This window comes from Anopheles ziemanni, chromosome 3 (assembly GCF_943734765.1).
Source record: "Anopheles ziemanni chromosome 3, idAnoZiCoDA_A2_x.2, whole genome shotgun sequence".
Classification (NCBI taxonomy): Eukaryota; Metazoa; Arthropoda; class Insecta; order Diptera; family Culicidae; genus Anopheles; species Anopheles ziemanni.
Window position 1 is genome coordinate 30,358,134 of NC_080706.1, and position 70,130 is coordinate 30,428,263.

The following is a 70,130-nucleotide window of genomic DNA, read 5'->3' on the forward strand; positions in this document are numbered from 1 at the left end:
CCTTTTTCCTATTTTTATCTTGTTTATTTTACTTTGTTTTGTTTTGTTTTACTTTGACCAAAGGGTATCCTTCAATTATTTTCTTGTTTGATATGTTATAGTGTATGCACACTTTAGTAAAAACATTCTGGTCTGTTAGTAGCAACATTCAACAGTTCAATAAAGTTTGGTCAAATAAAACATTCAAATTGTGAAAAACTAATAGCTTCTATCAAGCATTAAAGCTAAGTTATCGCAGGTTCCATTCGATGTTCATTCACTCGATGTTATTTAATGATAACTATAATCAGAAAAAACAGCCAAATGAAAAACAGAATTCTTGAAAAAAATTGTGATGATATCAGAAACTTTTTAATCTACAAAATCTACAAAAATGATCGACAATAAATTTGGTAAAAATACAGTTTTGAACTGAAGAGTATTGAAAAAATTGGAAAACCAGCATAAGCGGAGTAAAGCAATGATTTTTGGATACAAACAGCATGTTTAAAACAAAAAGAATGAGTAATCGTACAGGCTCGTTGTCGTTGTGCTAGCAAGCACCACCATTCCAACTGCGACCAGCATTTTTCGGGGATGCAAATTTCCACAAATCCTCCCGGAGCTCCCGCATGCGAATCGCCGCTCACACGCACATTCACGACCCGTGTCTACACAAATGCGGCCGGCAGATGGAAACCAACGTTTCCAACGAAACGCGAGGGCGAACCTCCGCGAATTCATTTATTCCGCGAGTATGCACGAGAGCCTGCTTCCTATCGGACCGTTGCGGTTTTTGCGGTGTGCAAGCGGCGTTCGATTGAACTTGTCGTCGTGTGCACTTGCCACGCTCGACCCGGGGGGGGGGGGGGGAGGGATGGTCTTCACCCGAGTGACCCAACCCACCCCGTAAGCAAATTGTTCCTCCCTCGATCCCTCCAAAAAATGTACGCGCTCGAAACCATTTTGACCACACGGCAGCCCCGACCGAAAGCAATGCAAAGCTCTTCGCAAACCGCACGGCAAACGAAGTCGGCGGACTGAACCGGGCCAGGTTGAGAGCTCGGACCGGCGTGTTTGTTTAGTTCAATCTCCCGTGTGCCGCGGCACGTCCCCATGCCTTCCCCTGCCTTCATCCCGACCAACTGCCTGCAAAACAAACAAACCGCGATACGACTTCCTCCGGGTGAAACGACTCACCAAAAAGCGGATTCCCCCGTTCGCCTTAGTCGTCGTCGTCGTCGGTCGTCGCAAAGTCTCACTGTGTGCGTTAGTGCGACGGCCAAACCCCGCGGGGCCACGGCTTTTACGACACTTGTGCGCTGCGCGGCGTACTCAGGTGGCCGATTGTTTTCCCATCAGCGGGACGACCGGCGACGACCCTGAAAAGCCGCACCGGCAACAAACGGCGGCCATCTTTGCCCGACCGAGGCTTCGCTTTGATGTGTGCCGTTTTGTCGTGTTTTTCTTCGGTAGGGGTAGGATTTTTTCCACCCCCCCCCCCCCTTGCCACTTGTTCTTCTTTTCGTTTTTCCGCCTCTTCCACTCCCTTTCCCGTCGGCGAAGGGGGCTCGGTGTTTATCTTTTCCTGCTCGCGGTTGGCGTATCTGCTCCGAACATGAAAGAGCTTTTGATTAGCGCAAGGGCGCTCTAAGTTTGAATTTCAAATGGCCACACTATTTTCAAAGGGGGTTTTAGCTGCTGCTGGAACTTGCATTCATTGTTCAACAAACACACCAAATGTCATAAAATTCTAAGCATAAATTAACGCCTTAAAGATGAACCATATGGTATATTAAAAGTGTTCGCTCTTAAGTAAAATGTGTCCCAACTGTTCCAGAATGTTTTTCGCACCCCGCCGGAATGCCGGATCGGACCGAATGGAATGCAGAAAATGTGATGTGGAACTGCTTCCAAATGCCGACGCGTGCACTTACATATTGCGCCAGCGATCATATGCGAGCGAGAACGCCGGCAAAAAGAAAAGTGCAGCAAAACGGCAACCTCGGCTCTTATAGCATCCACTTTTGCCACGGACGAGCCTTTTGTGCGATATCGCGACGACGGCACCGGCGGCTTCGGTGCATCGCCGTCGAGGACGTGGGTGCAGCAAGTCAATTTTATGCGCGCGTATTTGGGTCAACACTATCGCATACCCATGCTGCCATAATTAGCGACTTTCATGACCGCGAGCGGCGTCGTGGGTGCATTCCTTGGCGTGAGCGAGGCGGATACTTTTTTACTTATTTCTTTTTCGATTGAACCAGGTCGAATTGTACTGAAGGCGAAAATATTTAAAAAAGTTTTTCCATTTTTCATTCTTGGTAAAACAACGAATATTAAGTATGCATCGAAAGATGTAGGCAAACATTTGAGATACTTGGAGTGTTCAAAATTAAATATTCACAATATAAGCTCAATGAATTAAGGTAATTAAGAATTTTTACTGAAAAGATTACTTTCGACACAAGTCGTTTTACCTCATCCATTTTGTTCATTCCCTTATCTCTTTCATAGAACCTCTCCTCTTTATCACAGATGTTCACCATCCGCAAACGGATAATGCATTTTGCATAATGTTACACACAAGCTCCCCCAACACCTTCAGGTGATAAAAGATAATTAACTCGAAAACGAGGTACTGAAACCCGAGAACACAAACTTATCTCGTGCCCTAAACATCGTGCCGGATTGAGACCACAGCAGAGATTCTTCGAACGGCGCGAGAGAACTCGACATCTTTTTCCAAACCCCCCCACCCCAAAAACCCGTTATCGAATTCGAATTTCTCTTTTCGCGCAGCATGCAAAACTATTTGTTTTTTTCAAGCCACTTTGTCGCGCGGTTTCAGAAAACGACTGTTGGTTCGTCCGCAACGTTCTGCTTTTTGTTTTCGGTGTGCCAACCTCACACACCACGACGAGATTACGATGTCAGATCGATTTATTTACCCAACACTCGATACGGCCGGAGATTTTATGTATTCCAAAAATGAAATGAGGCCCTCTGTCCTCGTCGCCCCGCGAGGCTACGTCAACGCGGGATGTGTTTATTTTCTTAACTTAATTTAAGATTGTCATTACGCCCTGCACGGCTTGGCGTCTGGTTTACCGCTCAGCTCAGTAATGGACCCGCGCGTTCCCTGATAACCGCCTTTTTTTTAAGAGCCATCCACGGGGAGAACATTTTCTCCCGGTTCGCCTCGCCCCAAACCATTAACCCGCCCCGTTTGGGCACGGGGTTCACGTCTCACCTCGGAGGGTCGCGCTGAAGTGTTAAATATTTTCCCTTCCCAATCGATTCAGCTCGTTAGCCGTTTTTGGGTCCGAAAATCGAGGGCCCATACAAATGCAGATCAGACCAGCAAGTCTGTCACAAGCACAAGTGGTGCGGACGGTGGACATGCCCGGACGACGAGACGTCAACACAATTGACCGGACCCGACCCGGTCCGGGCCTGTTACCCGGCATAAATGGAATCTCGAGGCGTGAGGCTTCGGCTACTAAAAAATATGATTTAAAATCCTTCCTCAACGACACCCCGTTCGGGGCGTCCATCATACAATTCAATATCTTCACTCAGAGTCCCGCCACCCGCCGCCATGTTGTCACCGAACGTCAACGAAATGTCAACGAACGACGAATTTGGTTTGCAAATTGTGCGGAAACAAATCGACAATCGAACACTCAGTTTTTTTTTTTTTCGGGGTGGAGACCACCGTGAGTCACCGAAAAGATCATGTCCACCGTGTTTTTTTTTTAATATTTGTCTTCTTCGGTTAAGATCAGTCTTTCTACCGGGTAGATGCGTTGGAGTATTTTTGTACCTCTCGTTTCTTCCTTCCGATAATGTAATCAAACATGAGCGACGGGTTTGTGGTCAGCCTTGATTCACGGATTTTTAGTAGTCAGTGTAGTCCATTGAAGAGTGCCAGCGTTCACCGGACAGTGAGCAGACAACAAATCCTTCCGGAGGTTTGCGAAGATCTGACGACGATCCGTCAGCCGTAACACGTCCCCTCCTTCCCACCGACGCCATGCACAACATTTCCCCTCGTTTCGTCGGCACTGTTTGACGAGCTCGAGAACCGAAGCGGAAGTGGATCCATTTGTTTGTTTGTTTTGCCCCATGGACTTCTGGCAGTAATTTTCGGCCCCGTCTTCACTCTCCATCGTGTCCGCGTGGTTGCGCTTTCCGTCCCGAAAACGGAGCGGCGGGTCCGCTTCCACGTTACGCCATACGCCGACGGCGGTCAACGAATCGAATTTTCCCATGATGAAGCGCTGTCCGTTTTGGCCAGATGTCTGCCGCGGCCCCAAGGTCAAGCCGAAAGCAACCACCAGTGAAGCAATCGAAGGTACGCCCAACATCTTGAGCCGTTCGCCTCTCGAAGCAAATCCGTCGGTCGGGCGGATTCGGGCGGCGATGTGTGCGTATGCATTTTTTTTCTTCTCCCCTTGACGATTTTGGGATGTTTAACTTTCCTTGTTTGCGCAGTTTCTCGGGTGCGCTCCTTTCCCCCGGGGCTCACTGCGTCCCACCACCACCATCGGTCGGTCGCACAATTCCTTCGGAGACGGCGAACCCAACACTCGGCGGGATCCGCTTGGTATGGCGTCGCGTTCGGTTGCTTGCGTCTTCTCAAGGTTCAGATTACGGTCAAACGCGCACTTCCAGCCATTTTTCGACACGCTGGAATGCGCCAGGAGGGGACCATCACTCAGTTCATTTATCATCGATTTTCGATGCTCGACGCCAGACCATGGAGCCGCAGCTCGTATTGCGGCGTCTGCTCGTCGATATCGAGTTGGGAAGAGAGGATGTTTTTTCCTTGCTTGTCCACTTCATGTGTGTGAAACTGTGCACCAAAATTCGTCGGCATGTAAATTTGTCTGCAAATAAAGTAAAATGTCAATGTCTACTCCAAGTTTATCAAGCGAATGATTTGGTGTTCTACATACCTTGTTTCTCCCTTCTCGCCACGCTTTCACTCATCCCTCAGGAACTGCATGCCATTTTAAACAAATTAATCGTTGTTGAGCAAATCAGGCTTCGGCTCCGTTGCTGGCGATCGTTAAACACTATTTACGATTATTTTCCAGTCGGTCGGGGTCAAAAACAAAAACTCTATCCCCTTAAATATCACCTTAATCGGGCGAAGAAACGCGATCGGTGCGAATTAATAGCGGCCCACTTCGTCGCCGCCATTAGCCGGGCCACTAAAACCCATCGCTTATGGGAGCCCACTTTGGATCGTTAGGATTGTGTTTATCGTAATGTTTGGCTGTTAAACATTGGAGACGCGTTTCTTCGGTCCATCCGCATCCGATTTGATTTGATCCGTTTTAAATCTATGTTTTCTTCGTGATCGCGTCCAAATTCCGTGAGTGAGAGCGATATTAATCACTGGGGCTATTTTTTAGCTTTTTTTTCTCAAATCGTCTACACGCGATCTCCGGATAGCAATCAAGAACCAAGCGGCCCGAGGCGTTCGCATGATCGGAACGAGTGAAATTTGATCGCATATTTATGGCAAATGAGTGCCATAAAACTTTTCGCAGAAAAAAAAAAGCTTCAACCGTAGGCCGGGAATGCAGCGAAAATTGTTCCAGTTGTTCACTAGACTCTCATCGATCCGCCGGAGCGTAACTTGCCCACGGGAGTGGAAAATATGAGGGCACAATTAGCGGAAAACAAATCGCACGATGATATAAAAATCAATCTTCCCGGGAACGCGCAGTACGAAAGGTAGACTTAAGCCGATAAATTCGCTGGCTCAATTTGTCCCGAAACATCCTGGTGGTCAGCACACACCCCTTACAACATGGCGGCCAACCATCAGCCAGGGGAAGGAGGGGGGAGGCAAAAATTATGATCGCCCTCACCCGTGGAGGAGTGTTGCTCGTAAACCGAAATGCATTCAAATGCCAAACATAGCAACCTCCCGGGGAGGGCTGAGGGGCGGGTAGGGATGACGGGGGATTAGGACGGAAGATAAATCGGCACCATTAGCATGCTGTGATCGACGTTGCAATGGATCAACAAATCGACACCGAATGCAGATTGGTTTTAAACGTTTTTCTTCCCTCATTTCGATACTGAACCGAGGCGCAAGAAAAAGAAAACAAATGTGTATCTGTTCGCCCGGCGGTGAAACATGAGATGCAAGAATGTGCGGGAGAGATTGAGTGAAGCGCGAGAAACACGCCACGTTTCAGGGCAAACGGTGAACAGCGCACGGCCAGTTCCGACGGCATCGACCGGTGCTGTTTGTTTTTTCTTAATGTGTCAACAAAATGCAACAAATTTGCCTCCAAACGAAGAGCAGCGCGCTGAGTGCACATTAACATTGAAGTTTTTCTGGTTTTGTTTTCGCTGAGCGCCGAAGAAGATCGAATATTGATTAAAATTAATGACAACAATTATTAACGTTTTTGTGCACGTTCGGCTCGAAACAAAAACCCGTGCGAGCCCATCGAAGGCTGAGCGTTTTGATGTCGATTTTTTTGTTATTTTCTGGTTATGATAAGCCACTTACCAGCCAAAGTCAAAAAAATAAAATACGTTGTGGATAGGATGGGTTGATTAAAATGTAAAGGAGGGAAAAACGAAACAACTTTATGATGGCAAGATGAAAAATGAAAGCAATGTCTTCTAACACCTTTCGTTGGCCGCGTCTTATTTGATACTAACTTCTACGGTTACGGAGTTGATCGATAAAATAAATAACTACAAATACAGTGAACATTTTTAAGGCATGATATTTTGAACCTTTGAAAAAGGAAATATATATGTTAAGATTTAACCAATTAACATGTCTTATCAAACATACAAAAAGGAAACACGCATGATGTTTTTTGTAAAGATAGGTGGATTTGGCGGCGCTCAAAATGGCACCATCAAGTAAGTTCTTCTCGTCTTCCACACATCTTCCATGCCATAACCAACCGTTTCCTATCAGCCGAACGCAGGTGGACACGAAACATGGAGATTGGGCGGGCGGAGAGTTGAGGGTCAGGTCAGAAGTCTTCAAGTCACCTTGGCGAGCTGGAAGATTTTATGGCACTTGCCTTATGGCTGCGTCCTAATATTCGAAACCTCGTCGGAAAGGCTTCGCAAATGGCGCGACGCCACACGGGCGTCGAACAAAAAAAAAAAACGACGCAGACACCCGGACCATAACCACTACCAGCTAACTGTGCGCTACACTACCACGAAAAATCAGTTCGTCCCCAGTTCGCTGGAAACCGCACGGAGCTGCAGGAAAAAGGGACCCGAAACGTGTAAAGCGCAACCCCCGTCGCCAAGACCGGATCCCCGGTCGTCCCCATCCCGTCCGGGCCCAGGCCCACGGATAGTTCGGTTTTACGAGCGCATAAAAAGATGAGATATTGGCCTTTTTAAATTGCCTCTCGCCAACCGTACAGTCGCCGTGTCTCGTCCGTCGGCTTGCCTGGCGTAGCTTGAGGTACGGCTTCCGGCGGTTCCCGCGGCGAAGGGAGAGTCCATCCCAAAATGGCCCCAAACCATTATTGCTACCGCGCAGTTGCTCTGGGCCACCTTACGGCGAACGGTAGCCATGGAGGATGGTGGTGGGGTGGCCCGGTCATTCGGCTGCCAAGAGACGCCCCCCACCAAGGACTAAGGGAGCTCGTGCAAAATGTTACCCCCTTCGAGAAATCCAAACTCTCGAAAAGATGTACCCCACCGAACGGGGAGGAAGCAGTTCGATTGTTGTGTCAAAAGATGCCGCCGACAGTTGGACTTGGCCAAAAGTTTGTCACGTAAAGCGCAAGCGAGCGGGAACCGATGTTGACATCCGTAATTCGGTGTCGGGGCCTCATCGCCACTCTTCACGAGAGCTTCTCGAGTAGGTCCGAGTGCACGGACAGAGACACATGCCACATGCCACATACACACACAAACACATGCAGACACAACGTAAGGACCTAATCACTAATGGCGGCCAAGAGCCAAGAGACGGCCGCCTGTAGCTATTCCGGTAGCAGCACTAGACCATGTTCATCGATCGGATCGTAAATTCGTACTTGGCACGAGTGGCGGATTCCGAGATCTGAAAAAGGCAATCACGGAAGAGGCCACTTGGTCTAACAATTGCAATTCGCGAGTTCGTGACCGACGGCATCCTCGAGAATGGATCGATACGATCGAGGGAGTGCTACCTACCTCGGTGCTCGATGATACGTCGTAAACCGTTATCGAGATTTCCCTCTGGGGGGGAGTGGAGGAGGCATTTTAACACCTCTTCATGTCAACCATGCTGATTAATGAATCGATCATTTGGAAAACCATCCGCACGAGGCAAACTTTAATAAAGCATGACCTCGGCGATAAGCGACTTTTCCGTCCTTTCCGCCAACGTTCTGTGAGCGCATGCTTGTATGTAAAACTTTCAAAAAAACCAGCCCCGACTCGTAACGACGTTCGATCTTATCTCTCCCTTCGGTCGGTGGAACGATGTAAAGTCCTCGAGAGGCCGCACCGTGGACGCGAGAATGAATTATGTCACTTCGTTACGCGCATCGACCACTTTTGCTCGACAGCCCGCTTTGTGACGCTAATTAGAGGAGCAAACTAAGTGCTTCAAAGAAGGCCTCTTTGTCGAAACAAAGCTACACAAATGGGATGAAGCCACAGAAAGAAAAAAACAACAACAAAAAAACTCTCAAGTGTACCCACGACGTGGGCTCCGCGACGCTGAGACGCTGGGAATTAGGAAATCCTTCCAAAATTCGACAACACTCCTTCCGTTGCGATCGTGCGCAGATGATTGGAAATGATGGTTTTTGGAAGATGTCACTTCGTCAAACGAAGAATGGCGAACGGTAAACACACAATGAGCAAAACGTAGAAGAATAACTAAAATTGAAGGTCACAATGCTGATGCATGCAAGCTTAAAACCGGTAGCTATAAATATTAAAATTCAAACAAAAAAAAAAAAGAGAACACGAATACAAATATTTAAAAAACCTACCAACTTGCTGAACAAAATCCAACATCATCTGAAAGAGTAATGACCGGAAAACAAACTTATGTTAGTTTTTTACAAGAAAAGTTTAACAATAGTACATTAAAAATCAACTATTGTCAATATGTCTTGAATTTTAATATTTTAGAGAAACTTCAATATTTTTCGATTACTTTTTAATTATGGATTGTATTTTAATATGATTTACTATTTTTGTTTTGATGTTCGATTACACTCAATTTTTCTTAACCTTCTTTTAATTGAATTTATATACACTTTTTACTCATCCCATTCCATATTTTTAAATTTTTTAATTATCAGATAAGGCTACTGTTGTGCAAGATTTGAAACAGTTTATTTGGAAGAAAAAATTGAATATCGACGATAGTTATGGAAAGAAGTTGTTTGTTGAATAGACTAAAATTGTTGACTTAAATATGCGCAATATGTGAAGAATTTGTAATACGTTTTTTAAATAGCTTCTTGGGTGTAATAACAATTAAATGAAACAATTAAAAATATGTAATTTATGCCCATATTTAAAGCGCGTAACTACTATATACTCACCTCTATAAATACTTGTCCATCATCCTTTACTTTATGGTAAAATATGGCATATTTCCAAGTACCCATTGTAACACAGTAGTAATTTAAAAACAAAAACAAAACGCTCTTGCTGGGTGGTACACCAGAGCGGGATGATTGACTGTCATAAAAATTATTCGACGCAGTCAACTCCAAACAAGCTCCGGACCTCCGCGTCGCTTCTCCGCACCTTACGACCGGTCGGAAACAAAGAGGCATCGCTTTCTAAGTCCGCTTTGCCCGGGGAAAAGTATAAAACCGAAGAAAATAATCATAAAAGTTGTCTTCATATTAAGTGGAGTCGAATAAAAGAACTCTCCCCGTCCGCGCGCGCCCCTTTTATTGCCCCTTCTTCGTCTCGCTTTCTTCAACGCACGGAAGAAATGCGATGCGATTCTCCAGCAGAAAACCACCCGAAGGGGAAAACAAATGGAAACGCAGGGCCAGAGGGCACCGGCAGAAAAAGGGCACACACGTACACACGTCGGGGCCGGGTTAAATTATGATCCCCATCAACATCCAGTCCACGCGACAATGCGTCGTCTTGAGCGCGTTGTCTTCATCGGCGTTGCGTTGGGGACGCACGTCGTGCGAGGGGTCGAAACCAGCATTCCCGGAGCGACGCGTGCGGAACGCCATATTCTGCCGTCCGGGAAGATTGCTTGTACGTACGAATATATATATTTTCTGCCGCAATAAAAACTGCATTATACTCAAATTTGCATACTTGCGCCTCGGTTGCGCAGCGTCCGCCCGAATGGAAGCCGAAAAAATGGACGTCCATCCGGAGGTGGCTGGACATTCGCAGAACAATTCGATTCGTCGAGCAGGAAGAACCGGAGGGAAACGGCCCGCATGTACCAACCGCCATTTGTCACTTGGCAGCGGGCGCAACATGTGTGGCAATACTCCCCCGCGGTCGTGTTCTTGCGCTCGTGGTTGTACTGTTTGTGGTCGGGCAACTGAACCACCAGTTCTCGTCGGAACCGCCAACCGGATCGGATTCTACAGGTGGTTCCCAAAAGCGGCACCGAAGGAAGCGGGCGTTCAAAATAAAGCACATGAAATATGATGTTCATGCGCACAAGACAAAAGGAGAACCTGCGCAAGTTGTTACAAGAGGAAGGCAAGCAAAAAAAAAAAGACATCTCCACGGAAACGGAAGTGTCAATGGAGACCTCTCGCCCTTTGCAGGCCACCATGCGGGTGTTTTTATGCGTCTGCAGACAGCTTTAGAACGGGCAGGGTAACTTTTAAAACGACGAAAAGCACTTTAGAGAATGTACTTGTATTTTTTTCGACACAGATTTTATTTATTCACACCACCTTCTTACGGCCACTCGTGCGTGTGAGTACAATTCTCAAAGTTTAAGTCTTAAACAATCGAATTCGGGGTGAGTAATCTGAACACATTGCGAGCGGAAATCCGAAAATGCAACAGAACGCAATGTGCTTAAGCTTCTTGATGCTGAAACTCGTTTGCGCAGGATATTACAATGTTGATAGTCTTGCGTTTTGAATCTTTTTCTACCATCCACTTGATGCTGCCCTTTCGAGTTCATAATTCACTTCGATCTGATATTTGCTTCTTGGTCTTGCGTGGGACGAAATGGAAACAGGAGTGGCATCCATTCGTGAACGATTTCTTCTTTCCACAAAATAAATTTGCACAAGAGACAAATCCCGTTACGAAGAAACAAAAAACAAACGTGCCCAAACGTTCAACGTGGGACGCTTGCAACCATGCCAAAGAACGGAAAATAATAAAATGTTAGATTTCACACACGGCATTGCATCAAATTAGAATTCACAAATTATCGACAAGGCTTACAAAAAATCGAAACAAATAATTCTAAGTTATAAATTTTAAAGGCTTCCAAATGCTAACTAGAAAAGCTACAATAAAAACCTAATCAGCCAGGTTTTCATTTGTTTTGAGACGTGTTGGGATCTTTTCAGACACAATATTTAAAAATGAAGCGTGAAAAGCATGATTTAAAAAACTACTATATTTTCCTTCATAATAAAACAAGATCTTGTTTTGTTAACGCAAACTTCCCAGGGATGTATATCTACATCAAACTAAGCCAAAAAAATAAAACCAGGAGAAATCCACCTTTACTGTGTGCGGCGCTTTCTTATTCCGGTGCCTCGCCACACCGGAACACGGTAATAAAAAGCGGATGCACCAAACGCCACTCACGCAACCGTTTCCCGTTGCGTAAATTGCAAAATCCGTACGGTACACAAAACGCGACGCAGATTCGCCACGCGCAACACCGACGCACCCACGCGCCCTGTCATCCCAGTGGCCTCTCCGGGAGTGCGTATAAGGGAGTCAACGGGACAATAAATTAAATCCTGCCACCCACCAACCCACCACCCACCCTCGGGGCCACTAAAAACGAACATCAACATGCAAAACAATGGCCATTCACATACGTGGCACCTACTTTCGCGCTGCTTACCGCCGTGGGTGGGTGATTTCTTCTGCCCTTTCCCTAAGCCTGTATCGGTGCAAGCTTCCGATGCACGCAAGTGCAACGGGCGGGAAACGGAAAAAAACGGAGAAAAGCCTCGATTGAAATGCGATACGGGGAAAGACAATGGCGGTGGTGTTTTGGGAGAGACAAATTGTGGGCAACCAATTTGCTGCGGATGTTAAGATATTGCGATTGTATGGCCGTGTGTGACCAAAAACGGTATAACGTTCTCTACGAAAAAGTACGCACAGTTCGGCGAAGTATAAATCTTGACACTTTAGCTCACTTCCGTTGCTGGCGCATGGCGGGATGGGTGGCAACGGGTTCCGATGCATTCCGGTGGAATATTGTTTTTCGTTTTCCCCTCTGCTCATTATTGAATGTCACGCCAGCCGAAAGACCTGTTGCTCGTGTTGCATTTAAAAAATGAAATGAAGAAACACAACACTTCTAATTACACCGGTTCGGTTCCGTCGCTCGTCTATCCAAGCACGTGTCATCCTACACACAGACGGCTTTTGCAAACGAACACGTTTACCTTCGTGGATAGAAACGCAACGAAACGCAACCGCCGGCATGGTCAGTATCAACACGCGTCAACGGCGGCGCCAACAATTAATCATTTGGCACGACACACCGACCGACGGCATTCCCGACGCCGGACCGGTGATTAACTTTGGCGAAACAAAATGGTTGTCGGAGAAATGGATACCGGTTCCGACCGTCTCCGCCCGCGCATGGAGCAAGAAAAAAAAACAAGCCTGTGAGTGGAAATTCGTGTCGTTCCGTTGAGGTTCAATATAAAAATGATTTTTAATATCTCCAAACCCTCTTCCGGCTCCGACTCATAACGATCGCAAGGCAAGCGCGCCTCGCATATCCATCAGCAAAAGGACATTTGCATACGTGTCAAGTGTCGACGCGGATTAAATTGAGTGCTTCGAATCGATATCTTTACACACGAAAGACGAACCTGCTCACGTGAAAGATTCTTAACCTTTTATTTTTTGTTTTTAAACCACAACCATCTGTTCGATCTGTGAGAGCCCTTGTTGTACGTTTCGTAGAATTTCGAAACCTATCCCACACACCGTCCGTAAGCCCCTCTCTCGCACGCCCTTCTTCAGGGCATCCCCGGACCGATCGACCAAGTGAGAAGTAGTACACCGCCTTCATTAAGTCTTCCCGCGATCGCCAGGCCGCGCCGTTGTCCGATTGTTCTCGAAAAGGAAGTCCCCGTGTGCGATCGCGGGGGCGGCCTCGGGACCGTGCGGCACCGGAGAAGTTAACCTCAATATCACGCCGGTTCAACGCCGGCAGAAAAGAGCAAACGACCGCAAGGAAAGTGGAATTATTCGCAACGACGGGCAGGATTATTCCACAAAGGTGGAGGAGTTTGCCACAGTTTCTTCCGCTCGATCTACATCGTTGCGTTTTGGGATACCCCTACCAACTCCTGGGGGAAGCAGTTCGGAAGAACTGAAAAGTAAAAAAAAAATCACAAAAAACAGTCTACAACACAGGAAACGGGCAGTAAATGGCAAAATCTACATGAATTGGGCTATTAAAATGGGATAACTTATATCGAAGCGGGCACGCGTGTGGCGAGGGAGGTGAACATAGAGAATAATGACACGAAAGAACATTTATGGAAGAACGAGGTCCACACTCCGACCGGTATTCTGTGACATTGCCCCGATGACGGGGGTGATATCCAGGGTAGGATCTGAGAGACTCCACACACGCCCGGGAGTTCGGGCAGCTGATGTCCACTTCGAAAGCTCATAGTTCATTTTGATTGCCCCCGGAGGTTCCCTAGTTGGTGCGATGTGAGTAGGCAGAGCTAAAACCTCCCCGATATGCCGGGAATCTATTTAACGACCACTCGACTCCGGCTCTGATTCACACAATCTCGCCCCGGGGGCGTTCTGCCCGAACGCCTTCAATTCGCGTTCGCATCCTCTTAATTTCGTCCGTACGTGGCTTTGTACTTAAAGTTGGTATTAATTTTATTTTACTCTTCATGTGTGTATGTGTGTGTGTTTTTTTTTCGTTTGACCCGACTGTAAAGCCTAATTAATTATCTCCCGAAGCAACAGTATCAACTGGAATCCAACCCACGAACGAACGATCATTAACCGAGTTTCGTTTTTTTCCCTTCGTTTTCGCCTTTTTGCAGATAAGCTTCCGGATTCCGGTGGATCAGAATTCACTCCGTTGGACCGGAGGACACCAGGACCCCACGAGGGCACAACAAGTGCATAAATCAATCCATCAATCCACCCGCCCGCTACAAAGGAGAACGGATCACGGTTGCCCCGAATGTGGGGCTGTTTAAACAGTGCCTTTCCAGAGTTCGCGCCCCGAAAACGTGAAAGCAAGCAAGTTTGCGCTTGTAAGACAATTTTTGTGCCAATCCCTGTGAGAGCAAGCGTGCCTCGAGTGAACGCGAATCGTGCATTTCCGAACCTGAAGTCTGAACGTGCTGGCAAAAACAGCTAAACCGAGACGCTTTAGAGGCGGTGATTAGAAGAGACATATTTTGCTACCAAGAAGTAGCGAGACAAAGTGTGTGCAATTTACAAAAAAAACGAAGGAGTTTCGCCAACGAACCGGTGAACATAAGTCCCGCGCCAGGACTTCCAGTGGCTGGGTGGCGTGCAACCACCACCCGGCAAGCATATTGTGATTTAAGTTAATGTCAAACAAACAAGCAAATACCTTCATATACAAATCTACAATCTAAACTATTTAAAATACAATCTATTTAAAACAAACAAGAACCACAGACATACACAGTTACATACACCGTATACTAGCGTCGCGCACAAAGGGACGGATACTTTAGCTTCCTTTTTAGCGCAAGTATTTACTCCGTTCGATACTAATACACCATTACTGCTATTTGTAACGTGCTGCCCGGGGGGTAACCCATCCAGCAGAAAGTGAACAAAGATAAGTTGCTGCTTGCAAAAGCGGGAAACATAAAACGCAGCGTGACGTTTGCGAGGACACGCCGAGTGTTGCGAAAAACATTGGTGCTTCCTCCAGCCCTGCTTCGAGTGACAAAGTGCGAGTGAAACCCGGGAATTCTAACTATCTGTGATTAATTAATTCTGTTAATTTTGTGTTTTGTTTTTTTCCTCCCCTTCCGGTTTTGCAGTGCACGGCCCGCGGACGGTGTGAAACGTTTTGCTTTTACTCTTGTGCCGACTCGATCAAATTTGTGCCGACCGATATCTGGGGTTCGGGCAACACCGCAGCGCAGTGCATTACGATAACGCAAGACAAATTTGCAAACGAAACGAACGAACGAATCGGTCGATCAGCGCGACGATATTAGCAACTAGGAAGTTAAGCAACTGAAGGGACGGCAAACCCACAGCCGCCTCGAAGGGACACGAACGAAACGTTAAACGAACGGAACTTAAAGTGGCCGAATCTAATTCAGCCCTGACAGCTTTACAGAAGTGTTGTTTTTAGTCATCCAGCGTTAACACAGTTAACCACCGCTACCAATCAGCAAAAAGCACCACCAACAACACCACGCATCATCACGAAAAAAACGAAAAACATTTGTTGCCAAGCAACAGCTTCCTCATCCGCCATCGCAGTAAAGAAACACGACACGGTCGCCATTTTGCCATCGAGTGTGTGTGTGTGTGTGTTTATTCCTAAGCTAGACGAGCGCCATGTTCAACTCGAACCTCAGTCTGACCGTGCCATCGCTCCTGGTCATGGAGGGTGGCACACCCCGGACGCCGGAGATCCTGAACTCGCTCATGGCCATGACCAACCCGCTCGAGTATGCGTATCCCGTCAACACGTCGCAGGTAAGTGCTGCGACTGGATTGGGACACCGTAACGATAATAACCTGAAACATGACGCGGGATGGGGACGGGACGAGTGGGAAGGGTAGTACAGTTTTTCTATCGTTCTTTGCAATGATTGAAGAACAATGGTAAATTGTAATCAAGAATGATAAACCATAAACTACTTCCAAAACGTCAGTGCTACCTATGCCAGAAAAATACGTAATAACCAGTACACTATAATACAATGACTAATACAACCGTATCTAAATGTAGGCTTTCTGCAAATCTAAAGAAGCGCCCAGCCAAATCATACTTTTAATTTGAATTATGTGTAGGTTCATAAAAATATTTCTTCTATTTTTGAACACTAATAGATTGCATCAAAAGTAAGTAGGCAAATGTTTTCCAAAGAACACTAACGTTGGTGTTTTCCAAAGAACACAACTTTCGTCATGTTTACTGAAATATAAACTTAACGAAACTAAAAATATTTCTGTACCGTAATGGTGAATTTTTCGTCTACTTCATTATTTAATTTGGCATAATTGTGTTGACATTTTGAATAAAAATTGAAACCCGATAATGTAAAAAGATAAGCTAGATGTGGCCACTTTATACGAAAAAAATATTTTGTTGTTAGTATTTTGCAAAACAAAACCATTAATAAAGGAAATGTTTTACCCCTTTTTATTTAGTGCAACCATTTTTTTTTTCATAAGTTGCATAAAAAGAAATCAACTAATCGGTATAAGAGGGCTTTATCAAACACAAGAAATTATACTTCAAAATAATAAATCAAAAAAGGGTTTTTGTTAGTAATTAATTTGTTCTACCACTTTGCATAACATACGGAGGCAGTTGTCATGATAGAGTGCCCGAAAATGTGTTATTTGATTGCCTTTTTCACACTTCAAACACTTCTTCCCCTTTTCCATGAAACGAAAAGGAAATGTCGCATATTTTTTAATGCTTCAATTTATCTTCTTCACTCGAAGAAAATGTGCGCTATGTGCGAAAAGTCAACAACTGCTTAGCCTGCTTAAAATCGACCAAGACCACAATCTGCCACCACATGTTCACTCACATGGAATGGTTTATTCGTCTAATTTGTCGGTGCCAGACGCTTTCTCAGGATAGAAGATTCCCAACGAATGTGTGTTGGGCAACACAGATTGTACCGGAAGTAAAGAAAGTTGGCATATCTATAGTTTTTTTCCTACTGTTCTCTATTCCTGCCATTAGTTTTCATAATGATTCACTTCATTTTCTGAGAAATGTTGAGCTGTTTGTTTCGTTTGCGATAGTTTCGTTAGGTTTTCCTAAGAATTTTATAATATTTGTAGTTTTAATATATTTTTCATATTCTTTGTACCACAACATCGTGACAAACAAGTGTCTAGTTTTTCTTCGTGCAGCGTCGGATGGAGGCAATTTATCTCCAAATTGCGCCTATTGTGATTTCCATTAAGTAATTAAAATAGATTAATCTTGTCCCGTCTACCGTGAGCCAAATTTGCATACTACAATCTACAAGTGGAGGCACAAAAAAACACAACAGCCACTGATAGCATCTCCGGAACACCCACACGCACACCCACACGCGGGGGAGGATTGTGGTCTATTTGCACGACAAACACTTTCCATTTCTCCGCTGTCGCAGCCACAACACCTCGGCTACAATGTAGGGCGCCACCCTCCATGCTTCAAACAAGCTGCATTCATATGACCCCCAGGAAGAACCACGCTTACCCCGTGTTAGCGCGTGTGTTTGTGTGTGTGTGTGTTTTTTTGTGCTTGCTGTTGGCCGGAAAGCGGGTGCTGCGGTAATTCAATCAAATACCGATAAAAATCACTCAATGAATAAAATCTAATTTACTAGCCCACCCCGAGCACGAGGACACGGCGGCTTACACGAGAGGTATGTTGCCAACCGTACCGATGCTGATTAAATCTAGCGCTTTTCGGAGGGGGTACAAAGTCTCCCAAAGACGTCGACAAGACACACGACTGAGTTTTTAAAACGCCCCACACAGTCGCGTTACTCAACCGGCGGTAGGTCACGGAATACTTTTTGGTAAGAGACATTCCAACCACTACCAAGGCAAGTGTGGCACCTTCGTCTCTTCAGCGCCACCAGAGGTATGCAACCTTGCGCACGAGACGACCGAGTTGTTGTTGCAACGCTCCCGTTGTCCAACTCTGCACGAAATTGACACGAATAAATCACAATCATAGTCCGGAGTTTGTTTGCGTGAGTCCCGGGGAAGAGTAGGAACCAAACGGGGTGTACTAAGGTTAGCGGTTCCAGGGGGACTATTTTCACTACTTTCCTCGTTCAACTAAACTCCATTCATCACTCAACGCTTACCACTACCGGTGGTCCACTTTGTCCACGAATGTCCATGAATGAGTTCCATTAACGGGGGGTAGAAAAATGTGCCCATATGTCGGAGGTCACCACGATGAAGATCTTGATTAAGCTCAAAGGAAATTGCCGCGTCTCGGGACCGGGGACGAGGTGGGCACGACTTTGTTTCTCCAAACGCCACATATCTTCACTTGCACCGAAGTGTTACGAAGTCCTAACCTACTTCGGACGACTTTGAACCCTAAAACCTAGCCTCAACGCCAACGCGTGCGGACTGGAGGGAAGGTCCAAGCAGTCCCCCCCCGGGGGAGACACATTAGCAAGCATTATTTGAGTGATCGTGATGGGTTGGACCCCGAGGCGGACGACGCGCGATTCTGGCGTGGACGACTGATGGCGACTATAAATCTTCCCACACAACGCGTAATCGCGTGGTGCATGCAACAGTTTTCCTCCCTGCGCACAACTTCTTCGCCGGGTTCTCCGAGCTGCCTTTTTCTGAATGACCTACACGGAGGAGGTGGGGGGGTGCGAGGGTGGGAACGTAACGTGCGACATCAGATATTGCACCGTAGGCTACACACCTGCCATCATACCGGGGGTGCCCGGGTGGGTGCTTCCTAAGCGCCATACGGTACGCCCTCTCCGGCAGGTCCGGTTGTACCCCGTGTGGGATACAACGTGGGCCAACTCCGCTCCGAGTGCGTGCGTGGCGTTTGCATGGCACCGATAGAGGCAGAACACGCCAAGGGGGCGCACACCAGAGGGGGCGAACGAAATAATCAACCAAACAACCCTGAAGCCTCGAGCCCAAGGAGTTCCTACGGTGCCGCTAACCTCGATCATCCCAGGGTCGCTCACTGGACCACTACTTCACGAACGAGCCGATCGATGGCGCGGGAACAGCGTCGGGACGGAAACCCACCGCCATGCCCTTCGACAACTTCCGTCGCCCGAGGCCGCCCGATTGGAGTGGATGGAGCAGGCAAACGCAAAAGGGCCCTTTGGGTTCCACCCCGATGGCGGCGCCATGTAGTCAAACGCCGGAGTCGGTAAAATACTTCCCGCTGGGCGGCTTCGGCGGCGAACCTGTGTCGAAACAATGTTGTATTAGATTTTACTACCCTTCCTTAAACCATCCCACTTCTGGGCGGCGATCGAGCGAAAGGGCTGGGTTGGCGGGTGTCTCTGGGGATGGGACGGGACGGTGTGGGATAGGTTGGATTTTTTCACACCTCTCAACCGGCTCCCGGCACAAACCGGCGTGTCTGGTGGTAATTCCGCAAGCACGAAACGAGTACTACCTCCATCGCGTCCCATCCCTATCGTGCCGACGAGTTTCCATAATGACCGCAGATACACCGGCACACACACAAACACACGGGTCTTCATCGGCTATCAACACGTGTGCGGCACCTACTCCGCCGTCGCAACAACAAACAACCATTTTGTCGATGGAAGTCAACAACAATGTCCGTTCCGGTGGCTCTAGCCGCCCAATCCAACCAAATTGCTATTGCACACGAAGGAAGAGATGAAGATAACGACGGGGCAAAGGGTTTGGGTGCAGGGCGTGGAAGATGGTTGCACAGATAGGAGAAGAAAATTAAACTTAGGGCGAAAAAAACGATGGATAAATGAAGCCCTCAATCGCTACCGGAATTGATAGTTGATAGTGCGGGGAAAGAAAAACTGGGCGACTCCATTTCCTCGCTTGAATCACAAGCCTTCCTATGAAGTTACCCACTCTGTCTCCTACTACGATTATCTACTTAAATTGCAAAGTAATTCGAATGAATTGGAATTTTCCATCTAAATTAGATTGAACGAAAACAAATTTCGTCTTCCCCCTTGCTTTGAACAGAAAATAATAGTCATAGGGTGTTTATAGTTCGATACATTGTCGTAATCTTATTAAAAAGAACTCTCTCTAAAAACTACTAGTTTCTGCAGTGTTGTGATCCGTAGCGATAAATATTTACAACTACACTTAATTTCCTAAAGTAAAAGCACTTTAAAAAGTATGAAACATTCACTTAACACCATCCGTAAATCGGCCATTTCACTCCAATAAAACCCAACTTGTCTAAATGCAACATTAGCAAGCAATTTCAGTTGCGCAATCAAAATTTCACTTAACGTAAGTAGGCTAGAAATGTATTTTACAGTAATCAAATTTTGTTTGACAGGTCGCTGACAGCTCTGAATGGGTTCAACGGAAGACACAATTTAAAACGATCGTTAAATGAAAGAAATGGTATTTGTCTATGCGATTTAAGTTAACTCGCATGATTCCCGGCGCTAACTGAATATAATTATTTATTTTAGAGGAGAATTAATTTAGATTATTTACAAATAGCGCACCGTTTGTTTATCCGTCCAAGATTGCTACGTACCAGTTAACGTTAATTTGTAATAAGGCATGGGCGTTTGTATTAAGTTCAGAAACTTTCAGTCACTTGAAATTTCAAGTCATTAATGACGTCGAATGAAAGTTTAAGGAATGAATGAAAGTTGTTGTCATCTGTCTGCACCTTAAGAGCTTAGTTCAAACATGTAAAATTAATGGATTATTTGCGATCAATACGAAATATAAATACTCGGAACTAAAAATGTGTTTCGAGATTAACGAATTTGTTTGCCTTTCTCTCTTGGTGGAAGGTATTGGTTTTTCGTGGAATGAACACCTCCACACTGACTCCCGGGAGTTCCACCAGGTGAGTGACATGGCGGACAAGGTTGAACGGAGCATTAATTTATGTCGTACATCTACCGCCCCCGCTCTACCGCATCGAGCCGGCCAACTTCCTTCCGAAACCCCCGCGGCTCCGATGATAGATTTCCAAAAAAGGCGACCCATTTCCGTTCGCCGACTGCCATATCCGTCCGGAGCTCGGTCGGAGGCGGTGGGGTGAACCGGGCCGGAAGAACCGATTGGTCCGCGTGTTCACCGCCCGGCAGCCTGAAAGCATGCCCGATACGAACGGGCTGATAACGGCCGACCACCGGGCCGCCACACCCAGCGACCTTTTCTTTTTAATTTTATTTTCGCGGTTCAACAGCGATGTCAATGAACCGAGCTGGGGAATTCCTACGCCCCGGTGGTTGCAATGGACGGGGCTACCGACGGTTCAACGGGTTACAACTCCTTGAGTACACAACTCGTACCCAAGCACCCAAAACGATATCTTGCGAAAAGATGCAAACTATTCGCTACCGTTCGATGAGATTCGCTTTCTGATAAACGGCCATCTTGCGCATACACCTTTAGCGGTGTCATCCGCAAACCGCGCACCGAACCCATCAAGCACACGGACGCCAAATCGAGCACCGAGCGGTGGAAAACAATGCCACATTAAACACGGTCGATGATTAATTATTTCTCGCACGAACATGGCTCCCTTCTGTCCACCCCGTGCCATCCGCAAGGAAGGGGAGGGGGGGGAGGCTCATTTGCATAGAAAGCAATGTGAACCGTATCGGAGGATTGTGACGATCGTGGAATATTTGTTATGGAGTGGGAAGGAATTAAAACAACAAAAAAAAAAAAACGATGAACCTCGTTAGTACCGACGAATCGAGATCAGACGATTGTAGAAAACACAAAGAGTATGTTTTTTCTGTTGAAAAATTGAGGTAAAACCCACATGTTTCTATTTACACGCTTATCAAACACGTCAACTATAAGTAGAAGAAAATAAATACTCTACTAATTAATGACCTTGAAAAATGTGATTCAATATTCTCGGTCATATTATACAACACAGTTCAATGCTAAATATTACATAACGAAACTAACGCCACCCAGAACACACAAATACGGGCAAAGCGTGCACAATGTAAGCATACCATTCGACTAACAGGGGCATCCGTCCGCCATTTGTTGCCCTTTTGAACTGATTCAATTTTGTTTGGATTCAATTACTCTTCACCGACTTCACCGGCCGCCTACCGTTGCACGCTCAAACGTGAGATTGTACTTTTTTCGTTTTTCTCCAGTGTTAGAATTCGTTCTAAATTGCCGCGAAGAATCAAATAAAACAACTCTCTTTGAGGTAATCCGCTCATTGCGTCCAGACGTGCCCTATTGATAGCCCTTCAGCCCCGACGGCCGATCTTAGGGGTCATCGATCCTCTCGATCAGCCGCCGACCTGTCACCTGAACGCTGAAATTCCCTTTTGAGGTTATCGCTACTATCGGGCTGTCTGTTCTGAGTCGAATTGAAAGCTGACATTAGAACCGAAAGTGTTGCAAACATTCAGTGTGCTTCAATGAGAATATTACTTTTGTAAATCATAAAAAAATCATTTGGGAAACACTCTTCTACCATTTACATTCGACAACTCTAACCACGTCTATGATTTTGCACTCCTTTCAGAACTCACTGAACGACAGCCATTCCAACAGCTCCGACTCTCCGCTGGACTCACCGGCTAGTCATCACCAGCAGCATCAATCGCAGCATCACCATCTTCTTTCTGGCAAGACGCCGAGCGTACAGCAGGTAACTGAACTATGAAACCCTAAGCAAAGCACCCCTCCTCACGTCGCCCATGTATCCCCACGAACGTAGAAACATTTTTACCCCGTTTTGGCAATACAGCTCCAAGTAACACGAAAATGTTGCTTGGGGTGCTGTTTGTGTTTTTTTTTTGTTCCGAAATTATTTGCATGCGACTGCGTCGTACTGTTCGCAGCATTCCACGTTTGGTGTTGACCAATTTCAACGATCCGTTAGCAAACGGCACAATATTGATCCTTAAGCAGAATGGACAGCAAAAAAAAAACAATGAAAAGAAATGCTTTTGGAAGAGAAAGGAGCGCAGTCAGCTTGCGGTGTAGGAAGAAAGAATAGAAGGAACGATTTGTTGAGGCGCGCCCAAGGAGACTTTCACTTCTGGCCGGCAGTTTGGCAAGGCAAGCTCAACTTTTGCGAAAAAATGATCAAATGCTGAAATGCTAGACAATGAATTTAAAATCTATGGCAACGGAAGGATAAAAAAACTGTAGATAGTTTAGTTACCCTAACATTGGTGGTGATATATTTGGTTGCTAAACATAGTTTAGGTTCTGATTTATCCTCTGAAAGATTAGAAGAATGGGAAAGCATTGTCCCAAGCCGCATTATTTGTTTTTTACGCCAGAGGTTGGCAATCCAGCTTGATTATTTCATTCACTTTTTATTTCTGTTTCATCGCTTGCCTGTTTCTGTGCAGAAACCTTATTCAAAATTAGATATTTTACTTATCTTACAATTTTACAATTTACCATTTGTTCATAATATTAAAAACTGAATTTGAATGAAATTGAATGAATAGAAGAAAAAAAAACCTAAATGTTATGCTTTCAGAGAAATGTTATTTTAAGCAATCATTTTCACTAGATTTTAATTCGCTAAACATTTTTATTTGCCACTTGAAATAACCACGACGGGACCAAGTTTGACGACCTCTGATCCACGGTCAAAAACACCAAATCGCTTTCAACGAAAGCTTCTCTAGCGGTTTGCAGATTTTATTGAATAGCCTCCAATCAGATGCGATCCGTGGGTCGATCAATTTGTTTCCTTTTCAATCACTAATAGTCGTAATTACGAATATTCCAATCTGCCCAATCGGAAACGATTAATCAGAGGCACGTTAGGCGCGTTAGCATAATTTGTGCCTCATCATAGGGGCACACACACGCTACAAAGAGGATTCAATAAATAAAACGCTAGCCTTGGTCGAATCATGGTTGACATTTTCAAAATATATTAATTCGCCGGCCAATAAAAATGAATGTTTGACCCGAAAAGGCTCGAATATATTTTAAGTGTACATAATCTTACTTTTCAAATGTACATAATCGTTGCAAATCTTGAGGACGCCAAGTTGCAGTTTCGAAAATGTCAAAGTTATTTGCCTACTTTAAATTAAATGTCCATCACAAGATGTGCCTTTTAAATCTCGATGGATTCGGATCAGATTCGAGTTGCCTCTGAACTTCTTCCGACACAAACTTTAACTAATTTTGTTCAACTGAAGTCTCTGAATACGAACTGCGTAAGAAGCAATGACCCAGACAGTACGGATATGTTTGCTGTCGATTTCCGTTTCCGAAGATTCTCATCAACATCTTCTCCGGATCGGCAAGGAAAAGGTAACTTCTCGACTTTTTCTATTTCGCCCAGCGCAACGTTGACCCACCATCGGGTTTTGGGACAAGTTTCTTCACCCTTCGGCTTCGGGGTCAATCCGGTGCCTCTCGCCTGCGCACCTTTTCGGTACGCGCGCTCTCTCACAACCACCACCGGTTCGGTGAAAAAAGCTGATTGATGCGACGACCACTAGCGGTCCAAAACGCGACGCCCACGGTGCGACATTACATTTGAAGACATTCTACTTTATTTTACGCTTTATTTTTCACCTCTTCCTGCCGTTCCTGCACCGCCATATGTCCGGGCCGAGCGAGGTAAGCGATCTTCCGCCAGCGTAAGAAAAGCAATCGGCGCAAAAGCTCGCGGGCAAACCCTCCCGGCCTCATTTGGGGCCCCGGGCACGTTCCGCTCGCCCGTCTTGTTTGCATTTGCATACAAAATACCTTCGGCCACGAAGGCTCCAAAAGCTGAACAGAACAATTCATCCGTTCCGGAGTGCGTGTGTGCGAAAAAAAAAGCAACAACTATATACACACGGGAGGGTAAAACGAAGGCGTAGGATATAAGGTGGTGGAAGGCACGGCAGAAGACGGTTCGGATTCTTCTCCGTTTTGGTTAGGTTCGGCATCGCATGCCACATGCAAGCGTGATTTTCGAAAGTAATGCACATCGCTCGAGAGGATTCATCAACTCCAAAGATGGGCCCGAAGATGTTGGTCCCCGACGAGATCGCGATCTTTCTTGGAGAGATTTTTCATTCGATGCGAATGGATAAAAAGATAAAAAAAAAACAAACCAAATCTCCCACTCTGCTTCGTCTTCAATTTTGGAAACCCACTTTTTTCTCTCACACACTCCAACCTTGAGCCACTGGGGTAAATGTAAAGGGACCCCCCTCGCTCTTGAAAAAGTGACTTAAAGAAGAAAATAACGAATCGATATGTTGGTACGATAAGAGGCGATCCCACACGCCTTACCAACTCACTGGTGGAGTTATTTTTTCCTGTTCTTCACTGCATACGCGTACGACATATCCAGGGAGATCTTTAATCTTACCGGGAGACATGGGGCGCGACGTTGGGGAGAAGATCCCTTGCGGTATAAGGCCCATCGTTGAATTATTCACTCCACACAGAAGCGTTGGCCGCTTTTCAATTATGCGTTTTGACGTTCGCGGTGAGTTATGATCATGAGCGTGAGCCCTTTTTTTTCGTTCGAACAAATTCGAATGTGTACACAAGTTGTAAAGCTTCTGTTTGCGATTTTTGGTTTCCATGTGTGCATGGTTTTCCGAGGAGGGATCATTAATTGAAATAAATGCTTCCACCAACGGTGTTTGTTTGTGATCTAGAAATAAAATTTTGAAAATATTGCTTATAGGTAGAAATGTTAGTCGAAAAAAATCGAAAAATTTAAATGAATAAGAACCAAATTGCTTTCTCGACAAGAGAGGAGCAATCAAAAAGCGCCAAGAAAACAATCGCCAACGCCACAGCAAGATTTAGCACGTTGTCAATCGTAATGAAGACAGACAAACGACACTTGGCACGCCTCACGATGGCATTTTATAAACCCCGTTCCACGGTGGTATTCGTTTATTTGCTCGAAATTCTTTACATTTTTGTAAACGAACTTCCTCTCTTTGCTTACCGTTCATTTTATTTACCTCCTGTCCACCGAACAACTTGATGCGACATCGTGGCCCTCCCTCCGCTAGCAGTACGCCATGTTTTTTTTCTGCTCGCCAAAGAAAATACGAAACGGAAACGATTTGCACGATATCGTGTCGTTAATTTCTACCCTCAACTGGGGGACGCCTTTTTTGCGATTTTAAAAGTCGTTAACGAAAAGGCCATCCACACCGAATACCGTTCAAGTGTCGTTCGTGATGGTGTGCAGAAGAAATCGTGATGATCTTTTCTTTTTACTGCACGCACTTTCAAGATCAAAAGGATCATCAAAGTTGCGTCTTTTTTTTGCAAATTTGAATTCAAAATGATTGTTGCAATTTTATTGGGCCCGAAATCATTGAGAACATCTTGAATGCGTGCTTGAATCTTAAACTCACATACAAATTTTATGAACTCCAAACAAACACTGCCGAACAAATAATAAATATCTTTTCGGTTCGTTTCGTATTCTAGACATGCTCGCAACTAATTAAAGAAGGTGTGAAGCTGTTGATTCAGAACAAGCGAAAGCACAGCGGCGGAGACTCGAGCGACGGAAACGAGTCCAACACGCCCAAGGCGAAGGTGGCCCGGCGGCGGGAATTGTCCATGACGGACCATCGGGAGACCAGCGAAGACGACATGGATTCGAAGGCGAGTCCTCGCTCCACCGTTGCGGTAAGTTCTGGCCGGTTTTCTGTTGTTCGAAAAGCGACTTCACCTGAAAAATCCTGCCGTATTTGGAGAGATGGAGATTAATGGATGCCTATTCTATCTTTTATCCACCACACTACAGTTAACACCGGAAGACGAGGACCGGCGAAGGCGACGCCGTGAACGGAACAAAATCGCCGCCACCAAGTGTCGCATGAAGAAGCGCGAGCGCACGGTCAACCTTATCCAGGAGTCGGAAACCCTTGACGCGCAGAACAAGGAGCTAAAGTCACAGGTGAGCAAGCTGGAAACCGAACGCCGCAAGCTGATGGAGGTCCTGCAAGCGCACGGGCCAACGTGTGTCCACCAGAAGGGCTATCAGCCTCTACCGTCGCTGTCCACCATCACCGGAAGCGGTAGTACCGAGCTGGCTAACAATGGCAGCAATGGGAAGTATCTGACCGATCTGAACTACCTCGATCCGGGCGGTAACCCCGAGCAGGGTAGTGGGGAAATCAAGTACTCCGAGTGCCTGAAGTCGGTGGCTCCTAATGGCTCGCCAATGGATGACTTCACCAAGCAGCAGGACGCTACCGGTTCGTTACTTCCACCTGGTTACTGCAAGCTCTCACCTACGGAGTCGACGAGTTTTCTTCTGGATGGAAGCACGGAACTAACCGCAGACGGTGGCGAACCGTACCCTCAGCCAAAGCCTGAATTCATTCTCGGATCGACCGGAACATCCACTACAACCTCGGCAACCAACAACACCCGGCAGCAGCCGAAGACGAATGGACGAGCGAAACCTGGACCGAAACCCCGGCAATCGCGAGCTCAGCAGAATTCCTCCACCAAGACTACTCCAACAACGGCAGTGACCCCAGCGACGACCAATGTGACTTCCCTCAGCAACACGACTACCGTCAGCTCCTACAGCAACACCGGCAGCACCAACAAGGGAAATCCTCTGATCGCGGCCACTCTCATGACCACCACACCCGCTTCCTCGCCCTCTTCCGTGGCTTCCCCCCTGACGGTGTCCAGTTCGGTGTCGTCGGTGGGCGTCATGAATCCAATGGTGGGTCTCGGGGCACCCGACGACGACGACTTCATCCTGAAGAGCGAACTCATCGACACGAACAGCCCATACACGACGGTTCAGAGCGCGGACCGGTTTCTCTTCGACGCAACGCTCGACCTGTACAACAACAACGCCCACAGTCCACTCACCGGTGGGCTCAACTGTGGGACTTCCCAGCAACACCACCATCATCACCTGCAACCACAAACGCAGCAGCATCAACACCAGCAGCACAATGGAAACCTCAACAACAACAACCCGAACCTGCTGAACGAAAACGACAAACTGAATCACCTTAACGCGATCAAGGATAACACCTCCAACACGCTGCTGGAGTTCAGTGCCAGCTTCGACGGACTGAAGCCCAGCACGATGGACTACACGCAACAGCAACCGATGGACAACCAGCAACATCAACAACACTCGAACGGAATGCACCATCAGCAACAGCTCGGAAGCTTACTGGGAGGTGACCCAACGCTTGGCCATCTTATCCATCACCACCACCAGCAGCAGCAGCAGCAGCAACCGCAACAGCAGCATCACCATCAACATCACCTTCAACAGCAGCATCAGCAACACCAGCAGCATCTCAATCAACAGCACCAGCATCATCTTCAGCAGCAACATCAGCTGCAGCAGCAACTTCAACAACATCATCTCCAGCAGCAACAGCAGCAGCACCAGCAGCAGCAACACCAGCAGCAGCTCGTCAACTCGGCGCTGGACATACTCGGTCCCGTAACGAATGATTTCCTACTCTTTGGCGACGACGACCCGAGCGAAGTCGCCGACCTAGACAGCACGATAACGGCGTACAACAGCATCAACGGGTGTCTAGCGTGACCCGTGCCGTACGATCTGTAGGATGTAGGCTGAGAGAAGTGGTAGAGCATCTCTCGGTAGCTTTTACCGGCCACAGTAGAACCATCTCCAAACCATGTCCAGCTGATCCATTTCTACAACGCCTCGTGAAAGTTAGCTGTGCAAGAAGTAAACCCCCCAAGTCCTCTTTCGAACTGACTCCAGTCAAAGGCACATTTCCTAACGATCACCGACAAGACTTTACGTAGTACTTTAAACAGAAAATCTCGTCCAAAAGTTGTTTTATGAGATTGTTTCGATTCATCTCAATGAAAGACGTATGAAATTGTCTCCTATTTCGCTTCAGTCTCACACAGTTTGTCCAGCAAGCTAGGCTGGGAACCATGTTTGTGCCTATTTTTACAAAAGCCTCGATCGTGTCGATCCTACATTTGATGCCTATTATCACATATTGACTTTTTTTATTTGTTCAAAAATTCCACTGCTCTCATCCATTTCGACATTTGATGAATGGATCTGTCAATATCGTCATTGATCGCCATAACTCCATAACGTAAATAATTGAAACACTGTTATACCCAACAACCCTGCTATCAATCTAATGTCGGCTGAGAATGTCCAAAACTTTGAAGGTACCAAGTTGACGTGACCACTGAATTTGGGGCTAGAGATTCCAGAAAAAACAGCCTAATCTTTCACTATCAAATTTTCACAACTGTCCCCATTTGCTGAATCCAAACACCCATTTTGCATCAAAAATAACACTATAATTAAAGCTACGAAAATGAATGACATGAAACAACAAACAAAAAACCCCTTACCACCCGATACAAAATGGCGTGCCGAGTTAGGCAGAGAACCGGAATGGTTAACGAAAAACAAACAAAACAAAAACCGGCAACAAAAGGAAAAGAGATAACGAAAATGGAAAGATCGGAAATGCATTCCTTTTCGAGTGTAAGGGTCAATAATCGTATCTCATTTTATTACTTCTATACACTTTACCGATCGTAAATATTACTATTAATATTAATATGTCTACTCTTATTGCTATTACTATTACTCTTATTATTATTATTATTATTGGTACTATCTTTTTTCCAGTTTCTTTTTCTTTTCGTTATGTTTGTCCATTTGTTTGCCAGTTTTGTTCGTTTCGGTATTACCATTCAAATTGCGTTTCTCCTTATCTCCCTTTCGCGCGTTTGTTGTGCACCCGGAACGCGGTTGGTTTGGGCTCAATTTTGATGAATATTTTCCATTCCTTCCCACCGTTAACACTCGCTAGCTAATTGTTGTCCACAGGGGCGCAACAAGCGGCACAACGGTCTGTACGGTCGAAAACCAAAAAAAAACCAACACCCTTTTCGCGCTTCCATTCGCGCCCGCTGGTTGATGCTGCTGGCTATTGGTATTTGGTTCTGAGATCCCCCAACACGTTGTGGTACACCGCGTGTACACCATCACGGGGTGGTACGCCAAAAAAGAGAAGAAGGATTAACAAAACGAGAAAAGGAAAAATGGTGGCACTTGACAACAACCGCGACGCGCCAACTCGCAAACCCTTGCGTGCACTGTGGTGCCATGTTTTTGGTTAAAATTTTTTTTTTTAATATTCATATAAATACACTCCCCTTTTCCGGTTGGCTTTTGCCATGCCGCATCCCAATGCCCACCTTGAATCCCGTCGTCGCATTTGTTTCGTGCACGAGCTGGCCTCCATTATTCAATTCAGTGTACCGTACAACAAAGTAAATTCATTAATTAAATTACCATTTACACACATAAGCGCCCACAGACACACATACACACACACACACACACATAGAAACTTATGGACGCTCTTGTCCACCGGGAGAAGCTGAGCCACGCAACATCCTACCGAAAATAAATGCACAAAACACTTGACAACAAAGCAGCGAAGAGGGCAAAAGAAGCTCAGCGCAGCACTTGGTGCTGAAGGATTAAACCATATTTGTACGGCCATTACGGGGTTTATTTTCCAATCCCTCGAGGTGGGCCCACTTTGCTTCTTGGCGAATGGTTTTCCAGAATTGAGTTCAGCTCGTCGGTCAACATTCCATTTTGCGATCGAAACGGAATGAAAATTAACCCTGCCAATTACGGGGGAAGGACTCGATCGAAAGGACGTTTCGTATAGCACACACACATCACAATGATTTTCCACAATTGTAGAAGATCTCCAGTGGATCGATCTACGGCCAGAGGAACAGATGGAACAGGAACCATTGGCTGAAGGTATTTAAGTTTAAGTTTCCCCAAATGTTAACAGCATAATAGTTGAACGCAAAGGAATGTTCGTTTCATGTAAGTTCGTCAAAGTTACTTCTAACGCTTCCCTCTACTCTACACGGAATCCATGATTCTCGTTTACCAGTTTACCAACGGAAAGTTACCATTTTAGCGCGTTGGCTCGCGCACTCGGATAGTTACCTTAAGCCATACGGCGAACCGGAGTTTTGATCAAAATGTGAAGGTTTTTCTTTATATTCCCCCGGGTAGCGTAAAAAATTGTTTTAAAAACGGTAGTGCTTTTCGACAACCGACCATCGAAATACGGGTGCCATACTATAAAGTGTACGAGGATTTTTTTCTTCTATTGCATGTCTACGGTCGGATAGCGTGTTAGCGTTGCAGGCGTGTTATATTAAACATTAACCATACCACACGTGCTCTTTCCATGTGCTTTCTAATGATGTGTCTATGTAAGTCATAAGCTAAACGATTGCCCCGGTTATTCCAAACCGTTCGCGTCGGAATATCTCAGTTAATTGATAAGTATGATTCGAAGTCTACCAGCCAGACTTTAGGTTAACGTTTTAAAACTAGGAATGTTACAGTACGGTTAAAAGAAAAAAAAACGAAAAATGGTAGTCAACGCAGAACTACGGGGAGGCAAAAGATTTTTTTTAATTGCAGTGCAAAATTATTACATGTACTAAGGAAACATACATTTTGGCACTCTTGTACTGTTAACCATCTGTTCCTTAAGGCCGGGAACTATGTAGAGACATCACCTTGGGAGTGTAACCACCTACTCGAATCGGGGATGTACGATACGATGTTTTCGTCGCGGGAAAATATCATCTAGAGGACACGAGTCACGTCGATCAGCCCCTCAATGGGGACAACCCTTGGCAGAAAAGGAAAAAAGGCATACACAAGATAACAAAATGGCAACCCAAGACCAATATAATATTAGCTAGATTTCGATACATGGAAACTTAATACCAACCGAAAGCTTACTGTGAACTAGGTGTAGGATATACTATGACACGAGCAAGTCATCGAAATAGAGATGCAATGCGGGAAGACACAATCGTTGAAAAAGGGAATATTTTTTGTTAGTGGCTGCCACTGGGGCCCATGCCGTTGACATCAGTATATATTATATATATTTTTAATTTTAACTCTGTTGCATCGTTCAACTCGTACGACTGCAGAGCGCGACGGAACCGCTGTGTTTTAAATTGTATATTTTATATATTCGCGAATTTTCGTCATGAACTGATTTTCGCTCGCGGTACGAAAGACATACGCAACCGTCAACGAACTGTATTCGATACCGGAATGAAAATTGACAATTCAAGGTGGAACTTTTTGGCTTTTCCAAAGTACTTTAGCTTCACCTGTTTTGTAGGAAGGAAAACGCGTTCCATCGCGGCGAGGATACCATGTGGATGCAAAGTAATTTACCACTGATCATCCAATCCGCAGGATAGGGAAACGTGTTAACAGTGCAAAACTCGTGAAGCTAAAACTAAAACCCGTTCAAGGAGTCGCTACCGTCACAAGCCTTATGCAAAAAAAAAACTGAAGAGTGTGGGAGAAACCATTGCCGATGAAAAGTGACACATAAATTGAAAGCAACAAAACTGGATAAAATGCCTTCCTATTTAGATGAATAGGTTATTACGCATGTTACTAGTTATTTTTTCTAGACACAAATAAAAAAACCAATCAAACAAGAACAAATAAACGGTAAACAATCCAAAAGCAAACCGGTTCGATCGTCATGTTGCCCCGATCATCGCTAGCCTTTAATGTACGTTGTATGTATTGTGTATGTCTTAAAAACTGTGTAAAGCAAATTTGCAAACATGAATACGAATGTAAACTCACGACCAATTAAAACTGCTTTAGTGTTGCTTGAAAGTGGCGACAGAAAAAAAACCATAATTCTCCTCTTCAACGTGGAAGGGCAATCAAATGCAATTTATCTTTTGTAGAATAGATAGGGAGCCGAAAAAGAACAGAGAATACCAAGTGTGATATATTCGAAAAACAAAAGCAGGGTGGCGTACACGCGAAGAAGAAAAAAATAAGTGCCGGAAGTATGCGAAACGCTTAATATTAAAGATATTGAATGTCGTGGAGGAAATGCTACGCTAAAAAAAAAAAGGAACTCAACAAACGTGTCTTAAATGCGATAGAAACCAACCAAGAAGATAGTAAGATCCAACCAAGAAGATACTAACATTTTCATTTTCCTCTCGACTCACCAGTTGGAAGCGAAGCCCGGCTTGAGTCGGCGTACCATACGTTACTTTACGTCTATTTATTGTCCTACGGCTAGAGTTTGCTGGATAGCCAGATGTAATTGAACGCAACAACTACCAACTCCTTTAGCATAAGCGATCACTAATGGCGTCTGCTAAAACAAAAAACGCAAACGATGCAACAAAAAACACAAAAAAAAAGCCGTGAAACCGAATGGAAACTAAATTTCTACTTTGTACCTGGCAGTCGGCCTCGTTGATGTTTGCGGACGCGCGTTGCAAGCCACAATCATGACGAGAGATTTAAATCTGACACGAACTTAGGGGGTATATGTGGACAGGAACGTTGTACGGAAATCTCGTAAGTTACAACCATTTCCAGAGGAGAGCGCTTTTGACGAGACGATACAAAATACAAGCAAATACGTTTACAAATATTCGAACGACAAATGGAAACTCGAGTGTCGAGCAGCGTAGTAATAGTAGGTCCTTCCTACTGGTTGGTGATTTCCAGTACAAGGAAAAATCGATGGAAAATGTAAAAAAAAATCCCGTTCAAAAATCATTTACAGGCAGGCTTTCCAACAAAGGTACCATCGCTATACGAACGTACGGAATATAGCCGCTAAAAGATGTTAATGTTCAGCAAACATGAAAAAAGAAAATCAGAAAAAATAAAGTACAATATCTTTTAACAGCTATGCGCAAACAAAATATCGTGTCTATATCAATGTATTGTTCCACCTCCATTAGTTCTGCTCGGTTCACCCATATCCAGTTTCTTGTATCGATCATACAAAAATGACACTACTAGTCCTGATACTACTGGTAGTTTTGTAACAGGGCTTTCTAAGAAGTCTCGAATCTTACAACAAATGTCAACCCCAAAATCCATCGCATGCAAATTAGAAAACATGGTGAAGTGAAAGGTTACTATAACGTGCACATGTGCACACACAAAACCCATGCTGCCTTCGTTGCTACATCGCTTATCAAAGGAAAAGTCTAGATGTGCCGGTATTTAGATGATACTGATATTAAAAACGGATAAGTATTTACCAATCAATGCTTCCATGTGAGCGCACTCTTTCGTACGATAATCGATGGAAATGTGGTGCACACATTCAAATTCCTTTACAATGTGCTTTAAAAAGAGAGTGGAGATGCGCCTTGATATACTGATGGATTAATCATAGTTTGGTTTTTTTTCTGTAAGAAGCATTTACAATATTGCGAAAGTGAACCGCTAACAACAAACTGCTGAGCTCTAACAAAGTATAAATAGTACATCAGCAAAAAAGACGACATGACAACCACCAAGCCATAGTAACAGTCAACGGATAAGAGAAAGTAAAAGAGTACAAGTTAAAACAACACCGTAGGTATTTAGAAACGTGCGTGAAAGATGTTAATATAAAGCAAAAGTTACGATCCAAGATCAAAAAACTGGCATGCGTTTTCAATGTAACACAGTAGATGGAAAAGTGTAATGGGTTAACAAAGGGAAACATAAAACAGTCCATTACAAAGGGAAAAACGATAAAAAGCTCGCGAGAAACTAAAATATGAAAATGAAAGGAATGCGAGTGCAAATGCAATAAAGCGCATAATTTTTCCTTTGCTACACGAATTCGCTACGAAATGTGTCCGATAATCGTCTGTGTATGAAGAAAATATAAACAACATTGGACTAAAATAGCCCATTATAACAGCAGACGTGGTGTTTAACTATTATAAATTTCTCACAATCCGAAAACACTCTTATGCGGACGAGCCAGTTTCCTCTACTGAAGGTGATATTTATTCTCCCCGTTTCATTTTATGATCGCGAAAAAACTTCACCAAGCTTCCGTGCGCCTGGCCGTACCTTTCGACGCAGGTCAATCGCTCCGAGATCCACACGGGAAGCTTCCGCCGAACGCGATCACTGTTGCAGTAGCGCGAATCGAGCAGCACGACCGCGGCATAGTCCCGTATATGGCGTACAGCACGGCCAATGCACTGATTGACGGCTTTCATACAAAGGTTCTCGTAATACTCATTTCCAGCCGCACCGGAACCTTTCGGCGTCGGTGCCTGCGATCGATCGAGATAACGCATCCGTTCCGCCAGCTCCGGACTGGTACGATTCGGATAGGGTAAACCCACCACCACCACACACCGGCCAAGTTCGTCGGAAAAGTTTAATCCTTCACTCAACTTACCACCGACGACGCTGAGTAGTAGCGCTCCGTTGGCCGACTTTGCCGCCCGACCATAATCTAGAAGCGTTTTCTCGACCTGTCCGGCGGCTCGCGGCTCGCGGAAGATTTTCTTCCGTTCCTCCAGCCGGGCCCGGTTACCCGATTCCTCCAACTTGCTGCAGAACAGCTCCAGGTAGTCGTAGGAGCTGAAGAAGGCCACCACACCGTGCGGTACGATCTGACAAAGGTTCAGAAGTGTCGACTGAAGCTCAGCCATCTGTAAAGAAGACAGGGTAGAGTTTACATTACACTCCATTCTTTTACGGAATTATTCAGTACACATACTTGTTCCGGGTTTTGACGATTACTAAAGTTGAACAGAAACTCCTTGCCCGAGGGGCCACGGGCAAGTGCGATCGGTAACACAGCGTCCTTGGGAACCACGTGGGGATAGCTTTTGATCGTTACCCGATCACGGCAATTGCGAAAAATCTGTTCGGTTAATTCCTCCGTCGGCTGCATCGTACCTCCCGCTAACACCAACTGAAAATAAAGTGAAATATACAAAATTAGAACACATTTATTTTCCGATATGATGCATTTCTCACCGATCTACAGCTTTGCACGATTTCCTCGAACCGAGCCTCCGGATTGAGAAGAAGATACTTCATTCTCGACTGCGGCGGATCCTTTCCGTTCAGCGTCAACAACACACGGCTATCGCCACTACCGTCCTCTGTGAGACACTCGAGAAAGTTAAGCAAAGGACGTATGACATTCCCCGTAGGTTGACTCCTCTGATCCTGCGGTGCATTCTCTTGATTGCTGCCATTTTCTACTTCCACCGTCGTTTTGGATGTTGCTCCAGTTGGTCGAACTTTCTTTTTCAACTGTACCTTACGCTTGTTTTCCTCTTCAAGTGTTTTCAGTAGACCTTTCAATCCACTTGATGAATCCCTCGAAGTCGTCCCGACTTTTGGTCGAGTTGACGCACACGGATCGACCAGTTCCGGTGGGCAACTTTGCGCAAATCCGTGAACTTTTTGTGCAATGTGCGTTCGTTCACAAAACGCTAGGATATCGGTAAGATTAAGATTGAATATGTCACCCTCGACCAGCAGCTCGTGTGGTTGTAGCATTCGAGATCCTTGGGCGGGAGTGTCGTTTGAACCACTGAGCGGTTTAACCTCCGTTGAGAGCAGTTTCCCCAGCCGGGTAGCGATAAAAATCAACTGATTGATCCGGAGAAGGTTTTTCGTGGAAAAACGTGCAAAGTAACGCGCTTTGTAAGCGGCCAGTTGCATCTTCCCCAGGCACAGCTGCTCGTAGCTCAGCTCCTGGCTGTGAATGGAAGCGATTGTGTCGAGGAGGTTGTGTGCCTCGTCGATTATTAAAACGGACCCTCGAAGATCAATTCCGGACTGTTGGCGGGTGCGCCGGTGCAAGATCAATTGGTACGGGACCATGAGCACCTGAGCGTCGGGAATTGCTGCACGCGATGCATAGTATGGACATGCCTTTTCGCGCGTTCCGGCTTTCACGAGATCCTCAATATCGGGCACCTCGAACAGGGTGCCGTTCTTCAGCCCCTCGATTGCACGTTGATTGTAGTAGGGACAGCTTTTTTGGCCTGTTTTACGGCGTTTCTTTGCGTTACTACTGCCGTCTTCACTGCTGGCGTTTCCCTTGGCCTTTCCACCCTTTTTCAGCAGTTCCAGGCAGCGTTCGTTTATCAAGGTATTGCTTTTCAGCTTCCGTACTTCCGGATTAATACAGAGACTTTGTCGTGAAGCCAGTGACATTAATCGTAAATCTTTCGAGTGGGTCGTTTCTTTCACCTCACCGACCACCTGACCCAGCTGGGAATGCGTTCGGCTGCAGAATATAACCTGCACTGGACGGTAGCGATCGAGTTCTTCTTTCCTTTCTTCAACGTCCTCATCTCCATCACTGTCATCGCTTTCATTGGGGATTAAAAATTCATCCTCATCGACTACAACATCCTGCTTCAAGAGTGGTTCTTCCTTCAGCATATCGGCTTTTCGATCGGCGGCTTCCTTCGCCGAAACCCATCGTAACTTTTGTAGCACCGCTTTATCTTTCAACTGCAACATATACTTTTTATAAGCTTCCAGCGCATCCCTGAAGGCAGTTAGTTCGCCCAGCTCATTCCGTTGGCCCATTGCATTGTACTGTCCCGTAATCCAGTCTCTGGCAACTTCATTCTCCTTTTCTAACCGAGCGATCTCCGCTCGGAGGTGATCGATTTTTGTACGTAATTCATCTTCCACCAAACGTTCGTAATCTTTCAGCCACGTAAGGGAACCGCATGTTAAGCTCAGTGATTTCCCTGTTCCGGTTGGACTTTCAAAGATTCCGATTTTTCCATTATGCAGCACGGTGTACAAGGATTGCATGAAGTCCAGCTGAATATCGTACGGTAAAAAAGGGAACGCGTAATCCGCACCCGTTTCCGGTGGTAGAAGCTGCTTTTCTGTTTTGAATGATGCCATTTTTCCTATTTTATATCATAATTCTTCTTCTTCTTCTTTCGCTATGCGAGTCGGGGTATATCCTCCTACGCTAAGTCGAACGTTTGTTCCCTTACTCGTAATCAGAGGCGTACCGACTCTGTCCGAACTCCTATGAAGGGGCTCGTCCTTTAGGACCGGCTAATAATAGCCATATGTCCACCCGCCGGCCACGGGAGGGATAATTCCTTCCGTTGTCAGGACACAAGAACTCGTGGTCCGCTTGATTGACTCAAACAGAACGAGATGTGCGGCAGCTAGGATTTTTCTGACCTGAGCTCCAGCTCGGCGTGACCACGCGGTCGTGCCGTAATCTTACTTTTCCGCTAACCCTTTCAGGAACTGCACTGCTAACCTCCGCTCTGATTCACTGCCGAACTGAAAACTGATATCATAATTCACCGTTTAAAACACTCTCGAGCACTGCACTTCCAACCGCGTTTGTTTACGATTTTTTCTTTTATTTACGAATTTCCGCGCGAATTTCAATTCTTTGACAAGAGGTAACCTAACGCGTTACTTAAAGCCTTTAGCACAGCGTTACGCGACCAAGGTTTCGACATCTCTTTCCCAGAATTAACTTTCTTAAAAACTAAGAAGTTTTAAAGGAAAATATTTCAGTACAAGTTATTTATGTTAAAAATAACCTCATTAGAAGAAACCTCTGTTCAAATCAACCTAAGTATCAAACAGTTGCTCGACAAATTTGATATTTTAGTCAAGGTGTTTGAAGCACCCGAGAGATGTCAAAAAAGACACATCTCCGCCATTGTGATTCAACTAGTGATGGGGAAACTGAATCCCTACAGGGATTCGAATCTTGGACATTCTACTGTATTTATTTGTAAAAAATAGGTTCCAGGAATTTTTTTACAGCAAAACTTGCAAATCGCGCAAAAAACTCAATCTATGTCCAATGGACATTCTACCCAGCGTTCGATTTGAGTAAATTTAAATCAATTACATTGTCTCTAGATCGACTAGTTATGTAACTAATTCGACTCAAATCATTGTGAGTCGATTCAAACAGTTTAGGATCAAGTCAGAATCGAATCAAATCGAGTCCCAAACAAATCAAAACAGATTCGAATCCAAACAAATCAAATCTGATTCGAGTCCCAAACAAATCAAAACAGATTCGAATCCAAACAAATCAAATCTGATTCGAGTCCCAAACAAATCAAAACAGATTCGAATCCCAAACCAATCAAATCTGATTCGAATCCTAATCGAATCAAATCGTTAGAATCCGTCAAATGGGATTCAAATCTTTAGAATCTGTCAGATGGGATTCGAATCTTTAGAATCCGTCAAATGGGATTCTAATCTTTGGAATCCCTCGAATCTCCGAATCTTCAAATCTTCCGAATCCCGATTCTGCCAACACTACTGCCAACACTAGATTCAACTGCAGTTAATTTCACTAAACAATGGCAGCCGGTCCAATTGCAGAGCGAAATCAGGGTAAATTTGTAATGTTTTAACCATCCATTTACTAATTTTTCTTCGTAATACGGCTCCAGTACTAGTGCCTCATCTTATGATTATAATACAACACATGTTGTGATAGTTACCAATGCTATCTGTGCGATATTTCTTCCTTCGTTCCATGGCAATGTTTTGTTTACATGTTGCTAACTATGTTGCTTTTTTCCTCTTGCAGATGCCACCATTTACGTTGGCGGGCTAGACGATAAGGTTACGGAGACGCTACTATGGGAACTGTTTGTGCAAAGCGGCCCGGTAGTGAATGTGCACATGCCGAAAGACCGCGTCACACAGATGCACCAAGGCTACGGGTTCGTGGAGTTTCTCGGTGAAGAGGATGCCGACTATGCGATCAAGATTATGAACATGATCAAGCTGTACGGCAAACCGATCCGCGTCAACAAAGCCTCGGCCCATCAGAAGAGCCTGGACGTGGGGGCGAACATATTCATTGGTAACCTGGACTTGGAGGTCGACGAGAAGCTGCTGTACGACACCTTCTCCGCTTTCGGTGTAATCCTGCAGACGCCAAAGATCATGCGCGATCCGGAAACGGGCAACTCGAAAGGTTTTGCCTTCATCAACTTCGCCAGCTTTGAAGCTTCGGATGCCGCTATGGACGCGATGAACGGGCAGTATCTCTGCAACCGGCCGATCTCGGTGTCGTATGCGTTTAAGAAGGACTCGAAGGGCGAACGGCACGGATCGGCGGCGGAACGTTTGCTGGCGGCGCAGAACCCCTTATCGCACGCCGATCGCCCGCATCAGCTGTTCGCCGATGCTCCGGCACCACCCGCAATGCATCCGGGCATGATGGGAGGCCATCCAATGATGCCACCGCCACTGTTGGCCCCCCCACCACCACCATCCAATCCGGCCGCGGCCGCCGTGTTACCGCAGCCACCGGTCATGCCACCGCCTCCACAAGCTCCGGGCGGATATGGTGGCCCTGGGTCGATTCCACCACCGCCACTCCCACCACCGATGGGTGTTCAACCGCAACCTCCACTGCCATCCGCGCCGCTTGGTCTTCCGCCACCGCCAAGGATGATCCCTCCGCCACCTTGGCAACAACCGGGAGCTCCGGCACCTCCCGCACCCGTCGGTGCGCCTGCACCACCGCCCGCACCATCCGCACCGTTTCCTCCGCCTCCCCCATCGTTCCCACCCGCCGGAAGCAACGCAGGACCATTCCCACCACCACCTCCGGCACCAAGTGCACCCCGACCACCACCACCCGGTGCAGTGCGGCCACCACAGCCACCTCCACCACAACTGCCCGGTTTTCCCCCGAGACCGCCTGTGGGTGGATTCCCTCCGCAACCACGACTTGCACCTCCCCCACCCTCCAATGCGTACACTCCGGACGGCTACGGTGCATTCTGATCTGTTTCTTTCATTCAAAAACGTGCTCAACGGGAACTCCAAAATTGAGTTTGTATTTTTTTTATTTTTCCTACTCTCCGCTTCCGCTGACACGCCGCGCCGGTGTGTCTCTACAATACGCCCATCGCACGCGGTAAAGATTGAAATAAAAATCTAAAAAAACTGGAATTGTCAATACCATTGTTTTTTCTTCCTCTCTTACTCGAACCTTTCGCGTGCCTACCAGCCCACTTCCCGCCGTCCGCTCTATGGCTTTCTTCCGCCCGCGCGAAGAACCACGAGAAGCCCGCTTCGATTCGTAGCTTCCCGCGTTCCCAAATGTTTTCCGTCTCCCCTCCCTCTGTTTACCGCCTAAACTTATCGACCTAGGAACACGAACGCACCCGAACACACATGCAAAAGAAAGGAGATCTTTAGCTAAACACCGCTCAATACATCCTACACGACGCACGACGCACCAACCTCAGCCGTTCGATTCTGCTCCGTTCCAATTTCCCACAAAACCCCCGCCTTGCATCCACCCTGCTCTACCATTTCGATCGTTTCGTCCAGTCTTTCGGCGTCCAGTGGAGACACTTGGAGTCGATGCGAATCTTGCGCTTGTCCATCGCCTTTCTGTGCTGATCTATTGTCTCCTTGTTGATGCAGATGATGTATTGGCCCTTGTAGTAGTTGATTAGATTTAGTATCTGTAGCGTCGAGATGACATCATCCTTTTTTATGCTCGTTAGTTCACAAATTTCGCTGAAAAAAGTAAACCGAGCGTAGATAAATTTACAAGCCCATGAAGAAGGCCCGTGGTGATAGAACTCTTCACTCACTTTATCGTAATTTGTGGCTTTTCGTTGTCTCCCGTTGGCTTCTGGAGGATTAGTATTTCTAGTATCGTTTGCGCCCAATAGCTGCGGTACGATAGTAACCCTAAGTCGGACAATGGTTTCTCCGGCGAACCCGTTTTTCCCTCGAATTTGGATAGTTCGTAACCTGGGGAACGAAGAAGGACGCATTAATTTCAGTGCACACAACACATTTCCGCCTCTTAAACATTCCCTTTCAACCACTTACTAAATTCTATCAGTAGCTTTCCGTAGCCCTTTCGCTGGTACGGTGGAATTGTCAGTATGCACGCCACGTTGTAGTCTTCCGTGCTTTCCTTTTCCTTCGAGAAGTAGCCCACGATGTGGAAACCGCGCGAATCGTACTCGGTCATCACGTAGAACAGGAACGGATCGGTGTCGTAGTACAGCGTTTTGTGATCGAGAAACAGCTTCGCCAGCAGGCAAAGGTTTTGGGCGTAGCTTTTGTTCTTCCGTCCGTCGATCTCGAAGAAGCTGATCGTGGCTTTACGGTAGATTTCATTCCCCGGCGGGTGGCGCAGGTTGCACTTTTTTGTGTGCCGCTCCAAACACTTGCGACTCTTGCGGTACTTGAGGCAGAACTCGCAAATGTAGATGCACGACAGGGAGCACATTTCCTGAGGGTACGGCGCAAAGTACCACGGCTTGATTCGGTGGCGTCCGAGCTCGATCAGCTGCACATTCTTCATGCGCGTCACCACGTCATCGTGGTGTGCCACCATGCTGCCCGATTGCCGCGGTGTCGGGGTAGGCGGGACATCTTCCGAGTTGTCCTCGTTTTCCGTTGATGTGGCTTTCCGTTTGCGACTGTTTTTCTTTTGCAGGGCCGCCTCCAGCACGGCACCACCGTTTACCGTGATTTCCGTGGGCGTCTGCACGGGACTGACGGGTCGGGAGCAGGTGAGGGCGGGAGGTAATTTCTTCGGTGTCGTTACACCCGTATTCTGGCCTGTCGTTAGGCCGTCCTTGCTGGGGAACTGCACCTTGCGCATATCCAAAAACTCTTCCGTTACCCATTCGTCTAGTCGTTTGTTAACTGATGGTAAAAAGCGCGGGATTAGAAAAAAATAGAAAACTTGCGTTCGCCACGAACAGGATACTTACAATCTACATAATGTACGTAGTAATAGTTGTTCCTATCCGATCCCTCCCTAATGCTGATGATTTCCGCCAACGGCCAGTCGTTCGTCCCGCTCATTTTCACCGGCAACCGGCAGCCCTCTTGCAGGGAAGACTGTAAACAGAAACGCAAACATTGGTTTAAACCTCCACTCTTGTTTCGAACATCAATTCATGTACGAGACACGACACATCGATAGCATTGTACAATAATCTCCAATAATCATTTTAGTTTCTGCTCGTAGCGCATCAACGGGCTTAGCTGTACTTGCAGAACTACATGCAGGAAGCGCAATGTTTACATCCTCAACACTACAGGGAATCGCTCGATACAGCGGCAGAGAGACGACGGAACGACATTGCGCTAGTGCGATTTGTTCACCACTTACCGCCGAATCGAAAATCGTGTGTGTTGCGTCTTCGGAATCCATTTTTCTGTGAAAATTTTCCTGAAAAACAATTCCTAAACACTAAACTTCTCCGATTCAAGTTTGTATTTTGGTTCGAAGTTTGACAGGTCGAAGCAACGGCTAGTGTGGTAAGCTCTCTGATGCACCCATCTAGTTCCTATTATTGGAACGGTGAACCCAGTTCCATCAAAAATCAAAATGACGGTTATGGCACTATGAATCTGCAAGTTAGGACATTACATTACAACAACATTAATTGTTAATACATTCTGAAAGGCCTAGTCAACTACAATAAAATTTGATACATAGTTTTCAATAAACAAGGATTAGTTTGACTGACCGGGGCTTGACTTACTATGTCATTCAAAATCAAGATAATAAATTTTCCGAACAATACTACAATCGGCTTAACACCAATCAGGTCAGGATGAATAATTTTTAAATTTTAATCGAAATTTTCAATGATAAAAGAGAGGAAACGTAAAAAACTTGTCACGTGTTTTGTAAATGCTTAAAAAATTAACTCTTGCTTTATTCAATATATTTTGTTAATTTTCCCAGGTTTTGAATACCTCGCCGTTTGAGGTGAATCGTATAAGCAAAAGCTAAGCTTACATTGTCGAAATATCAATTGTTCTATTTTTTTGAATATCAATTGTTTTTCCTCATACTAACGATGAAAATATGCTTCAAAGATAAAATATTTTCGATGTTTTTCCTTTTTACTTTCTTCCTTATCTTGTATTCTATGTATGTATTCTATTTCCATTTTGCTTACAAACTCAGGAAGAAATCAAACGTTTGTCAAGGGTCATACTTACCGAAACCATCCAAATGTGGTTGACGAAATACTCGCCAACGTTTCCACTTGGCACGAAATAGTTTCACGATAACGACACATGTTTGCAAAATATTGTTTTATTATATTTTTGGTCTCATTATCAGAGAAAGTAAAACCAATCGTCGTTGTGCACAATTGTAAGAGAAAGAAAAGAAAAAATCTACCCCATCCCCATACCCCACACCCCAGGCGCAGATCACAAAGCATCATAATTCTTACGAGAACTTTTTCCAACTGTCCACACTCGCTTCGATCCTGCTGCGTCCTCTCCGGATCCTAATACAAACACATAACGCAAGTGACACGCAAAACAATAATAATCATAACTTTATAACCATTTGCCTGCGTAGCCGGGTGCTGCTCTCGTTTCGTAACCGTTACGTATATTACGTAATTTTATAATGTTTTTCCTTTATTTTTTTAAACAAAGTTCCTTTGACCACTTCCTCCGCGTAAGGGTGTCAAAAGTAGACTAGCATATTACAAACCTACCAGTCGAAGATACAGCAAGGGGCAAAAAAGAAAACGATATAGTACACAAAACCGAAAGCATGCTTGTCTATCAAACCAAATACGAGAATATTATTTTTTGTCTCCTCTTTTTAAGTTTTTTTCCTGTACGCCTAGGAGCGCCCTTGTACGCCAAAATCCTACATCTCATGGGGAAGCGGCAGCGAGTAGGAAAACAAGCTAAAAAATAATAAAAAACGAACAAATAAATATACAATACCATCTACACAAGTGCTTCCCGCTTGTGCGGCGCGCCAATTTGACGCCAAATTTCCTGCATCATCGAAATAATAATAATAAAAAAGGAACATTCGGACGACTCCGACCCACTTAAGTGTTCTCTCGTTCGGCGTTCTACTGTCCACTGCAGATTTTCACTACTTTTCTTTACGACTTTCCCCAGCTCCCCCCACCAACTGCTCGTTGCTGGCTTCTAGCCGCCCCCACTTCGTTATGTATACACGGGTGTCCCCCATAAGCTTCACGTTCTTCCGGTTGACGCGCGGTCATTTACCAGATCGCGTTTTTTCCTCTTCCTTCCTTGTTCGGTGATCTCTTGCTTCGTTATTAGAGTTCGGTTAGAGTGTGCGTTAGGCGGCTTCTTCCTTCCAACCCCCCTGTTCAAATTATACACTGTCACTAATTTCGATTTATTCGCCCATCCGGCGGCGATCGTCTTCTCTCGCGCTAGAAGACGCAGGCATCACGCAACGCGTTGTCGCGTATATTGCTGCGTATCGAATTCCTTACACTTTTATGCTAAAAATATAGACACGGTTACCGTTCTCCGCCCCGAACAACAAAAAACCTCCTGATCTTGTTCTCACCCCCTGCTTGCGGACCCCGGTTCGCGATCATTTTCCCACACGGATCCATTTTCTCCCCTCTCTCTTTCACTATCACTCTCGCTCTTTCTTACTCTCTCGCTCACACATGCACACACACATACACACACTGTCAAGCATACGTACAAAATGACCGTTTAGTTCTCGTCTTTGATTTACACTAACACGTTTCATGGTGAGCACGGCAGGCGTTGTGGGACGAAAAAATTTATATTAAAAATTCCACCCAAAACTAAATATCGGACAACCGTCGAGGATCGACACTCAAAACCTCTGACAGCCGGGACGTGGCCAAACATTTTCACTTTCGATGTTTCTTGCATCTTGTAAAGGCTTTTTCGCGACTGGTTCTTCCCACCGGTGCACTCTTGTACGAGTTCAGTGGTATTAAGTGTTGTTGTTGCTGTGTTTGATGCCACCATCGCTTGCGTCCGTGACCGTTGGGTTGGGTTTTCCGTAAGCTATGGCTTTGACGATGGTGCATGTTCCAACGGGAACACGACACGGTTCTACATCCACGCTGGCGATTCACTAGATATGGCAGTTACGGGGCAGACGAGTCAGTTCCCCGGGCACGGTGCACAGCGGTTCCCGCCCCGGCTTTCCGAACTATTTCTGATTTTCCTTCAGCTTGCGTATGAACTCCTGTTGGTATTCGCACTTCAGCTTGATGTCCGGCGGGCACATCGACAGCCGGAACTCGAGCGTATCGGTCGCCTGGTCGAGGTAGCCCTCCTCCTGCAGTCTCTCGTGGTGCATGAACTGTGGCCAGCCCCAGATCTTCTTCAGCTTGAACACGTTGACGCCCTCCATCTTGATGTTGGCGGTTGGGTTGCGATGGTGAAGTAGCTCCACGCGGTACTCGAACCTGCTGCAAGTTCACAATAGACGAACAGACCAAAACAATGGAGGGTATGAGGAGTCGTACAGCTCGTGTTGAGTGTTGTAATGCTTTGTTTTACCTGGCTGAAACACCCTCGAAGAGGATCAGATAGACGCTGAGATGATCGCCCCGGGCCTCGTTGTGCCCGTTGGCGTAGATCAGCAGCCGCCAGGTGAAGCCCAAATCGTCGACCAGTGGGTCCGAGTAGACGAAGCTATCCTTGCGTTGCATCTCGGAGAAGTTGCGCAGCGTGTAGGTCATCGTGCTGTATGCCGGTATCAGTTCTCTGGTTGAGGAGAAAATAAAAGGACATATTGCATCCGTTGGAGTTACGACTGGTTAACCTGTTGCCGACGCCAATTTACCGCTTCAGTAGCTCACACTCCCGCTTCGCCTCGAGCCGCAGAAGCTGCTGGTACTCGCACTTTGCCTTGAAGTTCGGGGGCCGTAGGGAAAATCGAAAGTATAGCGCATCGTGCTCCTCGTTGACGAAACCGTTCGCGCAGATCCAGTCCAGCCGGGCGAACCGGGTCCAGCCGAACCGCTCCTGAATGTCGAAGGACTGCGTGCCCTCCATTTTGACCGTTTTGGCCGCATCGTTGTGCAACAGCTCGACGCAGTACTCGTAACTAAGGTGGGCAGGAATTAAAGAGGAAAAATAGTGAAAAATGACTAAGTTCCCGTCCCTTTCACCTGCCGGCAAATGTCACCGGGATCCGGACTCACCTTCCCGGAATGCCTTCTAGCAGTCTCAGGTACACGCTCAGCCACTCGTCCCGGCCGTCCTTGTCACCGTTGGCGTACACGATCAGCCGCCAGCAGCAGCCGAGATCGTCGTACGCGTTGTCCGAGCAGATGTCCTCCTGCGCCTGCCGGAGGGCGGTGAAGTTGCGCACGACGAAAATGTTCGACGTATAGTCCGGATAAGCGAGTGAGTGCAGGGATGCGTTGTCATCTCGCAGGCTCTTTACCTTTGCCAGATGTTGGCTCAGTTGGCTATTTACAGTGTATTGCGTTACGAAAACATTGCTAATTTCCCAGAATTCACTTCACCATACCTACCTATTGAACTGAGTGCGTAACTTATCTTCCTTGAGCGTCTGATACTCCTCCTGGTACTGGCACCGTAGGGCCAGGTTGGCCGGCCGAATCGAGAGACGTATCAGTATGGAACCATCCTCTCTGAGGTAACCTTCCTCCAGCAGTCTCCGGACCCGGATGAACTTCTGGTAGCCCCGTATTTCGCCCACCTGGAAGTGATCCTCCGACTGGAACTTTACCTGGCGCGTCACGTCATCGTGCAGTAACTCCACCGTGTACTGGTACCTATCAGAACAGCACGAGGGCCGCATGTCGGCCATTAAAAAGTCTACTATTCAGCTGAAGATCCGGATCTTACCTGCCCGCGATACCGTCACACAGCTCCACGTACGTGCTGAGGTATCGCTGGTTGGTGTTGTTGCCTTTCGGGTACACGTTCAGTCGCCACCGGGACCCGACCGTGTCGGTGTACTGCTTCGACAGTACGATCGACGTCGTGGGATCACGGATGTTGCAGATTGTGATAACATTGCTGTCGTATTCGCTGCAATGGGAAATTAACGAAAAGTTACATGAAATTCCAGTTCAAATAAGAATGACGAACCCTTTTTACAACCCTCTGTTTAGTCATTTAAAAATAAGGAAATGTAAGGCAAGATGCACCACTTAACCGAACAACATTAATTTTCTGCAGTCCACCAATGAAAAATACCCCATATTTGCACATGTTGATTATTATCGTTATTAGCACATTGGTATTATTAACGTTACCATGTTTTCTTTATTCCATTTTATTGTAGAGCTGGTAACAATTGGATCATTTTGTTTTAAGTTGCTTAAGTAACTTGAGTCAGTCAGCTTAAGTGCCGATGCATTTTACCCCTCCGGATCATGTTGCAACACTTTCCGCTAGACTTGTAGTTCTCATTACTTTTGCCGCATTTAGTAAACAGGAGAAACGTTCAAGTAAACGTTTGGTTACCTGATTTCTGTTTGATGCAAATAGTTTAATGTTTCCGAAATGTGTTTGTAATTATAGAGGCCCTAAAAAGTTCTTAGCTACCAATGCCATATTTCTGTTGTCTATGCTTACCATCATGTGTTTACAACTATTAATCATTAACCACCCCATTTAAAATAATAAACATAATGGAAGCAAACCGACATTACCGAGACTAAAATTCGATCATCGATTAAATTCTAAACAAATCGACCGTTTAGGGTAACCTTCGTGCAACCTAGTATTTAAATTACCATCATCATAATTAATGACACTGCTGATTATCGGTAATAGGCCGGTTGTGGATCGCAAACGGAGCGCCTGGTCAGAACGCTGACCATCAGCGTCAGCATATCGCCACGCATAATTACTAAAAATCACCGACCAACCAACGGTCCCTCCAGTCCAGCTCGACAAGGCCTCAGTTTGGGAGATCTAACGAAGACCGACCGCAACCCACGGCCTGCTTCGAACCTCGAGTGCCGATCGGCTCTAGTGACAGTGCGCGATCTGTCAGTCTCGGTCACGGTGTTGAACAAAAATATCAATTTACCAAAGCACATTAGGCGGCAGCACGTGGAGTTAGTGTGTGTGTGTGTGTGTGGAGCATGAAACAATACACCACCCATCGGAGGGAAGAAGGAAGAGAGGGGTCATGGGACAGCGTGTCGATGACGCAGTGTTAAGACTTAATGGACCATGAAAAGCACCATTTTCGGGGCGACCCTTTTTTCGTGCTGATGCGAACCCTTTTCGGGTGCAATTATGATGCAAACGGTGGTGGAAACTGCGCTATGCGCACACCTCCCCGGTGCTTATGCCGAGCCTGATCGTTGCTGAGCTGTAGGTTCACAAACACGAAAACAAAATCTATTGGGATGCACGTGGGATGGAACCGCTCTTTTTCATTCCGTTCGTTGTTCCTTTCGAGAGAAAATTGATGGTTTCAAACGATGGACGATGATTGGCAGCAGTTAATCTTCCTTGCGGCTACACAATAGATCAATTTGAAGGTGCGCATGTGCGTGTATGTGAGGACTCTCTTCCACCGGGGCTGTTTTGTTTGGGGCTGGCTGTAGCGTAACCGCGAGGGCATAATTGTATGCACCGTGCACACGGATCATCCACACACTCCGCCGGCGTGTGTGAGCATAAGCGATCATGCCCAATTTGGAGCATTCAATTAGCGCAAGGTTTTTGGGCATGGAGGTAGCGCCAAACCACAGTCGACACAGCCTTAGCGGCGTACCTACCAGGATCGTCGTTTGACGTGCCGGTATTTTGGAGATGCTTCGCATTTCGGAACCTTTTACACCGTTCGACGCGGGCAACTGGGTCAAGTACTTTAGGGGCCGCCGTAACCCTGGGCCGACGTGTAGGATACGTGATACTGAGGAAAACTCACAGGCACCCTGCCGGGGAAGAGATTAACTCCCCGCCTCGGGGCGATTGGATCCCAGCCACCGGTGTAGATGTGTGATTTATAGGTTCACAGACGCAAACAGTACCCCGGAGTGTAATTGAATTCTTGCTTACTTGCTATTTACACCTTTAGTCGTGTGTTACCCTTCGAGTATTCCTTTACGAGTCACAAATTTAATGTTGGATATTCGATCAATGTGGAATTCGGCAGTTATCTTACGGGACGCATAAAAGGAAAGGTAATTATCACTTTGTTGAAAATAAAAAATTAGAATAATGCGTGTTTCGAATTATTAAATATTTTAAATGAATTCCACATTTTGTTTGAAGTATTCGCCGATTTCGTATTTAAATTCCTTAAATAAGTTGAGCAACTTTGGTTGAACAGTTTGGTTAGCAAATTCATTGTGTTTTTTCTACATCTTCCATCAACATCTTTTCATATTGTTTCAATTTTTTAAAACTTTGCCAGTTGTGAAAACCGACTTTGATGTGAAAACTGACACAAATTCTTTCATTTTATTTTAAAGCATTAAACAAGATCTATGTGGGCACGGTAGCAGGAAACATAATATTTAATACTACGTTGTGCATTTTATCATGTAGCATTTTCACATTAAAAGTACAATAAATCCTTTTTTTGCTAAATAATTTGTAAATCAGATTTCCCATTTTGTACCATTTGAGTAATCATGTCAATCGTGTACTTTTGCTTTTAATTATGAGTTAATCAATAAAAAAAACACGTAAAATTCAAAAGCGATTAAAATTTAATCATATTTCCAAGCAAGCCAGCATCTCCAATTTGACATTGTCAGCAACACGCTTTTACATCATCGCAACATGACAGTAATTAACCGACCGGTACGCTCCATCATCGGGCGACCTTCGCAAACTTTGTACGAATCAACGCGGCCAAAAACGGCACTAAACGGTACGGAAAATTGGCCAACATTATGGCACTATCAATGGCGTAGGCCAGCTAGCTGGTCGGAATGATTCGTGGCCGCCAAGGGAGCGCGTACGGGGAGAGATCCCTTTCTTGGTCCCCCGGTGTCTCCTAAGCCCATAAATTAGCGCTCACTTTCATCAACCGAATGCTTGACGGCTTTTGGCAATCTCCGAAGACCTCCTCGGCGGCGTCTGTTTGTGGTTTGCGGTGGGTTTTTGAGTACAACGCACACACATACGCATTTTGATCGCCCATTCCCTCCTTTCATCCCGATCGTGCCACAGCCCTCCCTTTAATCAAACGATCGTGCCATTTTGACTTGTTTTAATAAAAATAAATTTGAAGACACCAACCAAGATGCGAATAATGTAGCTTTCGTCAAATCATAAAACCCATCCGGTGCCCATTCAACTTCTTTGCTTTTCTCCTCTGCTCCGTTGGCAAAACCTTTCGGACGTGGTCCTTTTTTAGAAAGGAATCGTTTAGCTCGTCGCTTGTGCCGCTTGTGGGAGCATATAAAATCAACCTCGCGGACGTTTGTTTTTTTTGCGTTTGTTTATTTTAATCGGCATGCAGCGTCGAAGGCGCCACAGCTGCCAAAGAAACTGTGTCAATCGGCCCGATAGCTCGTTGGCTAATGAATGACTGCAGGGGAGTAGTAAGTATAGGGCATTTTGTTTTTCTCTCGATGTCTTCGGGTATTTGCTTTTGTTTGCACATTGATTGCAAACTCGATTGCGAACCTTATGCCGTAACGCCAGGCGACGCGTGAACCTGCCCTGCTCTAATGCTGAAGGCGTTAAACAAAAAATAAGAGAAAATATATCAGGCTTACATTAGTGCATGGGAATCTACAAACCAGTCTAGATGGTGGGTGAAAGTGACTTAACTAGGATATTTCTAGTTTCATTTTTCATTTTTTTTCTACCAATTTTTCATTTTAAATTTCATTTCATTTTTTATAACAATTTTTCAAATAAAAAAGTAACAAGAGTGACGCTGCAATGCATACGCTTGTATGCAAGGATAGAAGTTGTAATTTGCCATAAGACTTAGACCTTATTTGAAAAAAATGAATACGTTTGTTATGTTATCGAACCAAATTTTTCAAATAAATGTGAAAGTAGTAAAAATGTCAATGTTAAAAATAGTGAAAAGAATATCTTTAAAAATCCAGTCGATTCTCAAATTGGTCAATTACTCAATACTTTAAAAAAGCTAAATTACTTTTTGTAAGCTAAACTACTTAAGAATAATATTCATTTGATAAAATAACTTTTTGTAGAATAGTAGTAAAAATAACTCCTTCCTTTTGCTTTGCCATTAGGAGAAGTCCATAACTCTTTAATTTATGTACCCGAACCAAAAAGTTCAAACAGATTTTGAAAAAGAAAAAACAATAATCCATTAAAGCCAGAGCCAGAAACATTCATCACATGCCGTGGTGGATTGTTTCAACAGAGAGGCTCACTAAAATATCATCCCCATCAGCACCAAACCGCCGACCACTTCCTTTGCCATTAAGGATGAAGAGTGTGCAAGGGAAAGAAAGGAGACGAACGGGGGAGGACCGAGAATGAAAGAAGAGAAGCCGGCGAGCAGCTGAAGAAAAGCGACATGTCGGGTGTATACACTGTAAATAAAACATAATTAACACACCATTTAAATGCACACCTCTGGCAGGCAAACGATGCACCGTGATCATTGCCCTCCCCAGGGGGTGGGATGGGTGATGGGCAGGGCTGACCTCCACCCAGCTACCTCCACCACCATCCCGGTAGCGGTATTGTCACAACGGCCTTGCTCGATGCGAACGACGGAAGCCGAACGGTATCTTTCGTTTCGAACGCATAGCAGGATACGATGGTAAACCAAAACAACAAACCCGGGGACGGGTTAATGCTAGCATCGGCTGCTGGGAGCTATAAATTGTGCTTTGCTTTGGTGATGTTAAAATATGATTTACAGCTGCCCATCATAACGGGAAGAATGGCTGCCAGCATCATTTTGCGCATGGTTGGCGTCGGTGGAGGCCGGGGCGTTTCGAAAATGGTTCCCCCGGAAGGAGAGTGTATTTTAATTAACCTTATTCCGATGGTTTTTCACTAGTACGTCTGCAGAATTTCAGTAGAAGCAAATTAATAACAATTCTTCACATACCGTGATAGACAGAAACACTCGAAAACTCTAAATTATTTTTACCGTATCTAATTAAAGTTTGGTACTATCTCTTGTGTGTGACCCACTTCAGTTTCATCTCTCTTTTCTCCTCTTTGGCAAATTGTAATCCCATTTTTAAATCTTGTTTCATATGAAACCTCCAAATCCCTCGTTGTATAAAATATTTTAAAAATTCTAATTGAAGGACCAAACCAAGATCCTGAAATAGAATTGGTTGAAGCAAATGTTAAGTTGAAAAATTGTTCAGATCATTTCAACATGTCCAGGAATTATGGAATTAATTTTTTTTAAGATTAATTTTTCGACTCAATTCGCTGTCGAAAAATTCAAGGAAGTTTATTTTCCAAAACTAGAACAAATCTCTGCAACATGAAACATATATTCTTAATCTTTAAGATTACGACTGGGAAGATTCAATAGTAAGTACAAACACAAAGTTACATCACTGTAAGTCACTGTCCCTCACCAAAGAGTGACGGAAAATAGATCAACTTTTCTTTACTCTTACCCCGAAGCGTCCGCGTTTACCATCACGCATGCGAAGCACGCACTTTCGAAGGCTCACATTGTTTGTCCTGCCGCTTCCCCTCGGCGTCGTTCCGCTCGCCAAACCACCCACCGCGAGAGTGGCGTCGAATGCGCCCGGCATTAAGGTGGCTGGCCCCGGCCGAACCGAAAACCTTTGCGTTTGCGGGTGGCCCAGTATGCGCTAATTGACTTCACGCCAACAACGCACGTCAACGGCGAGTCTGGCCGCTCGACCGCAGATGAACGTCATCCCCACAGCCGTCAACCCGTAAACACCGACCCCTGCTGCGAAGGACGGACGCGACCGTCCATTCGAAATGAAGACACGGTGCGTACTGCGCGGAAGGTACTTTCATCCGGCCACTATTGTTCTCACTTGCGGTTTGTTTATGCTGCACACAGACGTGCGATGCAATAGATCCTTCTCCGCGACGCACGATAATTAGCGTTACATTAAATTAATATGTCCCATTGGTGACTTCAATTATCTGCGCCGGATCGGTCACTAGCACCTGGTGGGTCCAAGTCCCAACCGTCACGTGAGTGCTGTGCGCATGAGATAAAGTGAATCACGGGCAGACGCTCGTCACCTGACGCATCAGCTCACGTGGTGCAAATACCACGGAGGTGATGCCCACGAGCTCTCCAACCGTGGTGGTTGGATTGATGGACGAGTAGTGGCAGAACTCGACACTAGAGCGCTTTTGGGCGCGAACTCAAATTTAAACTATTTTTACTCTACAAGCACTGCACAACGCCCTCGAACGCCGCCCTGCCGTCTCCCGTGTTCCACGCTGCCGTAGTTCGCATCGACGGGGGGAATCGGATGAACCGGGAATTTCATACGCAGGGCGGTGGCAAGCGGTTTGGTGGCGTCCAAAGGTGACCAATTAAAATTTCTCATGATTGATCCGGGTGCACTTTGCGGTAGATGATGCTGCTTACGTTTTTTACCTCACACACACACACACACTCACGCACACTCGGGAACATTGGTTATGATCCCCGGTCACACTTGGAGAACATGTTAGACTTGCCCCCTGTTAGGGGAGGAGATTTGCCAACACTACGATCCCAATCGACACATACATAGGAGGACTCTACGCTGAATGTTTTCGCTCCCCGTCGAACGACGGATCGGGGCCAACCAAAGTGGCAAATAGTTTTCCGGTGCATGCGAATAGTTTTCCGGTGTCTGGTTTGTGTACGCGGAATGCCGGACGGCTAATGTAACGGTTCGAGTCGGGAATGTTGGTCCAACCGAAGGAAATTACCGCGGAGCAACTTGCCCGGGCTAATTGGTTGATTAGTTTCCGGCCCGGCTTACGGAGGGTGAGAATATCTCCGCAAAACATTGCAAAACGGTCAACAAAATGTTAGAGGTGAGACTAGGAAACCCAAGAGGAGAGGTTGAAATCAGTTGATCGAATGAATTCAACTTTGCTTTGCATTTTATTTAAGGCCTAACTTGATAAGATTCCAATCCGATGCTCTTGAGGTTAGGATGTAAACTAAGCGTAAACAGAAGTGACGAAGTACTCATCATATGTCGTAGAACATTACTCAAGAATTCGGAGGGAATATTATTCAGGAAAGTATGCCTGTTTTAGCTTTAAGACTCATCTATGCAAGCTGCAAGCTGTTGTTTTACTAAATCCGGAAAAATCCTAAGAAACTTAGCTGTTTCAAATGTTCTTCCAAGTTGAATTTTAATCATGGAGAGATAACGAAATGTACACACAAGAAGAAGTGTACTGATGCCTCTCAGGTTAGTGAAGGCTGCTAAAGATACCGACTATTTTATATATAAAAAAAAATGAATTTGCTGCACTCAATGTTTGACAAGACATCTCAGGATATTTGGATTCCACCTCATTCTGGTATCGCCGCTGCGTAACCGAACAAGACAAGCAAGAATGCTGAAGAAGCAATGGCCTGGCCGTTCATACTAAACAAAAAAAGAAGTGTTCTAAGAGCATGTACAGAGCCTTGATTCAACATAAGATTCTAAGGCAAAGTTTCAAAGATATAATAAAAATGAACAATACTATAGTACCGTAAAAAACTTGATTGAAAGCACTGCAATACTCACTTGATATTGTCCTTCATGAAGCGATCGATAAATTCCTGCTGATAGCGGCTAACCATGACGATCGTCGGGGGTCGTACGGAAAATTTGATCTGCAACGAATCGTCTTCCTGGTTCAGGAAGCCTTCCACCTCGAGCTGCTCGTTCTCAATCAAATCGTGCACCGGCCCGGTCTGATGCAGTTCAAAGTGATCGATCTGCGTCAGGCGTATCGCTTTGGCCGGATCGTCGTGCATCAGCTCGATACAATATTCATATCTGTAAGGGGACGTAATTATTGTGAAAAAGATACTGAAGCTCTCTTCTTCCTGACTCGCATTCAACCTACCTTCCGATGACGCCTTCAGTCATGATCAGCGTCACCGATAGGTGATCGCTTTTCCAGATGTGCAACCGCCAACCGAATCCAACCACATCGTGCAGCACGTCCGAGGTACGACACTCTTCCATGGGTTCGATCGCGTGATAGTTCTTGATCACGAACACCTCGGACCGGAACTCGGGCACAAACTCACTGCAACACGATCGAGGGAAAGTGAATGTTAAGGATCCCACTGTCGCGTGTGGTTATGGAAGAGATCCGACTACTTACCAGTCTAGATCGACCGGCACGTGATCGTGGCGGAAAGCTTTGGCCGCGGGCGTCTCGATCAGCCGACTACAGCGCTGCAGGAAGTCACCATCCTTAAAGAGTAACTCCGGCTTCGGGCAGGACTGCAGCTCACTCTCGAGCCGCCGGTAGGCTCCGGTCACCCGAGCAATCTCCGCCGCCACCGTGTCCTTCTGGCGCTGCAGCAACGTCAGCTTGCCCTGAATCTGGCGCTCGATGTTCTCGGCCTCGGTGTGCAGCAGCTGGCTAAGCTCCTGCAGTTTGCGCGCCTTGGACGCCCGCACCCAGTCGATGTTCTGCTCGATGGCCCGCAGCACCGTCCCGACATCGGTCAGGTACTCCCGGATGCCGCCGAACTCGTGGCGGATCTTTTCCACCTTGCTGTCGTACACGGTGGTGATCTTCTTGAACGTGTGCTCGGCGTGCGTGTCGTCGTGCAGGGCGCACGTCTCGCAGATGCACCCATTACACGAAAGGCAGAAGAACAGCACGGGTAGGGTATGCAGTGGACAAACATTCTCGCAGTCTCCCACGACCACCACCGGCGAGCCATTCTGTCTAGGTAGAACCAGCTCTTGATCTTTCGTTGTTTCATCCGCCATAGCATCCGCGCTAGCTGGTTCCGTTCCATCGTTCCGTTCTGGAGGAGATGGTTCCTTCTCAGCAATGATGCCTTTGCGCTTTTCGCTAGATTCCTGTCGACTACGGTTTCGATAGCCATTCCTTCGAGGGACCTTGGGTTCCTCAAACGTGACGGTATGCTTGCCATTGTTTTTACGTCCATTTGACGAAGGAACTAAGATTGATGCTATGGCGGTTGTAGGTTCGCTGGAACTAGGAGATCCGGAACCATCTTCCAGATGTACACCATTGCAGGTTGCAGGTGGTGGTTCAGTGCTTCCATTCTGGATCGGTCCGTCTTGTTTTAGATCTTGTTTGACAGTTCTTTCGATGATGTGCTCCTCTGCCACCCCATTTCCATCCCCGTTCGTAAGCGTCACCTGTGCCTTGCTACCCGGGATGTGGTCTTTTCGTTTGCCACCGTGTTGGTTGCCATTTTGTGAGGCTTCCGGGTGCATCGTTTCAGCACCGCAACCATTCGCCATACGGACAGACTCCTTCTGCCCGTCCTCTAGATCCTCTCGCGTTACGGATCCGTTCGTGAGCCGACCCTTTGCCGGTGAAGGCCAATGCCCGCTTGACGGTGGCACTATGTTCACATCACTTTCGAGCACCTTCACCACCACCCGAATTGTGCCAGTCTCTACAGGCAGCACCGGTACCTTTGCACCGGTTCCGCGGGGTCCTCCGGTGCCACTTGTACTGGCTGTACCAATGTCATGTCCATTCGTCGTGATCAGCTCACCCGCGACACCGTCGTCGGCATGCTGGGCGCTCTCATCCACGTCGGCCGAGCATTGGACGAGCCCATCGAGGGACAGTGTGGCCCGACAGTTTGGACACTGGACGGTGCCAGCGTGGACCCGCTTCGCGCCGAACCACTTGGTGATGCACTGCAGGCAGTACTGGCGGGCGCAGCTCGGACAGCGGCTAGGATCACGCGGTTGGTTCCAGCACAGCAGACACTCCTCTAGTGCACTCCGGGAGTCCGACTTCGGCCGGCGGTTCAGAACTACCCCGTTCGGCAGTACGATCAGTGGCGACGCGGTTGAACTGTTCCCCGCACGACCAACACAGTCTCCCATTATCGTGTACGATCGCTTGCAGGCGGGATCACTTGATCGAGCACGTCGAGGTTAATGTTTTTCCCGGGTCGCATCATTCAGTTGAGGCGTTGCACTTGGCACACACTTGCACACAGGACGCACATGCCGACGGTGGGCAAGTTTGGAAGGCAAGTCCAACCAACCGAACCAACCACTAACAGAGAAGCACGAGATCGCACCAGCCAGCGAAATGGGCCTAGAAAAAGAGGGAAGTAAGCACAGGAACACTTCACGTCACGTAACACGCAACTGAACACTATATGGCACTGCAGGGCATCGGATCAACGTCGGACCATCACCGACGGAAAACCTGCGCATGATGCGACTCATTTGCGAAAACCTAATTAACTATTTGCATCATCTTCTGGCCCCAATCACCCCACGTACGTATTTACACACACACACACGCACTCTCGAATTGCACCATTTAACCTCACTTTAGCGCTACTTGAAACGCTCCAAACGATTTTCGTGACCACATCCGGTGTAAACCACTCGTATCACCTTCCTAAACGCGGCTCTAAGTGGGTCCGCAGACTACTACGGCACTTTATTTCGCACTTGCTTCGCCCTTAAGCTTAACTACGTTCCAACGAATGATATCAAAGGTCGTGAAGGGATCAAAGCGTCTACAACATGGCGGAATCCACGGTAAAGGCGGAGAATTGTTGGTAACTCATTACGCTAATGGTGTCGTCGGGGATCAAGCGTGCTGATTGCACCGTGGAATTCAGTTTTGCCTACATTGCTTAAGCTGGCGGCCCTAATTAACCAGGATTTAGTTAGGCGGCTCGGGATCAGCGATGAGTACCTCGTGACGATCCTTCAAGGGGATAATCGGTGGCTCGCTAATCCAAACTATCGCGTGGATGTCGCGTCCAATTATTTAAACAAAAACCCGCGCGAGCACACTCATCTAGCCGCCATGTTAGTTCTTGCACAACCGCATCCGGGTAAGTTCCTCCAAATCACGCAACAGGTACGCCACGTACGCCGTACATTTTTGGGGTTCGCTAAACATGTCATTCTCACTCATGTGCCGCACGTTTGGACAAATTGGAAACGGCTTAGTGTAAATAAATTGAGTTACTGCCGCTCCCTGTCTCCGATAGGTGCATCCTCAAACCGCTCCGATTGACACCATGCCACCCATCGTGAGGTCAGGATTTTCTGCGATGCATAGCATGCGATTTGGTTTCTAGATTCTTAAATTTCCGCTCCGGTACTGCGGTGCCCCCAACCCCCCTCTCCCTGTCGTGGACGCTGCCAAGTGCGTTGTCCTCGGTGGGATTTCAACACCGGGGCCAAACTGTTGAACAAACTCTTGGGACGTTCCGGGACGCGACGGAGTTGGGTTCGGGCATATACAGGGTGCACCTTCAACGAATCCGACCACGTCCCGGCACGTCTTCCTCGCTCTCGCGGGATGTTCTCGTATTCCGCGGTGCAAAATGGTGGCGGAAATTCGAGACGAGACTAATGACTGCTCGACACAAATAGTTGTACCATGTTCTGGTCCAATCTCAGCCGGTTTTTAGTGACAGGGGCCCTAAGGATGGGTGTGAAACTAAGCGAACGAAATAAAAAGGCGGAGAAGCCTGTATGATCAAGTGGTGAAGAGACTCTAGCGAGCCAAACCGGTTGCGGATAGGGACGGAACAGTCTACGTACAGCTGAACGAAGGTCCTTACGGTTCAGATCATTATTAATTAAGATGTTCTACCACAACAGACCTCTTGGCTGGGCCGGGCAGAACGTACGTCGCCATGACAAGGAAACCAAATAAAAACAATCGAGTACCAGATAGTACCATAGTATTCAGAATAGTAAGTGTTGCTGTCACTCTCTTATAATCATGATTAGAATGCAAGTGGTTGGAATATACACAAGAAATGAACTGAAGTCCATTGAAATATGATGTTGATGGCCCAATTTATCTCTCTGTATCTTCAAAATATTTGTTTAACACTTTTAATATTAGTTCTTCACCTAAACTTATCATAAACAACTACTCTTTACAACTCTAACGATCGATATGATCGTCTTGATGAAATGCAACCGATTGATAACATCATACGTGATGTCATCAAGATCCTCTGAGATGCGATGAGTAGAAAGTTTTCTTCAGTAACTCCCCCTCCCCCTTCACCCTCCCCGGTGCTCATTCTAATTTATTAACTCTCTTTGATTTCCTCTTACAACGGGTAACTCATCTAACGGTGGCAGAAACTCATTTTCCCCGTCACTCAGAACATCTTTAATTTTCCTTCGCTCCCTCTCGCTTGTTTTCTCTCACGTTCACAACGCGTATTATTGTACGGGAAAATCTTCTGCACACTCTAAAAAAACCCATATTACGGAACGATCTTCTAATCGTTACAGCAGGCTCGGCCGCACTTTCCTGCACCTCCCCGTTCCTTGATGGTGTCCCTCTTTGTCCTTGGTATGGGTGAAACGGTGGTCCGCACCGGCGATCAGTATGAGTGATCGTGAGCATTCGCTGATCACCGACCCGAATGTGTACACGTTGGAGGTGAAAGCAAAAAAAATATTTTTAACCCACTATCGTCGATTTCGGAGCGATTTTCCTCTTTTTCTAGCTATCCTTTTCTCCGCGCTACCTTTCCATTTCACCGGGGGAAATTGTCTGCATTAGTGACAATTTTATCTCCCGTTTTCAATTAAGTGAATCGAAGTGGAACGAACTGATGGGAATTTTCGGAAAATATTACACTAATTTACGAGGCTCACGTTAGAGAACCACTGTTGGACACATTTCTCACGCAGTGTAACCATTTTATTTTCTTTTTCATTTTGCTTTCCCACACTCGGTGACATCCTTAGCCTCCCCGACACTTGTTTCGCACACTTCTCTAACGTTTTCCTCTGCTCGACCGTGACACTTCGCCCCGCGCCGCCTTCCCATTCTGCTCATCACCAAAGGCACACACGCACGTACGCAACACAGCGGACACGGTGAAGTTTTCCACCCGATTTTCATGCGCCCAACCATCGAGCGAAAAGGCAGCAGGAAAACCGTGCCGTTCACCATCATTCGTGATAAATTGGGCCACGCATACACGCTTCAGGTGGACAACACACGGGCAATAGAAACACACGGGACACGCACACTAGCACGTGTGGAGGACGGTGGACAGTCGATCGTAGAATAGACACACGCACTCAAACACACATACATACATACATACACCTCCACACACAATCACGCACGCACGCAGGCCAAATTTACGTGACGGTAAAACGGTGATCCACCGTGAAAGGTGTTAATTCTCAACCTTCTTCCGAGCGACATGCGGATTTTCCTTTCGTTAAATAATACACCGTAGGCACCATTCGAGGGGGTGCGAACTGTAGGCGGCGGGAGGGGAATTTTCACTCGACAGATCGAATGTCCCGTCCGTCCGCAGCCGTGTCGGCGGGCCTCGGGGGTTAACTAACACACACTTTACCTTCGATCGGACGGAGCACTCGATCACGGTGCCGTTTTCCACCCCAGGCACATTCTGCAGGTGGGCCCGAGCTTTTCCACCGCGATCGTTTCGCGTTTTATTTTCCTTCGGTCTCGATGGCGCGGGGGTGTGTGAAATTAAGAGTACAGGGAACTATAAACGTGAAAGAAAGGCGAAAGGAAGAAGAAAAACTGAACCGAAAAAAAACAAACACACACACACACAACACCCCGTCACACGATGGCGCACGGTGCCCTAAACGGAAGCCTGAACCGTGCCGCGGGACCCGAACCGAAGCGGTAGAACGACCACCGAGAACTGAGGATTTTCACCGTATGGTGTGAAAAACGGGTGAGAAAATCATCCGCCGGCCGGCCGTGGCCAGCAGGATCTGCTCGCGAAGCGGTGGTCGATCGGGCGAGGGAAAAACTATCGTTGCTCGGTGAGCGTTTGTCGCTCGGGCACTCACTACTCGCTCGGGAAAACTTGCTCGCGAGAAAACGCACAGCATACGCTCGCGGAAAATCACGGCCGAAGAGCTCGGGTTTCACCATAGTGCACAGTTCGAATACGCACGTAATTCAATCGATCTCGATCGCCAGCGGTGGTCATGTGGAAAGTGCGAGTAACGCCGTCCCCGCCGTTGATTGCAATTAACGTGCACGCACCGGAAAACTCACCATGACCGCCAACTCACCGATAAGAACCTGGAGGAAAACCTCGCAAGAAGATCGTACCGATTTCCCTACGCACGGTCACGATGGGAAATGCATGTTTCTTCTTGATGATCACCACCGGTTTTCATTAGACCAACCGGACGGGCTCGGACTTCCATTCCGTACCACTATCCCCTCCCCCAACCGTTAATAGATATACTTAATAAAGTCTATTTTTAACCACCCCAAAGAAACGTCAGGACGCCTTTCTTTCGAGCATTCCCGTGCGACAATTTGTTGGTGCGTTTCCGAACGGCTGCGAATGGAAAATGATGATTTTGTTTAGCCTGCCTTTTTTCCTACCGCCACCCAATACATGCACCCTTCCTCCCCCCTACAAACCCCTTTTTCACACATTGCCTCGTCCAGCGGTACGCGCCATTTCATCACGACGATTAATGGTGCCATTTGCCCAACTCGCTCGAGACGATGGTTTCGATCATAATGATTATTAAATGTGGCCGATTGAAGGTAACATTTGACATCGCCTTCGGTAGCAAGGAATTATTTCCCCCCCTCCATGAAGGGGTCCAGTTTGGAAAAATATAACAGGCCTGTGTCAAATACGAGATAAGAGCAGAGATTTGCTTGGTTTTCAATTGGAACATAGCATGAAAATCTAAATTTTCTACTCCTTCAACCTGATCATGTTTAGTAGGTTTTAATGTAAAAACAAAACAAAACAAACAGTGAAAAACTCTATTAAAGGTTGAAAACTTTCTGCTTGTAGTACACATGCGGATACAATATTTTTTTTTGTGAAAAATTAATTTTTAATATCTTGTTGGTCCGATTGTTTGGAGTGTTTAATGATAAAAACTTAATCGTTCGAAACTAATCATGTAAGCCGCAATAGACTAAGTGGTTCAGAGTAGTGAATAAGAATGTCATTTGAAATAATAATTTGATGGTTTTAAAAATATTGTCAAACAAATGTTAAAACGTGATAAATCATCCAGTACCGTAGAAGCACCATACTTGGCGCGGGTCCAAACTTGGCGCACTTTCTAATATTTTCTTCGATATTAGACTATTTCCAAATAATTTCAGCCTAAAATATGGAGTTAAATATTTGTTTATGTTTGTACAATACATCCGCATCAAAACATGTTATTGGTTTTTAGTTATTTAATGTACATATCATTAAATGAAAAATTCCATCTCACAAGTGCGCCAATTTTTACTCGCGTTAGCAACGCTGCTAAGGAGTGGGTTCAACTGTTTCGAATAATTTATACGCAAAGGAAAAATTATTAGGGATTTTATTTATCAGAAACTGTTAAAAAGTAAGTATTTTCAATGAATCGTGGTTAGATTCGGCGCTTTTTGAGATTTTTATGCTAATTTTGAAGCGAACAATTTTGCGCCAAGTTTGGCTCACAGTGTTCCTAATTATTCACCGTGGAGAATATGACTGTTTGCGCTGCTAGATATTTTTGAATCATAGAAGGCTTTGATGAATGAGATTATAAAAGTTAGCGATGAGATAGTTTTATTTCCACGAGAGAAGCCAAAGTCCGCTGCAAAAAAAGCTAAATTGTTTTTTAAATTGCTGTTGAAAAGTGTTTCTATTGTTTTAAGTTGACTTTTGAATATAGCTGTTGAATTCAATGAACTACATCCATTTTGTTTTAAGTGCGCCAAATTAGGAACACATTGCGCCAAATAAGGAACATTGCAAAAACCATGCGCCAAGTTTGGAACATAATGTGCCACACAAAGAGTTTCTGAAACTTGAAGAAATATTAATTTAAGAGTTTCTTACTTATTTTTCTTATATTCTGTGGTAGTTAGGCTAGCACTGTGCAAAAAATGGTATGATTTGACCGAACATTTTTTTTGTTATTCAACTTTTTATGCAGAATTTCCTTAACTGCGCCAAATATGGTACATCTACGGTATAAACGGGATTGTTATTTGAACAATCTCCATGTCAACATTCACATTAGGTGAGCAAGCAGATCGATTAGGGAGGTTGATGTTTGATCATATCATCAAGCAAAAACGCCGTGGTAAAGCTACCCTTGATGGTATCAAATTACACCAGGTCACACCGTGCTAAAATTGGACATCAGAGCAAAGGGGTTTGGCAAATTGGGTGAACAAAACGCCGTAGCAAAGCATGGAATAAGTTGTAATTAGTAGACATATAATAATACGCTTTGCTCGACCCCTTTCGCCTTTACAGGAAATGAGCTAAGCGCCGGCGGGCACCACATTCGAAACCCGGGTCATTTATGGCCTCAAATTTAGGCGACCGGGATTGTTCGATGTTATCAATCGTCAAATATTGGCCCTTCCAGATACGTCACGGGCAAACGCCGGGGGTATATGTGTGTGTGTGTGTGTGTGCTCGGGTGTGTATTTCCGAACCGGCGTCTCACTTTTCCCCGGCGCGAGACAAACTCCCCCCCGGCCGGGCCCTCCCGCCTTCGGATCGGTTTAAAAATATCCCGCCCTGGGGTATACATTTCCGATTGCATAAGTTTTGGAGATTCTATAAATATGTCGATTACTCCCGGCAGCCGCGGTTCGCCGTTTGCTGCAGCCCATGCTCATTTGTTCGATCTCTGGCTGCTCGCGCAAAACTCAGCTCCTTGTCGCTCGCTCACCACTTCCATCTTCCTACCGCTCGTCTCGCTTGCCGTCATCCCTTCCAAACGGTGTTCGATTCTTCTTCTCTTAAGCCCGGCCCACGTCCCCCGTGGGTAGGATCTTGGCGTACCGCGGCAGGCCCCTCCTCGTGGGGACCGCCCGAATTGCTTCACGCTGCACGTGCTGCATCTGCTGCCGCTGGCGACGGGCCGCTGCCGATCATTAGTCATTCGTCACCGTTCGCTACTTAACAGTAGTCCGGCGCGCAGACCTCGAGGAGGTGAACCGGGTGGCCCGGGATCGCTTTGCGCCGTGCCGCGACCAACGGGGATTATTATGTCGCCGTGCGGTGAATGTTGGCATGATTTGCCGATCGCCACCCGTCCCGGCCGGGCGAATGAAACAGGAGAAAAAAAAAACATACCCACAAACACACACACACTCGCAACAACAATTCAATTATGCAGCGCCTGCTGGGATTTGGAGGAACGTTAGGCACCCTTTCCATCTGTGGTGCCGGGTGATGGGGCAGCTCCATTTCATCACCTGTGCCTTGTCTGCACAAGATGTAACGACTCGTAATGGGCGGAAATGTATCATCCGTTGCATAAAAAACTTCCCTGCACAGCAATTCTTAAAAAAAGTCTCGACTCCACCTTTCACCTTGCCCTATTTTTTGACCCAGTTTTTGTGCTATGTTGTTAGGAAAATTAAAACACAGCGAAAATTGGTTATTGGTCATAGACACAGGATTGGCTTTTAAAATAGAAAAAGAGAGGATACCTCGGGCATTTATTTTAACCATGGAAAATTTGATAAAATTAAGTCCCTTAAATTATTGGAAGAAAGTTTACAGCTTACTTACCAATTCATAAGTTCTTAATTAATTGATTTGATTTGAATTTGGTTTGATAGGCATGGAATGAAACCCACCTACTCATGTTACGATTATATGTAAAGTTTAAAGTAAATTCTGTATTCTTTACTATATAACCTTTCCCTTCCACACTCTGGATAAAACTCCACTGCTGCTGCTCATCATTCCTTTTATGTATCCTACTATTTCAATGTCTACTCGATTACTTTTCGCCCAACTCACATGTATGTGTTCTTTTAAAATTGAGAATTAATTATTATGTCATGCATCATCTATGAACTGCATTACCTAAAAATGGAGTATAAGCTATCGAGATTTCGATAAGGAATTTTTCTTTTGGGGGTTCGTATACGATAGCTGTCTATCGTTAATAGACCACAATTATGGCATCTGAAGGCGACAATGTTTTGTATTTCTTTTCAAAAAGCTCGAATTTAATTTTACCTTAAAAAAGTAACATTCTTTTGAAAAAATCTGAGAAGCTCGTCAGGCTCAATTTTTGGGTTTTATTGTAAAAATGCTAAAAGGAGGTATTGCATTCAACGTAAGAGTGGAACTGTGGAGTAAACATGACATAAGCTGCTTCATTTTTGAAGAGTGAAAAAATCGTTTAAGTGCCCTGCCTCATTAAATCTCCTCTGCGAAGTAATTCAGGTTGTTTACACCATAATTTCTGCACATCAAGAAATGAAGTAGCAACAAAAAAATTGGCAAACCTTAGGATACAGAGCTCCGGGGTTCGCAAAACGTTACGGCACAGCAGCATCCCCGAAGTAATCATAATGACACCCCATTCGGCGCCGGGTCGTCCTCTTCATAGGCAAAGCAGCAGACGATCAAAGCGATACTTTCCCAAGCGGTCGTTCTTTTGCGGTCAACAGTGGCAAACAAACGTCGGCAGATTGGATGCGAATCGATTTGCTACAAGATTACCATTCAACCCGCATGCAGACCCACTATTTGCCATTCGCCTTCTCTCCCGGTGCCTTAAGTCGTTCATTTGTCTTTCGGTTACGACTCGGAGCCACGATATGATCAGCACCCCGCAAACAATGTGTTTGTGCGCCGGCTCTGAGGAGCTGTTCGTTCACGAAAATGTTGAAAAGCGTGAGGGTGCTCGTGCCACCGTTCCGGTCGTGGTCGTGACATGCAGCTTTTGCCCAATTTCCACACTGTAACTATTTCATTCCCGCTGTGCAGTGCTCCCCAGCAGGTTTCCGCCATGCTCGCGGATCAGTTCAACGGACGGCGGGTGAAACAATGGTACGAAAATCATCCGGTAACCCCGCCAGTGAGCTGCGTTTCATTTACTTAACCCGAGCATAAGATTAATGTTTCAGGGCAAGCTTGCTAACCCACCACCAAGGGATCGAATGCCCGCGAGGGGACCATTTTTCTCGTGCATAAAATTCGCAAAATCGCAACCTCACATCCCGCTCAGCCACATGAAACAACGTGGTAATCTTGCCTTTCTCTGTCCGACCGTGATAACCGGGAGTGAAAGAAACGAATTAAAACATTTTTTCCCGATTTTACGTTTCAACCTGCGCCCGATCGTGAGACCTGCTGGGGCTGTTCTATGCGACTAATTAAAATAAATAAAGGCCTAAAAGCAGTGTGCAAATTAATACGAACTAATCTCGTGCGCGCCCGATCGTTCGTCCCATACTAATTACTCTTTCTTTTCGACTTTCTCGGAGTCCATCGCATTTTAACAAGTTGTTCAATTTCACGCTACTTATTAACCATCGTTCCGTGGTTCATTCCGGGGGAACTATCTCGACCTAGGAGAGACGCAACCGGGGTGAAACATTGTCACCATTTGCTTTAATTATTTCTCTGGACCATTAATCTTGGATGCCTTCGGCGCACTAAATGGCGCACTGCTCCGATTTGGTTTGCATTTTAAAAATTCCATATCTCACGACACTTGCCGGCCTGAGTCGCACGACGTAGGAGGACATGCTGCATGGTGGTTGCATCGTGTTGACATGGCGACAGCACGACTTATGGCAGAATGCACTTTAGCGATGCAACGGTATGCATAACTCACGGCCAGCGGCGTTTGCGTTCGTTTCGCTTGTTTGTCCCACGGTGGGAAATTGAATTTGGATCAAACGACTGGAATGGTCACTGAACCACAACATGTTTCGAAGGCCATGGAAAAGAAAAAGGTACGATGTGGTTCTAAACGGCATGCATATTCAAGGCTGCGTTAAATGGTACACTTCTAATGGTTTGTTTCCCAACATGGCTGTGGAGTTCAAGGCTTTAGGTTAGCATTGGACGGTCGATATACTTCACATATCCGGTTCTTGTCCGGTGCTTCACTTATCTACTTGCCTGTACACATTGTATTGATTTTGCCTTTGATTTGATTAAACTTATACATTCGGTGAAGCAATATTCTAATTTTTATTTAACACAAAATCGATATCTCTTTGTAAAGCTGACGTTAAAAATTATTTAATGTTGAAAATATAGCGCTGTTCAATTTAAAAAGTGTAGTCAACATATCCGGCTAAGACTTATGCCTTCATTTTATTTAAAAAAAATAATATAGATTCTAATGTTATGATTTCCCAAAGATATTGGGACAGTCAAGAAAAAGTTTCCTTTAATAAAATTATTTATAACCAGAATGAACCATCATATCATGCCTTAAAGTAAATTTAGACAAATAAAATTTGGTACAAATATTCGTTAACTTTGCAACATTTGAGGCATTGTCAATAAGTAAAAGGTTTAAAACCATTATAAACATTTTTGATTAATCATAAAGATTCATTTTGATAGAAAATAACTGGAGTTTTTAAATATATAAAAAAATGTTGCAATATTTCTTCAATATGTTTTTATTCTCTACCAGCTTTCACTTAAATATGTTTTCTAATTGGCTGTAATTGTTTGTTGTGAGCTTTTGAATGAGTGGAAATGTAAAAAAAGAGTAAAATAATAATATATGTTCCACTATAAAATTTAATTAAAACCATTTATCCACGGTAAACTAGGAAAACCAGACGATGAGCAGTAAAATAATCGTAAATTTCCCCCGTTTAAAAATTACCCCCACAATCCTCATAAGCACATCGTTTCCACTTCATCCCAACTAGTCTAAAGCAACAGTTGATTGAACCAACTCTCAACACAAGCCCGCATCAACTGACCGTCGGCATCGTGAGAGCCATCGGCCCAAACGGATTGAAATGTGTCATATCGGTTAAACTACCTCATAAATAACGATAACATTAAAACCACCGGCAACCTGTTGAATGAATTCCGAACCGGCAAAGTGATCCGAGGCGAAGTGAAGTTCTGCACCTTGCACTGCGTTCGGTGGGAATCCTTTCCGATGGGAAATGGAAACTCAAAAGGAACGTTCCAATTTGAATTTGCACCCTGCTGGTTTGTCCGCGCGCAGACAGCTGTCAAATTCGTCACAAACGATGTTTCTGATAGAGGCAGTGAAAAAGAAGTGCACCAAGCTGCAGTCGATTACAACATCGCGTGTGTGCCAATGCCTGTAGGACACCATCGGGAGGACTTTCGATTTCGACCGGCACTTGGCGTTTTTGGCGTTCAGTTACGCAATCCACCGTCCGTGACTGCTCCTTCCTGCAAATTCGGCTGCCCAACGGTTCGGTCTGTCAGTGAAGTCTTGAAAACCGAACAACTGTTCCGCATCTTCGGCCCTTTCACTGATGCAATTCGGCACATGGTCCTACGGCCCGGCGATGCAACCTGCCTCAAAGGAGAGAAAAGCAAAAACCATTCCGCTTGCCATATATCGTGCACTTTCGAAATGTTGGTACCAAATCATCCCAACCTTCCCGGCGTTGACATGCTCTCTGACTGTTACTGTATGTGTTGTTTTTCTTTCTCTTTTGAAGATTGAGATGCGTTTCAAAAATTGCACCGGATTAATCTACACTACCGGAGGACATACTTTAAAGCCATTCGAATGGAGGACAACAAAATCATAAACACACTATGATGCTGCTTTTTCCTCGGCACCTCGAGTCTCTTCTCCTCTTGAACCCCTCTTCTTCCGTACTGCAATCCACGGTTGATGACAATCTTTTATTTCCGCTCAATTTGAGGTGACCAATCTCCCGCTTTTCTTCTCTCTTGTACTCTAGTTGCCTTCTACCACGCTTTGCATCTAGCCACCCATCTTCTGGTCGGTACCAAGGGACTGGCCGCAGATACTGGTGGCCTCCCGTTTCACCAGGGCATCTTCCCAGGGACCTGTCAACGGTCGCCAAACGACGCCGTGCATGGCATGACACGATCCGACCGGTACCGAAATGTCAACCGTACTACCACCGTGCGAGCAATGTAAATTGGGTGCGGAAAATGCATGGCTCGACACACCGTACCACCCGTCTCCATTTTGTCTTTTTTACCGCCAGCAGCGGCGGGTTTTTCCTTCGGCCCGCGTAGCGTCCTTTGGCCGAACCGGGCGTGCATCCTGCATGCTCACTAACGGGAAGCCATAACCTAGATATTGGACGATATTTTCATTTCATGCCGGGTTGCATTTTTTGCCCCTCTCAGCCCCTTTCTCTGTTTCGGCTCTTTCCGTCCCATCTCATACCCTTCACGGTATTAAATACGTAACAAATGGACCGACTTTTCATCAGCCGTCGATCAACCGCTTACGAGCGGATGATGGAGTGCAAGCGTTCGGGCAGATTTACCCCAAATCTAGATGATTGAATGGTCTTTTGGTTTCCTCGGAGTGGGTTAGAGACCGAC

The 70,130-nt window shown here is 45.9% G+C and overlaps 5 protein-coding genes across 5 annotated transcripts; 2 read left to right on the forward strand and 3 right to left on the reverse strand.

Annotated features, from left to right (window-relative positions):
* The first annotated feature begins 15,729 nt into the window (after positions 1-15,729).
* LOC131288331 (activating transcription factor 3) lies at positions 15,730-28,612 on the forward strand. The gene is made up of 4 exons (XM_058317455.1): positions 15,730-15,870; positions 22,601-22,726; positions 26,506-26,709; positions 26,828-28,612. The coding sequence occupies exons 1-4, from the start codon at positions 15,730-15,732 to the stop codon at positions 28,610-28,612; spliced, it is 2,256 nt and encodes a 751-aa protein (XP_058173438.1).
* A 6,299-nt stretch (positions 28,613-34,911) lies between these two features.
* On the reverse strand, positions 34,912-37,813 carry LOC131284514 (ATP-dependent DNA helicase DDX11). Its single transcript, XM_058313373.1, has 3 exons — positions 35,903-37,813; positions 35,640-35,837; positions 34,912-35,571 (listed from the first exon to the last, which is right to left on the reverse strand). The coding sequence occupies exons 1-3, from the start codon at positions 37,805-37,807 to the stop codon at positions 34,912-34,914; spliced, it is 2,763 nt and encodes a 920-aa protein (XP_058169356.1). The 5' UTR covers positions 37,808-37,813.
* Positions 37,814-39,252: 1,439 nt separating this feature from the next.
* LOC131286174 (splicing factor 3B subunit 4) lies at positions 39,253-40,868 on the forward strand. The gene is made up of 2 exons (XM_058315092.1): positions 39,253-39,289; positions 39,489-40,868. The coding sequence occupies exons 1-2, from the start codon at positions 39,256-39,258 to the stop codon at positions 40,697-40,699; spliced, it is 1,245 nt and encodes a 414-aa protein (XP_058171075.1). The 5' UTR covers positions 39,253-39,255; the 3' UTR covers positions 40,700-40,868.
* A 292-nt stretch (positions 40,869-41,160) lies between these two features.
* Positions 41,161-43,180, reverse strand: LOC131286749 (histone acetyltransferase Tip60). Its single transcript, XM_058315747.1, has 5 exons — positions 43,065-43,180; positions 42,661-42,790; positions 41,765-42,592; positions 41,521-41,683; positions 41,161-41,443 (listed from the first exon to the last, which is right to left on the reverse strand). The coding sequence occupies exons 1-5, from the start codon at positions 43,104-43,106 to the stop codon at positions 41,227-41,229; spliced, it is 1,380 nt and encodes a 459-aa protein (XP_058171730.1). The 5' UTR covers positions 43,107-43,180; the 3' UTR covers positions 41,161-41,226.
* A 2,710-nt stretch (positions 43,181-45,890) lies between these two features.
* Positions 45,891-57,693, reverse strand: LOC131284515 (uncharacterized). The gene is made up of 10 exons (XM_058313374.1): positions 56,838-57,693; positions 55,970-56,783; positions 55,706-55,891; positions 55,381-55,635; positions 47,564-47,749; positions 47,227-47,490; positions 46,891-47,160; positions 46,530-46,793; positions 46,244-46,450; positions 45,891-46,152 (listed from the first exon to the last, which is right to left on the reverse strand). The coding sequence occupies exons 1-10, from the start codon at positions 57,691-57,693 to the stop codon at positions 45,891-45,893; spliced, it is 3,564 nt and encodes a 1,187-aa protein (XP_058169357.1).
* Positions 57,694-70,130: the final 12,437 nt, after the last annotated feature.

What these genes read in the sequence shown, in the direction of transcription:
- LOC131288331 (XM_058317455.1), top strand. Translation starts at nt 15,730, where the DNA reads ATGTTCAACTCGAACCTCAGTCTGACCGTGCCATCGCTCCTGGTCATG. An exon ending in ATCCCGTCAACACGTCGCAG is followed by an intron (nt 15,871 to 22,600) that starts GTAAGTGCTGCG and finishes CACTCCTTTCAG; the next exon opens with AACTCACTGAACGACAGCCA. An exon ending in GTCCTCGCTCCACCGTTGCG is followed by an intron (nt 26,710 to 26,827) that starts GTAAGTTCTGGC and finishes ACCACACTACAG; the next exon opens with TTAACACCGGAAGACGAGGA.
- LOC131284515 (XM_058313374.1), bottom strand. Translation starts at nt 57,693, where the DNA reads ATGGGAGACTGTGTTGGTCGTGCGGGGAACAGTTCAACCGCGTCGCCA. An exon ending in TGGTGTACATCTGGAAGATG is followed by an intron (nt 56,784 to 56,837) that starts GTTCCGGATCTC and finishes CATCAATCTTAG; the next exon opens with TTCCTTCGTCAAATGGACGT. An exon ending in TTCATGAAGGACAATATCAA is followed by an intron (nt 47,750 to 55,380) that starts GTGAGTATTGCA and finishes TTCCCATTGCAG; the next exon opens with CGAATACGACAGCAATGTTA.
- LOC131286749 (XM_058315747.1), bottom strand. Translation starts at nt 43,106, where the DNA reads ATGGATTCCGAAGACGCAACACACACGATTTTCGATTCGGCG. An exon ending in ACACGATTTTCGATTCGGCG is followed by an intron (nt 42,791 to 43,064) that starts GTAAGTGGTGAA and finishes TTCTGTTTACAG; the next exon opens with TCTTCCCTGCAAGAGGGCTG. An exon ending in AAGCCACAAATTACGATAAA is followed by an intron (nt 41,444 to 41,520) that starts GTGAGTGAAGAG and finishes TACTTTTTTCAG; the next exon opens with CGAAATTTGTGAACTAACGA.
- LOC131286174 (XM_058315092.1), top strand. Translation starts at nt 39,256, where the DNA reads ATGGCAGCCGGTCCAATTGCAGAGCGAAATCAGG. An exon ending in AATTGCAGAGCGAAATCAGG is followed by an intron (nt 39,290 to 39,488) that starts GTAAATTTGTAA and finishes TTCCTCTTGCAG; the next exon opens with ATGCCACCATTTACGTTGGC.
- LOC131284514 (XM_058313373.1), bottom strand. Translation starts at nt 37,807, where the DNA reads ATGGCATCATTCAAAACAGAAAAGCAGCTTCTACCACCGGAAACGGGT. An exon ending in TCGTGCAAAGCTGTAGATCG is followed by an intron (nt 35,838 to 35,902) that starts GTGAGAAATGCA and finishes CTTTATTTTCAG; the next exon opens with TTGGTGTTAGCGGGAGGTAC. An exon ending in ATCGTCAAAACCCGGAACAA is followed by an intron (nt 35,572 to 35,639) that starts GTATGTGTACTG and finishes TCTTCTTTACAG; the next exon opens with ATGGCTGAGCTTCAGTCGAC.